The sequence below is a fragment of the Mytilus trossulus genome, chromosome 11 (assembly GCF_036588685.1).
Source record: "Mytilus trossulus isolate FHL-02 chromosome 11, PNRI_Mtr1.1.1.hap1, whole genome shotgun sequence".
NCBI lineage: Eukaryota > Metazoa > Mollusca > Bivalvia > Mytilida > Mytilidae > Mytilus > Mytilus trossulus.
In genome coordinates this window covers 31,663,287-31,735,375 of record NC_086383.1, presented here as the reverse complement: position 1 = coordinate 31,735,375, position 72,089 = coordinate 31,663,287, and the positions used below count along the sequence as shown (strand labels likewise).

The window sequence follows — 72,089 nt, the reverse complement described above, 5'->3', positions numbered from 1 at the left end:
TTGCATTAAAATTATGAAACGGATTAATAAACTCATCATAGATACCAGTACTAAATTTTGTATATACGCCAGACGCGCGTTTCGTCTACAAAAGACTCATCAGTGACGCTCGAATCCAAAAAAGTTAAATAGGCCAAATAAATGCTGGTGCACACATAATGTTATAATTCTATTTTTTTAAGTAGAAAGTTCAAGTTCAATTCAGAGAAGTATTCATAATTTAATTTGCAATGTGATACACGGAATAGCTGTTAAATAGATACAAGTATTCTTTTTAACATTACAATCCTTATTATTTAATCAATGGGTTATGATCATGAGCAAAAGGATTATAGAAAATTGACACCATACTTGAAACATAAAACCTTTCTTGTCAAGCATACATATTGCAACAACTATGATGTTTACAGTTAATGGATACATGACACATACATGTATGGTGCTGTTCAAGCCGTCAAGCCAATACAAATGACTTATACATGTATTTTTTTTATTCAAATACAAATAGTTTGACATTTATTTAACACATTTCGCAATCCGTATCACACATCAACATTACTTTTTCAAACGGAAATAATAATGAAAACTATATAGTAGGGTGATTATGTTCAAACTTAAACTGCGAGGCAATACATTCAAAATTGTATATGGTTAAATACAGAAATGAATTTACATAAACAGATCACAAGCCAACTTCTTGACTCATCGGCTGTTGACCACAAGCAAAACGAACTAAAATTGGACAATACATTTGAAGCATTAAACATGTCTCTGTGAGGCATACATAAAACAAAAAATCGTGATGTTAAACCTCATTGTTCGATAATGGTGTTTCTTTATAATACACATAACTCCCTGTCCCAGTCGGCATTTCAAGCCAGCACAAATGATTGCCTCAGAAAAACATCATAATGTTTTTATTGCATACATGTATATACATTATTTGAAGTTCATAAAAGAAATTTTTATAACAAACAAACAGAAACTGTACTATAAAGCTGTTATGTCAAACATTAAATAAACATTTCGAAATTCATGATATGGCAATACACAACATTATCAAATTCATCAATGAAGGTGAAAAAAGGCGTCAAGGCAACACAACAGACTGCTTCATCAAAACACAATACTTTTTAATGCATTGTTGGACATCTATTTAAGACATTTTTAATCCTAATAACACATCAACATTACTATTTCAAAAGAAAATCGATTTCCGGTAAATTGTAAAATATGGTCATAATGTTATAACTTTAACTGCGAGGCAATACCTGTAAAATTGTTCTGATAAACAAATAGAAATATATTCCCCCTATAAAGATCTCAAGCCTTCTCATGTATTCATCGGCCGTTGTCCACAATCAAATCGAACATAAAACGAACACCATATTTGAAGCATAACACAAGTCTTCGTCAAGCATACATTATACCACATAACGTAATGTGTATTGTCATTGGTTGATTATTTTGTTTATCTTTACCCGACAAATATGTTGCTGTTCCAGTCGCCAATTTAAGCCAACACAAAGTATTACTTCATTAAAACATTATATTTATTTTATTGCATATATAAATTGTTTGGAGTTCATTTACGGCCTTTCTATTACAAACAAGCATAACTTACTCAATGGAAGATTAAATTCTGATCAACTGTTCTATAACGATTTATTGTCAAAAATAAACTACCCGTTTTGTAATTCATGACATTGCTATACACAACATTATAAAATATTTCAATGATGGTGTAAAATTTTAATGTTACATTTTTTTCAGCCTGTAAGTAGCCAGTTCTAGTTTAATTGAGAGAAGTATTTATTATTTAAACTGTAATGCAATACACGGAATAGCTGTTAAATAGAAAAATCACCACATATTTTCCTTTTAAAGATTACGACATCAATTATGTACTCATCGACCGTCGACCATGAGCAAAACGAACAGAAAATTTACACCATATTTGTATCATAAAACCTGTTTTGTCAATCATACAAAAGAGCAACAACTGTGATGTCTACAGTATATGGCTCAATAGGTTGGTTTCTTTACATGACACATACATTTATGTCACTGTTGAAACCGTTATAAAATGACTGATTCATCAAAATACCATATTGTAATGCAAATAGAAATAATATTACATTCACCGGTATTAAATACATTTCGTAATCCGTATCACGCACCAACATTACTATTTCAAAAGAAAATGTAATTCCGATAAACTGTATATGGCCATAATCTTATAATCAAGCTGCAAGGCAGTACATTGTATATGGGTAAATACAGAAATACATTCCTCGGCCGTTGACCACGAGCAAAACGAACTGAAATTTGACACAATATTTGACGCGTCTCAAATGTCTCTGTCAAGCATACAAAAGACCAAAAACTTTAATGTTTAACGTCATTGGTTGATTATGTTTTTTCTTTACATGACACATCTGTTACTGTTCTAGCCGACAATTCAAGCCAATACAAATAATTGCTTCATCAAAACATCATATTTATTTTATTGCATATATAAATTGTCTGAAGTGCATTAAAGACATTTTCTAATTTTGTATGACAAACAAGCATAACTTATTCAAAAGAAGATTTAATTCTGATCAATTGTTCTATAAAGCTTTTATGTCAAGAATTAAATACCCATTTTGCAATTCATGACATGGCAATAGACAAAATTATAAAATTCCTCAACGATGGTGAAAAAACTAATGTATGAATTGTTTATTTTTCAGTTTGTAAGTAGCCAGTGCACGTTTGATTAGAGAAGTATTTGTTATTTAAACGTCAATGCAATACACGGAATAGCTGTTAAATAAAGATACTATTTTCCCCTTTTAATATCACAATCAATATAAGTACAGTAGCAACACAAAATGTCCAACTCCAAGGAAGAATACAAAAGCCGTAATGTGCGTCCTGTTTAAGTTGGTATTTAAAAATACAAAATGTCAAATGAACTGTAGGAAACAAAGCAATACCTGTTTAACACAATTTGAACGTTTAAAATACCTAAAATCTTTTTAAATCGAAAATTATAACATGCAAGCAGACACGTTAACAAAAACGGAATTTCATGAAATGGAGATTGTTGTGCATCAACATTGTAAAATAATTACCTTTTCCTGATAAGTGCTGTATACACAATCCGCTAGAGTCTTAATAATTCTTAAATGTTCGTAGTCAGAGGTGAAAAATGCATGCTAAGCAATTTCTTTTTGCAACGATACGAATAGTATAAATTACTGTTGATTAAATGATTTAATCATATGAACAAATTTTCTTATTTACATTTGTTTTCATTTCTAATAATTATTTTTAAACCATTTAGAAAAATTGTCTATATGTTTGAGACAAATAAGGAAAAATTCGATTCTAAAATTTGTAATAACATTATATTTTTCTATGTTAACAAGCACATGGTTTATTCTTTCCTGCCAAGGACTGCACGACTGAAAACATAGCTTGAACCTATAATACATACAGCGAAATAAACAGATAGCTTATTGTTCAACTAACATATGATTTTGAAAACTACAATCGCCTTTTTGTCGAATACTAATCTACACAATGTAACTAAAGAGATGGGCACATATTAACTCTGTGGTCTACAAATGTGTCATATTGTTTTGTTTCATTAACATATTTTGTTTAAATTTATGCACACGTCATAACATTAAACTGGTCAGAATCTACTTATCTTGATATACATTTAATTTGCAAGAAAAAGCTTGTTTTAATGTCCATAATTTCTTTTATTTTTAGGTTCTATGGGTGCGGCAAGTGCAGTGGGTAAGTGCCATTCAAAATGCAACGCACATGTTTTGCATCAAATGAAAAAAAAAGATAATATTATTATATAATTTAGATGTTATTGTTCGTTTGTAAAAAAATCACCAAATACAGAGTTAGCCATTTCAAAAATAACTTTTCTAGCAAGGTCAGGTGAATGTTCAATAATACGAAGAGTAATTAAATTTGCGATTTACTTTCGCATGTTTAATTGAGAATCAAATATTGAATGATGACTACGACTCAATTAATATAATATACAGACTATAGTTACCGTAAATAAAGCCATCACTTGACGATGTGTTGCTTCCAGTGATGTATCAATATATCTTGTATATTTATCGCAGAGTTAATGTAAACAAAACAAAAATATATCTATATCTGCATTAATAAATGTAATTCTTAACACGGTCATAAATTATTTTCAAAACATGTACATGCATGTTGGCATTGTATAAGATAGTCTCTTCACAGTGTTTGGCGTCCTTCAACATAAGTCATTAATTATGCACTGAATCATAAAAGACGGGAGATCTAACGTATCTAGAAGTTTTAATTGGTTTAACACTAGCTTTCTGAAAAGGCTGATAACACCCAATACGCTTACAATGCTCAAAAGCTGTGAAAACTTAAATTAATTAACCATAATAGGTATAATGGTTGATATCCATTAATTTTTGATTAAATGAATATCTTACTTTAGTTTTGATTGAAAATTAAACGGCATTTCCGGATACTATCATACGATGGCCAGGAGAAAACCTGAATTGAACCATGTTATGATATCCAGTTCCTCTTACTTGGTACAGACATTTTTATATGTAGAAAATGGTGGATCCAACCTGGTTTTAAAGCATTAAATACTGTTTTAACTAATTGATAAGAATACACTTCTTGTTTCGTACATTTTGATGTTTTTTTGAAAATGTGTGTTCCTGAGTGCCGGTAACTGTATCACACGAACTCGACATTCACACTGGTGTTAAACTGGAAATCATACCTATACTTACGACGATCACAATATGGCGACGGCAGAAATTGGTAAAATCTTTTCAGTCATTTTTTTTCTCAAATGTAGCCTGTGGTTGTCAAGAGTTACTTTGCTGCAAGGTTTTTCTATACCATTACCGTCATATTTGAATCGTAACGGTGCACTATAATTGTTCAAGCGCTAAGAAAATTTCCGTAAAAAAATTCGGGTTGATAATCGTTATTTGATGGCATTTTGCTTTTTTATAATCGTAAATTCTTTTTCAGATAATAGTAACTGAACAATAATAAATGTGTCAGAATAAACAGCTTTTCAATGTTATTTTGTGTGTTAAACGGCAATGTTCAATTAAACGATGACATTAAGGCAAAATAAAAATAAATGAAGCAATTTACAGGTTAATATCTAGGACAAATTTACTTATATACTCTCGATTTATAACTGACAACAACATGCATAACCTTTAAACATATACTTGTACCTGTTAAAGATATGAGTCAGTTATTGTGGTAAATAAATATTATAATTTCTTTCATAGTTTCAATGTTGTGTGCGCGTTTAGGGTTGGGTTGGGGGAGGGGGTATTACCAATATCTCATATTCCAAAAATGCAATCCTTTCAATTCATTTCTCCGTATACCACATTTTAATAATGCCAAATGTTTTGCCTCAAATATCGCATATATCCAATCAACATAATCAATTAAAATGGAAAATTAACCTTCACTATCCCAATATACCCACTACCACTGTGGCTGTGGGTTACTTCCTGTATAAATATATAAGTCATAACATGGACCAGATGTATGGTCTTCGGCAATATATGAATGGAGATGTTTTTTTTAAATTCCAGCAGCACGCCAGAAGTGACTCCCATCCCTCCCCGTGTCCTATACACGCCTCATCCATTATAAGATCGCAGCCAGTTTCGAGTTCCCTTTTCGTTTAGATTCAGTGATGGGTCCAGAAATATTAAAAAAAATGTGAGGAGGGGGTGCTATCAACTAAACCTTTATTGAACCCATTGGGATCGTCGTAATTATAGGTACGATTATCAGTTTAATGCCAGTGATACAGTTTAAATTTTTGTGTAGAATAATCTGTTTTAACTACTTTTTATGTTAAACAATGATTTCCTGAAAAAGAAGTATGTGCTAAAAATGTGTAAACAAGATCTAGAGGTACTGCTATTACAATTCAACATGTTTAAACAATAAAATTACAAATATTGTAGGGTTTGTTGAGTAGAAATTTAGATTACAGACACAATTTGAAGTATTTCCAACATACGTGATGTCATTTTATAAAACGAGTATCTTTATACGTTACAGATTTGTGACATACATCAAAGAAGTGTAAAGCAGTCAGAACAACTGTACAATCTATCCACAACGTATGGGTGTAACATCTTTACATTGATGTTTTGAGTTGTGCGGTTACTGATAAAGACATTATATTTCCAATGACTAAATAATTATCTTTTTTTCATAAATGCTTTTTTTGTATATATCTTGTATATTGAAAATGATTGTGTATTTTTACTCGTTCTGTTGGATGATGACGTTTAATTTAGTTTTTATATTTTCCTTGAGCATGGTTTGTATGTTGTAATAATTTGTTTACGTCTTCACATAAAACATTAAATGTAGTTCTATAGATATACTGTTATTTGAACCATATGATTAAAATGTACATTAATAGTTGTTATAGACCTTGCATTTAAACATAACCTGAATTGTTTTCAACATTGATACAATAGATAAGTGAACTCAATATTTCGCTCGCTAAACAAACAGATTTCATATTTTTTCTTAATGTCAAATATATCACAACTTTAAAATAAAACAAATATTTTACTTCTAAGCATCTTTTTTTTCTGATTTACATCTAGTCATATGCTTGATTAAAAATGATAAAAATAAAACGTTATAATTAAAGCAACGTTATATATTATTTATGTCTAATACAGGGTATACTGTGACATTTCCGATTTAGAGTGTATATCCCCTGAGCCGAAGGTCATGCCTAGGGAAATCTATAAATATAAAATCTGAATATTATATATAGAAAAAATATAAAAATAGCTATGGGTATCAAAAAGTAAAATAACAAAAATACAGAACTCCGAGAAAAACTCAAAATGGAGAGTCCATAGTCAAATGACAATATCAAAATATTAAACACATTACAGGAATGAATATCAACCGTCATACCTGACTTGGTACAAGCATCTATTTATTTAGAAAAAAGGATAGATTAAACCTGGTTTTACAGCTAGCTTAACCTCTCATTTATATGACAGTCGCATGAGGTTCCATTATATTTGCAACGATATGTGAACATAACAAATAGGCATAACAGGTAAACATGTTAAAAATAAGGGGTAAAACAGTCAACATTATTAGATTCTTAATCGCTGCAGAACAAACAAATATGTAGCAAAGAAACACAAAAGGGGCATATAGACAAAGCGAAAAACAAAATTGAAAGACAAGAATGTACAACTGTACTATAGCACAATAGCACTGAGGAAATGTACACGTACATAAATTGCAAGCTACCTAGGATGGTTGTGCTTCCTTCAGATTATGATAAGTCTTCTTTTTTTCATATCCTATATAAACGAATACCTAAGTTTTTATCAAACACATCGACTAGAATTAGTTTGTCTTGTTTTATTTTTTAAAATAGTTTACAAGATATTAACTAAGACCCTTTGATGAAAATTTGATTGATATATAGCAGTTAGACAAACACTAATTTCTATTATCAAGAAGCTTCAGTTTTTCATCTTATAACGTGATTAAAATGTCCACATATGTTTACAGAGCTATCTCCATGTAGTGTAATGTACAATAATTATGATAAAGTGAAATAATGATATTAAAATATGTTTTTAATTGATAGTCCTGCGTTTATCAATGTATCTATTCTAACAACATTCAAATTAATGAAAAATAAATAGGAGTCAACATTTTCATTTGTTTTACCAAGCTTCTGGTAAGAAAAGGACAAACTGACACAAAAAATGTCGACTTACTGAACTTCTAATTTAAACTGAGTTTACCTCTCAAAATTAGAACAAATCTTCATAATTAAGCATTAATAATCTGATGCTTGCATAAGCGAAACGTGTACATGGTTACAGTTACCCCGGACGTTTGATCATGTTAACAAGTTTGTAGGTCGTCAATGTCGATACAGTGTTTTTTCTTAATTAATATAATATAACACCATATATATTTACCTTTCTTAATTGTATTATCGTAACATGAACCAACCGTTGACTAAGTGTATCCTTATTAATGCAATTATTCGTTTTATTCTGATGTCCTCACAAATTGTAAAAGTCAAACAACTCTCAAAAAATGACTGGACTTAAGACAACAATCACTCAATCATGCAGTTATATTTTGATGAAAGTTATTTGGAATAGTGTATCTGATTTGTTGCTTTTCTCGAGCGTCAGTATTCATTTAACAATTGAATCTACACAAGTGTCTGCAGTTATGATCACCAAATGACCATGTTGCTTTTATTACACTGGTTTAAACATTGTTTTGATTTGTGAAGAATCTGCTGTTTGCATTATTTACGTTTACAGTAAAGAAGTGGATCCTGCATGACACTCAAATATAATCTTCCATGTTGAATTACATATATGCTTAATGTTGCCATGCCTGTTTGGGTATGTAACAGTTGCTGGAATTTCTATTTAGGCATTACCTTAATGTTAAGGAGAGATGAATAGATATAAATAGGACAAAATCTTTTGCACTAAATCCTACTAAAATAACTCCACTCGGATTAAAAAAAGAAATTTTCTGAAACTGGCAACTTCAAAATGCAGGACTACTTGATTGACGACCCCAGGATTGACGACATATTTTCTACGTTTGGAGGACGTTTTTTTCAACCAACAATCGGCTTTCCAATTGGTGCTCTGCTTCCTACTGACTTGTTCCTTTATTCATATGAGACTGACTTCATAAGTGATCGTACGAAACAAAACAAAAAAAAAAAAAATTTAGCAGTTTATCAAATTTTATTTTCTACTATAAAGATGATGTTCACTCATTAAATAATTCAAAATTTGACAACTCTAACGAACGCATCTATACCATCAAAATTGAGTTGAAGGTTACAATATATACAGTAAGTCTGCCTCATATCCTGACTTGCATCTAGAAATTGACAATGAGTGTCGGTTGAAAACACAACTTTACGACACAAGAGATAGTTTCAGATTCCAAATTGTTATCTTTCTAGTGGCAACATTCTACCAGCTCCTACATACAGAGCATAAATCTCCCAGTTGACACGATATTCTAGGGCTTAAATTTCCCGTGGTGTTGTCCTTGATAGAGGGTAGTTGCTCATACGGAAGCTATTATACCAAAAGAACCAACAGGCGAATTTGAAATCGTCCTTTGTAAGTTTTACGGATGCAATCCCAGTTGATTGACCGTTATATGGAATATATGCTTACAAAAGAGGAAATCCTGGATAATCATAGGTATGTTCTTTGTTCCTTTGGAATTTCAATCAAAGATGAAGAACTGGATCTTCCATCACTGTATTGGATAACTAAACTACATAAGTGTCCTTACAAACAACGGTATATTGCTGGCTCGTCCAAGTGCTCCACGAAACCTCTTTCTAAATTATTAACATCTATCTGATCAGCAATCAAAGACGGGCATCAAAGTTATTGTGAAACTGCCTATTCTAGAGGTGGCGTGAATCAGATGTGGATACTTAAAAATTCCAAAGATCTTTTAGAGTACATACAAACAAACTCTCTTTCATCTTGTAACAGTATTAAAACATTTGACTTTTCTACTCTTTATACTAGTATTCCACATTCCAAACTTAAAGACAAATTGAAAGAGTTGGTATTACTTTGCTTCATAAAAAAGAATGGCGAACGAAGATACAAGTATCTTGTTTAAGGGAGGGATACATCCTACCTTGTAAAAAATCACTCTGATTCTAACAAAAAAATAACTGAAACTGATATTATCAAGATGCTTGATTTCTTGATTGACAACATATTTGTTACGTTCGGAGGACGTGTTATTCAACAGACTGTCGGCATTCCAATGGAAACAAAATGTGCACCTCGACTTGTTTCTTTATTACTATGAGGCGGACTGCATGCAGGAACTTCTTAGGAAGAAAGATAAGAAGTTAGCAATATCATTTAACTCTACTTTCCGCTATAAAGATGATGTTTTTTCACTAAACAATTCAAAATTTGGTGACTATGTAGAACATATCTATCCCATCGAACTAGAGATAAAGGATACTACAGATACAGTCAAGTCGGCTTCATATCTTGACTTACATCTAGACATTGACAATGAGGGTCGGTTGAAAACAAAACTGTACGACAAAAGAGATGATTTCAGCTTTCCAATTGTGAACTTTTCATTTCTAAGTAGCAACATTCCAGCAGCACCTGCATACGGTGTATATATCTCCCAATTGATACGACATTCCCGTGCTTGCATTTCCTATCATGATTGTCTTGATAGAGGGTTGCTGCTTACTAGGAAGCTATTAAACCAAGAGTTCCAAATGGTGAAGTTAAAATCACCCCTTCGTAAGTTTTACCTACGCCATTACGAGTAGGTTGACCGTTATGGAATAACCGTTTCACAAATGATATTGGATATGTTCCTTACGTCGTAACTTCAATCCCCTTCCCTTTCATGAATGTGACCTACCAATTTATACTATTTACCGGATGTGTAATCACATAAGCAACACGACGGGTGCTTACCTTTCCGGAGCACCTGAGATCACCCCTAGTTTTTGGTAGAGTTCGTGTTGTTTATTCTTTAGTTTTCTAAGATGTGTCATGCGTACTATTTTTTTTCTGTTTGTGTTTTTCATTTTTAGCCATGGCGTTGTCAGTTTGTTTTAGATTTATGAGTTTGACTGTCCCTTTGGTATATTTCGTCCCTATTATACAGATGATAAAAGATATGTTCCTTATGTCGTAAATAAAATCCCGTCTCGTTTTCCCGCATGAGACATACGGACACAGACTTCTTACCGGGTTTATACTTTTAAAAATGATTAACACGACGTATGTCAGATGTGGAGCAGGATCTGCTTACCCTTTCAGAGCAACTGAAATCAACCACAGTTTTTGGTGGGGTTCGTGTTGCCAGTCTTTAGTTTTCTATGTTGTATTTTAATTATTATTGTTTGTATGTTGTTGTTTTTTTCTTTTAAGCCATGGCGATGTTTATTTTTAACTTGTCACTTTGTATATCCTTTCTTGTATCTTTCGTCTCTCAAGACGATGTTGACTGCTATACCCTTATTTCTGACAATTAGCTATGTTTGTTTTATTCTCACATTATTGTCAATATGATCAAATTCTAGTTACTGGCATACAAGTTAGATGTTTGGCTAGCTGTAGGTCCATGTTAAATTCACTATTTTTTACACAAGGACATACCTGAACACAGCCAGGAATATGACAGTGTATGTGTTGTAGATTTTAATTTTGCCATTTGAAAAACGAACTTTTCTTGGAGTGCGGTAATCTTGTTATTTTACAATCTCTGAAAAAGAGGGAAGCATTATAATTTATTTGTTTACTTCCATTATATTAATATTGACAGCACATTTTACCATATGTGTCATAACTACATAATTGGTCTAGATATACATATTAATTGTTGTTTCCATTTTCCAAACAAGATCAGAATATTCATGCAATACATGTTGTTCTCCAGTATCCATGCATATTTTTAGTTATTGCACTTGTTTTATGATTGAAGCAAGCAAGTGTGTGCTTATAATTGATGATAAGGGATCAAGAAATTAAGCGTAGTTTTGGCAACAATAATATTATCAAATGGGTTCAATATTTTTCATTTAAATTTAACTGGTTGCTATGTTTATTCTGAAAAAATCTAATTAGAAATAAATGAAATATAATCTTACATAGACAGGATATAGAACGGAGATGATATGCTGTCAAATATAATATATGTATACTAATTACGGACAGACTAGTGACTGGCGATATGGACGCAGATAATTAACTGTTTACCTATGTTGCACTGTATCTTTAACTACATGTACACATAACATTGTGAAAGGTTTTATACAAACTTTCACTTTACTGGTTCCAATATAAACACTTTCAAGTTTAGGGAACAATGAGTCGAATATAAGTACATATGATACGTTTGTAATTATAAACGTACTGCTATGCTATTTGTTTATTCTTTTTTTTATCAATAACGTATTGATTTGACGTATATTGTTTTTTTGTTTGTTTTGTTTTATTGTAATTTAACGTATTGTGTTTGAAGTATGAACACATTCTCCGGAAAAAGCAATGATGTATTTCTTATCATTTAATAAACATGCATTTACCTGAAATATGATGGCAAATATATTCAACCAACATTACAATGTGCTAATTGTCTTGGGACCTATGCTTAATGTATAGATTGCAAAGGCTGATGGTAAGAACGTAATATGTTTAATGAACTGCAAGTACAAATCCTTTGTTGATATGTATAAACTTGTTGAAAAAAGAAGAATTGTATTCATACACTTTCGTTTACTTAATTCTACAAAAGTTCGGTTCTCGTGAAACATTTGAATAACTGATGGTCCTGATAGTTGATAGTGTGCTAGTGAGTTTTCAAAACTGAACAGCGAAACTGTGGATAAGGAACAGTAATCCGAAAATTTAAGAATAATACAAATTAATTAATGTATTTAACCAAACTGATATAAAACTTGGTATACAACCATGTAACGAAAGTTGGTTTGTCATTATTTCGAAACCATATAATTTGATAATGGTAAACATTGTGTGTGTGTCAATGTAAGTAGTCATATTGTTTTCAAGCTTTAGTGAATTTACTTAATTGATAGGAACCAGTTTGGATAATCGGGTAGTAAAATGTTTTTCATTTTTTGAGACGCAACTACAGATCATTACAAATAGTCTAGTTAAAGACTGAATATAATGTAAGACAACAAAAGGAAAATCACACTGCAAAAAGATAAATTAAGCTTCGAACAGATAAAAAACTTTCACAAGTGCACAACCTAAAACGCGTAAACTAAACTTAAATTAATAAATCTAGGATAAAAACTATAACGATAATCTGTACTGGGCGAACACACTTTTATATAGTTCTATAACCTTAAAAAAGAAAAAAAAAATTGAGATCAGTGATAGTCTGTTCCTACTTTGATTATACCTATTTTAGATCCGACACATTTTAAATATTTTTGTTAACTCTGATTAGAAAAATGTCTGATGTTGAAAGTCATATACATATGAATATGTACACGTGTATACTCCCCATTTTTTAGTGTTTTGAGTGGCAGTCTAAGTTACGTATTCAACATTACGTTTTGTATGGCAATACAATGTCAAAAAATACAATGAATGTACTAAAAAAGAAACAAATCACCTTTGAAGATCACTTTTCCGTTATTGACATTGGTATTTAAGTCAACCTTTAATGATCATGTATTTTATAAACTTAATGTATAGGATATTTAAAAATGGACTAAATAAAAAATTATTATTGAAATTACAGTTAAAAGAAATACTATATGCATTACTAAGCAAAAAATGTGTGTACATAGCACAGATGAACACTACATCTACTATTATCCTCGACATAATAATGTTTCGAAAGCCAGTTACTAAGGTTCAACAATGGATTTACTTTTTTCATGTTATTGGATACAGAGTTTCGTGTTTTATTTCAAAGGTTTTATTGATCATTACACTTACTGTTAACAAGATTTAATTGATAAGCATAATGTAAAGTTTGAAGCTCAATAGCATAACGTGTGACGTTGACTACTTTTTGACCACTAATCTCATTGGTGTCAAAAACTAATCCAGATATAATGTTAAAATTTTGAATGCGATTTATTCTGATTTAGAACGTCAATGATTACTACCAGCTCAAATATTTGTAACATTAAGCTTTTTTAATATATATTTTTCTTCAATTTAAATTCAAGGAAAACAAATAATGATGATGTATCAAAGAGGACATCAGAGAATTGAGCATATTAGGATGAAACAAAAAAAATCAGATTATCCTGATTACAGATTATCCATCACTTTTGTAGTGTCTATAACCATATTTTCATTTATTCTGAATAGATTCTAATAAGAAGGTTGAACATGATGTTATAATGTTTATGTAAAGCCTTTAACATGACAAATATATAAAACAATAGCTTATTGTTCACTGTAACTATTCTTTCTAGGAGAAAAAAATAAGCTGGTTATGACCATTTCATTTTTTAATAAAAATTCTGATTTTCTACTTCGAATATATTCTGAATGAATCATTTATAAAACGTAACAAGATGAATAGTATGTAAAGTTAGCAGCTCAATCGCATAACGTCTGGAATTGACAGCATATGGACCACGACCGCCTGAGTTAGATTTGAATCGTGTTAATTCATAAGTTGACAGTCAGTAGGAAGTCTTGTCATACTCCTAAGACTCGTTTATATGCATATTTGCAGACTAGTATTTGATCTTATTTCTTAAAGCCGCGGTGTGATTAGCGGAGCCACAGCAAGTACCGATTGATTTTAAAGTCTTTGGTTTGATTCCACTGTGGTTTGAACCCACTTCCTGTCGCATTTGAGAAAAACAGGAGACTACGGAGGTGATGTGTGTTTGTCTCAAATCGTCTCGTATTATAATTTGTAGTGAACAAAGTTATATAACATGACGATAAGGCTGAGTATTTCGTTATTGTTTACCCATGAGAGACACGCAAGTTATTTAAATCAACCCAGTTTAAATTAGTAAAATACAACGAGAAGAACTGATTTTAGAGTTTCTGCGTTGTTTTTTTCTTTTTTTCAATACCATCATCAGATGACGAAATAAAATGGGATACAAAATGACATTTCATTTCGACTTTCGATTTTATCTCAACTGTGACAATCTTTAATCATATAAGATAGAATATTACATGGTGATTTATTCGTGTAAGATATTATATTTATATAAAGGTGCTCTATGATCTTGCTTCAATTTATATTTTATTGTGTCTTCCATGGTGTTTTTATCGGATAGACAGGACAAACAAAATCAAATGTATACTTGATGAAATGAAGGCTTGGAAATTAAATGCTTCCTGGATATACTAGTAAAAGGCCCCTATACCTCAACTCATAGACATCAGAAGCCTTTTAAAAAGTCCTGATTGTCTGAACTGAGGTTTCCTATATTATAAGTAACAGATGCGTGTTTTTGTAAGTCAATTACGATACATATATGAGACTTGTTATTCACTATATGTTGACCGAATCACTGACATAAAACACTTACTATAGTAATCTTCCTATAACGATATTTGTATGTTCGTCACGCTCACTGTTTTACTGAACGAAATTATTATGAAAAATTGAAACATCGCAAGCATATTAAAAGCATACCGGCCGAGCTGTCTTGCATGTCTTTTGGACGATTTAACCATCATTTGTCTTTGTTTGTGAACTTCAAAAAACAAAAAAATTGTAAAGACTTGCTGTTGAAATAACTTATGGACTGTCATTATTGCAATGGTTACCTTTCATGTTAACAAAAGTTGGTGCGTCATATTTTGTTGAATAAATCAGCACTTTGCAATCAAAACTGATAGGGAATTGGAAACTACCACAACACGAACCTGACAAAGTGTTGGATTTATTTCTGTTGTATTTAACCGTACGTTCCTTCAATTACAGTAATATGAAGTGAAGTCTAGCGTTTGATAGTTCATTGATAACATTCTGGCGTATCATAAACAAAAAACTTGTAACCTCTTATTTCTTTGTCCAAAGGTTCAAATACAACAGCAATGTAGTCAGTGTAAATATAAATTGACACAAGTGACCGACAATGGTTTACCATGTTACTACGAACGTAAAAACAATGATTTGTATAATTTACAAACCTTTGGTCAAAAGAATTAAATAAATGTTTTGTTAACTACAAATAGTGGGGTTGAAATATTTTACTGATATTTTGTATTAAGTAATATTCTAAGTTCTTTTTGCATGCAACAACTCAATTATATTGTACCCAGCATGATGAGAAATATAAGGATAAAATAAAATACATGTGCCGCTTTTATACTGATGAATATATGAACCACTTTTAATTTCTTTCATACTGACGATAGGTTATAATCCTAACAATGTCGTAGTCACTTATAATAAGTATCTCATGATACTGATCCATTACAATAATTAATGATGGGTTGCACTGGTATTCCTCTTTTATTATTTATTAAGTTTCCTCGCTAAACAAAAGGTCTTGATAGTGTAGATTTGCTTTAGTTTTGAGAATGGACAATGTTTTTGAATTATTGTCACAAACAAGCAGACTGTGTTAATACAGTCTATCAAGAATTCAGCTTTAGTATGTAAAAAAACCCATCTGTATCATATGATAAATTGAACGATCATTTTGAAACGATACATTCAAAACAATGCAATGCAATTGACTTGTTACAGAAAATTTTCATAATACAATGGTGGGTTGAACGAGGTTTTGTGGCTAGCTACGGTATACAGCTAGCAATACAAGATTAAAAGAAAGTCCGTGGTAATGCCACTTCAAATTAAATCTATGATTTTTTGCGTTTCAACGGCTATCATTTGATGCATTTTAACCGTTCTTTAAAATGACCTCCATATTCGATGTTTTGTTATCATTTTGACCGCACGCCAGATGACAATCAGTTTAACCGGACGCCAGATAAAAAAGCACACATTTTACGTTGTAAAAAGATCTGTATATATATTTACATATCTGTTTCATCTAGGAGCATTTTAAACATTTTTTCATTCAATATGATAGCATTGTTTTTTCTTGAAAAATTATAGCCTAGAAGTTTCAAAACGAGCACAAACAAAAAAAGCCCAAACACAATGTTCATTCCATGCCTTAGCAATACAGGATTAAAAATGATTCTAGATTGTATTAACCTCACTTTTTTAAGCAAATCATTAGGTACAGTTCTATTGAGAACATATCAATTTAGATAAAAGATATTAATACAATTCTAGTCTTTGATTTCTAGTGTAGTTCATTAACGATTAATCGGTGAGCTGTAGGAAGTTCGTATTTTTAATGTTTTTCTTATTGCAATTGTTTTCTTTAAATCATCCCTTTATGACAAAGGAATTTCGGTTTTGAATCATCCTTGGCATTTTTGTAATTTTACATTTTACTTACATATGGTGTAGAAAAATTGGTACCGTAAATGTTATTTCTACCACTGGGTCGATGCCTGTGCTGGTGGACTGTCAGTTCCCGATGGAGTCATTAGCCCAGTTACCAGTACTTCGGTACTGGCATTAAAATACGGATTGTATTAAAATTTGCTATAACAAAATGTAAGAAATTATCATAAATTCAGGAATGTATCTCCCTCATGCAAAGCTCTGATTCCATTCACGGATTCGGCTACACTTTTTGGATTATAGCTCTTCATCTTTTATATTAGCTTTGGATTTCAAATATCTTGGACACGAGCATCACTGAAGAGACAAATATTTTCGAAATGTGCATCTGGTTCTGAAAAATTGGTACAGTGAATGTTATTTATGTAGAACCACTTTTGCCCAGCAATATGCAATGTAAAAGCAAAACATGTGTAATCATACCGTACACATATATTTAGTGTTTCATGTTTTAAAAATTTAAGATAAACAATTGCAAAAAAAAATAATGTGAAGTTCTCAGTTTTTGCCAAAATTGCAGTTTTGTAAGACTTACTTTTAGGATAACTTTCATTATTTATTGACAACGACACTTGGATTACCTGATTTTGTTTCTAACAGTCCAATTGGGTTGCTGTCGACTCAATATTCATGATATAGGCGTCCTTAAATAGTTATCAAAGTTCCAGGATTATAATTTAGTACGCCAGACGCGCGTTTTGTCTACATAAGACGCATCAGTGAAGCCCTAGTCTTTCGAAAAATTCAAAGTTTTGTAAGCAGGAAATTTACAAAATTGACCACATTATTGATATTCGTGTCAACACAGAAGTGTTGACTACTGGGCTGGTGATACCCTCGGGAACGAAACGTCTACCAGCAGTGGTATCGACCCAGTGGTGCAAATAGTTATCAAAGGCCAAGGCTAATAATTAAGTACACCAGACGCGCGGTTCGTCTACATACGACTCATTAGTGACGCTCATATCAAAATATTCATAGAGCCAAACAAGTACAAAGTTGAAGAGCATTGAGGATCCAAAATTCCAAAAAGTTGTGCCAAATACGGCTAAGGCAATATATGCCTTATGTAAACAAATTTATCCATGAATTGAATCTTTGTTAAGTACAATATGCTGAAATGAACGATTAAAAATAGTGTCAATTGAAATAAATGGTATTGTGGAAGAATTTAATAAGTTCTAGACTTTAAGTCATACAACTGTACTCAGAACTCTGAGTATAAACTGTCTTTGTATATACATTTAATACAATTTACTTTTATTACTTTAAGTTCATCTTCAACAATATCTGAACTGAAGAAGTTCGAAAGCATTGTGCAAATACCAAAAACAAACAATTATTATATAGTTATCAAACATACCAGGATTATAATTTAGTACGCCACACGAGCGTTTCGTCTACATAAGACTCATCAGTGACGCTCATATCAAAATATTTATTAAGCCAAATAAGCACAAATGTGAAGAGCATGGAGGATATAAAATTCCACAAAAATTGTGCCAAATACACATATATGAAAGATTATTTTGGTTCATATAGTCTTGCGGTTAATTTTGCTAGGTCTTATGGATTTCAATTGTCTTTTAATAACCGGAGTTTTGTATTTTTCTATATATTTTTTTTTATTAATTTGTGGTCACATCTCACATTACTGTAATACAAAGTGAGAGGTTTAGTGCTAAAAACCAGGTTCAATCCACCATTTTTTACATTTGAAAATGCCTGTTCCAAATCAGGAATACGAAAGTTGTCGTCAATTCGTTTTTGATTTGTTTCGTCATTTGACTTTGCCATGTGATAAGGGACTTTCTGATTTTATTTTCCTCGGAGTTCAGTATTTTTGTGATTTTACTCTCTTTTTTTCTCACTCTTATTACTTTAAGTTCATCTTCAACAATATCTGAAATTATGAAGTTTAAAAGCATTGTGCAGATACCAAAAACAAACAATTATTTTATAGTTATCAAAAATACCAGGATTATCATTTATTACGCCAGACGCGCGTTTCGTCTACATAAGACTCATCAATGACGCTCATATCAAAATATTCATTAAGCCAAAGAAGCGCAAATGTGAAGAGCATGGAGGATCCAAAATTCCCAAAAAATTGTGCCAAATACACATATATGACAGATTCTTTTGGTTCATATAGTCTTGCGGTTAATTTTGCTAGGTCTAATGGATTTCAATTGTCTTTTAATAACCGGAGTTTGGTATTTTTCTATCAATTTTTTTTTATTAAGTTGTAGTCACATCTCACATCACTGTAATACAAAGTGAGAGGTTTAGTGCTAAAAACCAGGTTCAATCCACCATTTTATACATTTGAAAATGCCTGTTCCAAATCAGGAATACGAAAGTTGTTGTCAATTCGTTTTTGATGTGTTTCGTCATTTGACTTTGCCATGGGATAAGGGACTTTCTGATTTTATTTTCCTCGGAGTTCAGTATTTTTGTGATTTTACTCTCTTTTTTTTTTTTATTAATATCGAAAACTGCAATTTGGAGTCAAAACGTGAAACAACATTTTGGGGTGCCTTATCCATGTTCATATTTCTTAAATTTTAAAGTTCTTAATACTCTTCCTTTCTTAAAAAAACATACATATGTTTTGTTTAAATCTGATAAGTCAATTTACAATATTTTCATTTCAGATTACCCAGTCGAGGCAAATAGGAATTACCATAATATTATGAAATTTCATAATTTAATTGAAATATAGGATCAAAGTGGAGTTGTCTCTCTTATACGCTTCTTGTCAAAACTGTCATGAGAGATAACAATGTTTGTCTTAAACGAAGTTGAAAGGTAGACAATTCATTATTATGATACGTTATTTAAAATAGAAAGTTTTATAACAAACTTCCATTTTCCTATGCTGTTTAAGATTCTTCTTTTTCTTATTAGCTCATGCTTTTTTTCAAATATATAGATTATTATCTTTACAGTATATTTGAAATAGTCTTTTTCATCGTCCTGCCAGGGTTACATAATATACTAACATGATACCAAGAAATATCATGTCTATTTTTAGTTTGTAGCTTGTCTTCAACAATTAAATTCTCAACCTTGATATCTGCAACTGAATATATAATAATAAATATCAACCAATAACTGAAACGATTTGTCTCTAAATATCTTAATTATAAACGGAAATAAAGTTTTACTGGGATTTTATTGTTTTACAACAATTAATCACCTCATATAGGTATTTGTCGATAAATCAAAGCTATATGGTTTTGTTTACTTATAACATCTATAATACTAAAATAACGAGGTCCAATTTGTCAGCCGTCTTCGGGTAAAAAACGATAAATCATAGAATTCAATTTTATATATAGCCAATGTAGGAGAATGGTGTTGATTAAAAAAAAAACACCACTCCAGACCCTTTTGTTTTCCACATAATTGATAGTGGCAATAATTAACGAGTTCCGGGTCGAAATATAAACATGGGTCATAATTACAGGGTTGCAGTTCTAATTTAATCATTGACAAATTGTTCCCTATTGTAATATACAATCAGTAAGACTTTCTAAGATGACAATACGATACTAAAATGTTGGACTTAAAATAAGGCGTATAAGCAGTTTTCAATTTGTTAGCGGGCATGACGCATAGGCGGATCCAGGGGTGCCTATCGTGAAGGAAACAAAAGTTCTAAGGGTTATATTTGTATTGCATAAGCCACATTCATGTATAAAGTAACAACAACAAAAGAATGACGTTACAATGAAAGTTCCTTACCGACGTCCGCAGGACGTCACGCTAAAGTTCGTGGGTTTCTCAACATTCTCCGGGGCCGCAGAAAGTGTCTCAAATATACTGAATAAATTAAATGAATTGTTCTAGAACTGAATGAACTTTTACAAATAAATTAAATTAAATATTTCCTTTAAAATTAATGTCTCATATAGATTAAATAATTTAAATTTACTGTCACTTCACTTGAATATAATTGAAAAAAGTCACTTTAAACACTCTCTGATTTTCTCTACGGCATCTGTCTTGGCATTTCGCTGATATCTTTGCGTCTGTGTAGTAATTGGGTCGGATTCACAAATCTCCAAAGGATATAATTTTACTATCGGTCTATTAAGTTTAGAGTTAGATGTTCGGATCGTCGCAGATCGCACAAGGTTATCGTTTCCGTAGGTAAGTTCTTCAATTACACCGAGTTTCCACGTCGTACGTGGAGAATTATCATCATATATTTGGACTACATCTCCTTGTTTTACACTTTGATTGTTATTTCCAGACACTCGGTGAAATTCACGCAAGGAGGTCAAATACTCGTGTTTCCATCTTGCTAAAAATTGTTCAATAAGACGGAATCTCCTTTTCGCTTGATCATTCATAGTTTCGTGATTGGTTGCTAAATCGGCACTATAACTGTCTGTTTCATCTGTATATAACGGATACGGGAAAATTTTTATTTGTCTTCCATACAATAGATGCGACGGGGTAAGCGGCTCTGGATCGGCAATGTCCGACGATATATAGGTAAGCGGTCTATTGTTAAGGTTAGCTTCAATTTCCACCACTAATGTCTGTAACAGAGGTAAATCTATACATGCGCGTCCAAGAATCTTTTTTAGACAATTTTTAGTTAGTCCAACCAGTCTTTCCCAAAATCCGCCGTACCATGGGGCATGTTTTGGTATGAATTTCCATGTGGTTCGAAATTGGCACAATTTGTCATGTAAAGATTTAGAGTCCGTTAACTTTTGTATTTCCTCCGCGGCGGCAACAAATGTTGTAGCATTGTCCGATATCATAACTCTTGGTATCGATTGTCTGCTTATGAATCTACGAAAAGCTAGCATGAACGATTTTTCAGTCATATCTGGAACTATTTCAAGATCAAAAGCTCGAGTATTGGCACATGTAAACACACATATATACACTTTTCGAAGTAGTCCATCGTCTCCTTTGATGTTAAGCGCACCACTGAAATCTACGCCTGATATAGTAAATGGTTCTTCGGACGATAATCTATCTTTTGGTAGCGATATTATCCTGGTCACGGCACCATAATATCGTGAAGGAATCAAAAATTCTAAGGTGTATATTTGTATTGCATAAGCCACATTCATGTATAAAGTAACAACACCAAAAGAATTACGTTACAATGAAAGTTCCTTACCGACGTCCGCAGGACGTCACGCTAAAGTTCGTGGGTTTCTCAACAGTGCCCTTTGGGGCCCGCCCCCCCCCCCCTTTCGTGGGAAAAAATTGGTTGATTATATAGGGTAGCATGAATGGAGCGCTCCCTCCCTTTTGTAGGTCAGTCAGTCCCCCCCCCCCCCCTTGGGAAAAGTTCTGGATCCGCCACTGATGACGTAAAACAGCTAATCAAAGGATTCAACTTTATTTATAACTAATATAGGACAATGCTGTTGATAAAATACATGTAATACTCCCTTCCAGGACCTTTTGTTTTCCAAAAACTAATTGAGAAGTTCCAGGTTGACGGGTTCAACTCATAGTTATATACTTTAATTCAGTCACGGACCCGCGATATCACGGGTGTGTTAAGTAGAAAATAAACATATGCTATATGGATTTTATCGTTTTTGAATTAAGAGAAAATATAGTTTGTATCAATATTCATTAATTGCTTATATTCATCATGATGTTGTAATATTCGAAATTATCAGCCCATTAGTCAGCTCTTCAATGTTGACATGAATATCACTTGTGTGGTAATTTTTTTAAATTTCCTGTTTACAAAACATTGAATTTGTCGAAAAACAAAGGTTTTTCTTTTACCAGGAATAGATTACCATAGCCGCATTTGGCACAACTTTTTTGAATTTTTTTATCCTCAATGCCCTTCAACTTTTTACTTGTTTGGCTCTACAACTAGTTTGATATGAGCGTCACTGGTGAGTCTTATGTAGACGAAACGAGCGTCTGGCGTACTAAATTATAATTCTGGTACCTTTGATAACTATCATTTGATATCTGTCTTCTTTTTTCGCAATTTCAATTTCAATCTTATCGAATATCTAGCTATCTTATTCCTCACATCTTCTTACCGTGTGTTCATATGTACATGTATTATCGCCGTTGCTGTAGACATTAATGTATACTTGTTTGTTTTATATACACCTTGAGGGTGTTAATACAACTGATTGTATCAAATGTACACCAAGATATTATTGTAAATGTAGAACTACAGTTACAGTCTCTTTACACGCGGCATCAGATGTTACGTCATCATTCTGACCGGATGTGACTGCAAATACGTACATCCCGCATATCATAAAAGACCTTGTCAAGCGTTGTACTGCCGGACACATGAAGACTACGTGACAATACTTCCTTTTGGGTCCTTGTTAATGTAGCAGGTAAAAAACAAGTACATTTGTAAATGCTTGTTTGAGCATTGTGAAAGATGGGTTAGATCTTTACAAGCTACCATATTGAAATAAATGTATAATATGAAGATTTCTTATTATCATATTTATATAGTCTACAATAATTTACTGCGCATGCATCTTAAATAATCTCCTTACTAGTTGAAATTCAGAATCCCCATATTTGTTTAATTCAAGAAACTTTATCATATAATGAAATTCGACAATAATTTCGTATATCAGCATAAATAAGTAAATAATTGTGAAGCCGAAAGATCGTTTTGTGCACTTAACTCCAGAGTTTCGCAATTTATGAATTGTATGAACTTTTTTGTGGCTCTTCCATAGTCATAAATAGTATAACGAAATCAGACATCAATATTTTAATTATATTGGTCTTTCAATTTAATTTTTCTATGCAATATAAATTTTCAAGCTAAATTTATATATACAAATATATTTTTTTAATTTGTGTATAATTGTAATTAAAGTATAACATTATTCTTATATATATTTTAATATAATAATTGTGCCTGTTTTATGCTCTCTTTCTTAACTAAATCATTAACATGTTTACTGGTAGACGGAATTGCAAATACAGATATTTACAAAACACCGCATTCAAATTATATAATAGACATAAAATGTACATTTAATATAAAAGTTTACAATTATAGAATATTCAAAACTTAATGAATTATTTATATCAAAACGTGTGTGTAATAAGTAATTGTTTCGTTAAAATTATGTATTTTTTTAATACAAATACTTTAACTACATTATACATTTTCTGCAATCGTTTCGTTTGTAAACAATACATTTTGTTGTTTAAATATACCAAGTTGAGTTGTTATTACATGTTTAACACGCTTTATATCTTGACAAATGTGATGAAAATAAAGTATAACACATCCTTATGCACTTCAAAGCCGTATCTATTAGACCAGTATAAATGTTGACTTTAAAGGGTTATCTCTCCTTAAATGGCTGATTTGAAAAAAAGGATTTAAAAAAAAAATGATATTTGTTAAAATATTTTGCAATACTACGATAAATTAACACTGTGCTTAAACGGCCGTGGGTAACTTAAGTTACCCACAGCCCAAGATGGAGCCGCCTGGCATCGGTTAGGAAGTTTGCTCCTATATAATGACAATACCATGAATACAAAAGAAATGTTCAGTAATTAAAAAGTTATATAAATCTTTTAGGGAAACTCTGCAATGTAAAACGTGATTTGTTACTACAAAATAAACGATTACAGCACGATTTTCCAAAAGACTTATGATGTCCGTAACTTCAAAACAACTTGTCCGTAACTTTTTTCCTTATATAAATAGGGATGTCCGTAACTTTAGCATGATGTCAGTAGCTTTCAACGAATTTTTATTCGTAGATGTAATTATAAAAAAAAGAAATGATAAATAACAGAAATACCGAACTCATAGGAAAATTCAAACGGGAAGTCCTTTATGGAATGGCAAAGCCAAAAGCTCAATTTAACACACCAAACGAATGGAAAACAACAGTCATATTCCTGCCTTGGTACAGGCATTTAAAAAAAAGTAAAATTACAAAAATACTGAACTCTGAAGAAAATTCAAAAAGGAAAGTCCCTTATCAAATGGAAAAATCCAAAGCTCAACCGAATTGATAACAACTGTCATTTTCCTGACATGGTACAGGCATTTTCTTATGTAGAAAATTGTACGGCAAAATTAACGTATCGTACCGGCATTCTTCTGGCTTTATAGATTGTTAACTGCTTAAGTTTTAGATGACGAGTAATGACATGCAGGTTATAAATTTCACCATTTCCAACTCTAGAAATTACATTAATTGTGAACATATGAACATCACCTTAGGAGAACAAGTTCGGAGGTCGATCCTTAGCAGAAATACATAGATGAATCAGTCCAAACCTCTAACGAAGATATGTGATTTGATACCCGATCTTATTGATTCCCTGAGGTCAATAAAACTTTTAGAAGATTTTAAATCTACTTTTGTCGTTACATGTATGATAAACTGACACCTGTTCAACGCTATAGCCTTTCATCTACTCCTAGATATTTGCAATTTTTTTTCTCACAATCAACAACACACCACACTAGATATAGTGAAGAGACCATACATTTCAGTTTGGCTAACAATTCAGAAATCATTTAAAGGAAAGGATATCATTGTTTTCCAAGGCATCATCACAAGAATGTTAGATAATTTTTGCCATACCGTAAGATCCCGTTTTATCCCGGGAATAATTCTTAAAAATTAAACGGAAATTCGTGACACTCTGGCTTGCTTTTTTCTCTTGTTTAGTTTGAAGCATATCGTTATTGTATAAATCTATGTAATAGTTAAGGAGTTTGATAGTGTTTATTGTCCTTTAAGTGTTGAAATTGTTAATCTTACAATTTTGAAAAAAAGTTACCCACATCCGAAAATAAAGTTACGGACAGTCTGATTATTTTTGACTTATAAGTTACGGACATCTTATGCATTTTTTAAAAGTTGGCCTTGCGCTTAAGTGAAGTCAAAATTAACAAATTTGTAGTGATGGTAAGTGGTTTCTTTATTCAAAACTCCTATCAATATTTACATTGATCATGAAAAACGTTGCAAAAAGTAGATTTCGTATCAATTATAATCTCAACGAGTTTAGAGTCCGCCATCTTGGGCTGTGGGTAACTTAAGTCGGCCGTTTAAGCACAGTGAATTAACAAGTCTCCTTAAAATAGAAAAATAATCTAACCATTGAATTGCCAATGTGTCTCCAAATTTGCAGATTTAGGCAAATAACTAGACCGATTTTGTACTTTGATTGTACAATCCGAGATGGCGGTATACCATGAATCTACATTAAGAGAACAAAACACTTCCTTTTTGAGATTGCAATCCCATATATTTATTCATCTGGCGAAAAAAGAAAAAAGAGAAAAAAGTACTGACAATCGATAACATCATATTTGTAGCATAACACATGTCTTGTCAAGTATGCATCAACGTAAACACTAGGATGTCTAGATGTTTTTTTGGTAGGGTTCGTGTTACTTAGTCTTTAGCTTTCTATATTGTATATTGTGTACTAGTCTATGAATGTTTGTCTTTTCCGTTGTAAGCCATTACATTGTCAGTTTACTGTCCTCTGGAACTCATATCTCTTCTGAAGTCTTTCTTTCAACGTTTTTTCTTTCTTTAAACACTAAATATCTTCCTATTTAAGACGACCATACATTATCAATTTTTTACCATTGCATATCTTTTTCTTCACAAAAAGAACTTGAAAATTAGATAGAAAATAATATATGAACCGCACATATATTTGAATCGAAAATGAAATAAACAATTTAGATCAGGTTAAGAATTCCATTCAGCTGTACATTATTTTGTAGGTCGGACAATACCATTTATTTTGTGATTTCATGTGTGCACAGTATTTTTTTTTCTCCAACTTGTTTAACTGTATTATTCTGTTCCATATTCAATTTTATTACATAATTCATATTTATCAGGAACAAATTGAACTGGACCGATTTCTTAAATCACCGTATTTATCGACTACCTATAATTTATGTGACACCGTCCGCTTCAATATTTTCAACACATGGAAATGGACGACATTTTAACTTTCTGAGGAAATCGAGACATACCACTGTCAAGTACGTTTGATTCAATCATAAACTGTGAACATTAATCTGTTTAACTCCGTTATATTTGGATAAGTAATTTATAAATACATACGAACTGTAAGTTATTTATTTCCGAGAAATGAACTGTAAATTCTACTTTCGTTTTTGACTCGATTAATAATCTTGTATTTAACTTTCATATTTAATTCGTACACATTGTAAAATATTGTATTTTTATTTCTTTCAGTTTACCAATCTACTGACTACTTGTAACCTTTCTGGTGGAATATATTAATTACAATTTATCAAAACAAGTTGTGTTCGTTATATATTCATCGAGATTGCGATTGCAGTCACCTGGTTAAGCTAGTTGAGTCCGGCTCAGCATATGTATACTGATTTCCTAACCAGTTGTGATTAAACTCATGATATTTCGGGTCATTGGGAATACCGTTTCCTCTACATAACATATATGGTACCGGTACCGTTATAGTTAACGGATGCCAAGTTGGTTCTATATTCCACATTTAACATTCAACATTCAATTTGTTTATTTAATTTTTTTGTAACGTTCATTTTCAACATTCAACATTCGATTTTTACATTTATGACATTCAACATTCAAAACGTTGTTTTGTTAATTTGTCTTTTTCTCACTTTTTTTAAAGTTTTTTCATTATTCGTTTTCAACATTAAACTTTCGTATTCAACATTCAACATTCGGTTTCAACATTCAAAATTTTGTTTCAACTTTTTTTTCAACATTCAACATTCATTTTCAACATTCAATATTCGTTTTTAAAATTTTATTTTTAAATTACAACATTCTGTTCAACATTCAACTTCCGTTTTTTTACATACAACATTCGTTTTCAACATTCAAAATTCGTTTTTAAACATACAACATTCGGTTTAAACATTCAACATTCAACATTCGTTTTTACGTACAACATTCGTTTTCAACATTAAACATTCGATTTTCAAATTTCAAAATTCTTTCTCAACATTCAACATTTAACATTCGGTTTCAACATTCAATTTTCAAATTTCAACATTCAATTTTCAAAATTGAACATTCGTTTTCAACATTCGTTTTCAACATTTGTTTTCAACATTCGTTTTCGACATTCAATATTTGTTTTGAACACTCAACACTCGTTTTCAACGTTTTCACTTACGTGTAGTAGGCATTCAATTGGTAAGAAAATTATTTTTTGAATGTTTCCTTATTTCTTTTAAGTTTAAACACCCCTTGGTGTCTCAATTGCGGGGGGGGGGGGGGGGGCGGGGGGTAAGTACTTTAGATATAAAAAGCCAATACATTGTTAACAATTTTTTAAACAAATAATCCAACGAGGTTCAGTAAATATCCAATAAACCAATATCGCATATAATAAAAAGCAATGTCATCTTTTAAAAAACGATAGGACTAGACTACGTTTTTATCCATTAGCATTTGTTTTTTTTAATGTTATATATCTTCTGAAAAATTTATGTTCATAAATCTTTGCAACTCTATCACACGAAGTCAGCGTACAGTTTTCATATTTTTTTTATTGAACAATATGTTTAAATTTTTTTCACAAATATATTCTAAATTATTAGCTATCAGTTTGTTGGAAGGAAAGTGCTGCATTTTACATGCTTCAAATTAAAAAAGCAAATAGTGTATGTTTTTTTTTTACATGTAAAAAACACAAAACCAAATAAAATGTAAAAAAAACACAAACAAAAAAATTGTAAAAAAAATACTGAAGAGTTCCTAACATGTTGTAGACTGAATTAAGATTTAAAAAAATATTTCCAACATAGTGCCCTTTTATAAAACGAATATATTTATGTTTTACAGAGGCATGAACTATATTGAAGACGTTTAAAGCAGACAAGGCAACAGTAAAATCTTTTTACAAAATAAAATCAACATTTTTTTAATAATGTAATGAAATAGTGCCGTAAGTGATGAAAAATTTATTATTCCAATTACAATGCAACTTATCTTTTAGTATATGTACCTGTTGATTGTATATAGCGATATCAATGATAGTTGTTTTCAATTCGATCCGTTTGATTTTGTCGATTTTTTTTTACTTCGTCTTTGTTTTTTAATATACTTTGAACTTGGAAGTGTTGGATTTCTATTGTTTGGCTGTCATCTTCACGTTTCCAGGACGCTCAATGAGTTGCATTGCGTCTCTCTTCGTTAAGCTTACTAACTGTCGATAATGTTTACTTGGGGTTTGTAATGGTTAAGTTAAAGTAACGTATTTCTGGCTTAAATTATGTAGATTATTAAAGAAGGATATCTGGAAAATGTTGCACATTTAAATGATCAATCAGCCATGCATAATGTTACAGGTCATGCTCTATATTTGACTTAACCTGAGCAGTACTGCATCTGACAGAGTTTATACAGTGTACACTCGGTTCCAACCGTAAATCACTATTAACATGTATGTTGCATCTTAAGAGAAACGTTGCTTTCAAAATATTTCGTTTACAAATAGTTAGTGGACATGTTATTATGTGAAGAAGAAAAAAACTATTATAGCAAGTTGCTTTTCAAAACGTAGATTATGATATATTTTTTTTGTTTGTGTACATTGTCCCGTAAACACGTATGCATAACTCAAAAGTTATCAAAGGTACCAGCTAATAATTTAATACGCAATAGACGCATTTCGTCTACATAAGACTCAACATTGAAGCTCTGATCAAAATAGTTTTAAAGTCAAAAACAAATACAAAGATAATGAGCATTTGAGGACCCACAGTTCCATGAAGTGTTGCCAAATACGGCTTAGGTAATCTATACCTAGGTAAATTATTTCCTTAGTATTTCCAAAAAATCATACTTTTGTAAACATGAAATTTATGAAAATTAACATATAATTGCATGACCATACATCCGATGTTTTGACATTAAAACAGTTATATACATTGTTTCCTCAGTGATGATTTCATCTTGCGAGATTCTTAAGTTTATCAACTGAAATATAGGAATGTATACTCATATTTGATTGATAATAAAAAAAGAGAAATATTATGATTGCCAATGAGACAACTTTTTACAAGAGACCAAATCACAAAGGAATTACAAACTATGGGTCACCGTATGACGTTCAACAATGAGCAAAGCCAATATCGCTTAGTAAGTTATAAAAGGAACGGTAGCTAAGCATTGATTAAACGTGAATTTTATCGGGACAAAGGAATTGTTTTGACTCATCCCGACACAACCGAGTTCGACATAATGATGTTCGACATAATGTTTCTTGAATCATATATGGGATATGAGTTGTGTTGAACAAAAAGAAGCCTTAACTATGTATATGTTTGCATTAGTTTTTAAACAGGCATACGCGACTACATTTCTAAAATACAGTAGTATGACTATATTCAACAGTGATTGAATGATCATGTTGAAAACATACTCGATCGTCTTTTTACAATCACAACGTGTTTAGTGTGTATACTGGTTTTTCCATCGTATGTTTAACAGATTGTTTTTAACAAAATGATATAAACACGTTTTCCATTAATGACATTTGGCCTTTTTAATATGTTTGATTCGAGCGTCACTGATGAGTCTTTTGAGTTATTTGGAAGATTCAAGACATACTTGGAATGGCACTGACGTGCTCGTGTAGTTGGTGACTCCAAAGTCAGATTTATTCATGTTATTAATGTATTCATTTTTTATTATTACCTAGTGTTTTTTATAATGATTTTTATTTTATTATTATAATTATTATTTAAAGCAGATTGAGTGGGTTAAATGATCATCTATTTATACTAATATTCTGTTGTTCTTAAAAAATACTTAATATACTAAGTCAGTACATTTACAAAGACCAAATGATTGTTTACATTACAAGGCTCACAACAAAGGAGATCAAACCAGCCTTACTGCTTCTCCAACAACAATGAGTGATGTATTCGTAAACGAATATGTTCTCTTATGTACACTTTGCAATAAATAACTACTGATCCAAACGAAAGAGTGAGAATTGTTACTGTTCGGGTCTGTGTATCTCAAACTATTTTAACAGTACCTTAATAGTACGAACCAACCTAGAAATACGGCTGGATGAATCGACTTCTTGAGGACAACATATTCGGTCTTTGACCATTGTTACCATAGCTTGTAAATACAATGGTTGCGTGTTAATTACGCTAAAATAATGATAGAGTCACAATCAACTTTTAAGCAATTTTTTATACAACTTTTTAAATTAACTATTTTATACACACATTATCAACCCCAAGAATGAAACCTCTCTTGCAACGTCAAGCGTCAGTTGCGGGAGGTTGAACTTGTAAGGTTAAAGACGTACACTTCTGAAGAGCAAGCAAAAATATATAGAATTAAACTGTTTATCTTGATTGTTTGGTTTATATTAGCGTGTTGGCGGTAATTGTAACCAAGTAGTGTCGATTGGACAGCTGACAGTATCATTACACCTGTCCGTGCATCATTATATACAGTAGCCCAAAGCGTCGGCGCATAACTTGGAGGACTCATCTGAAAAGGATAATTTCATAACAAAAACAGTGAAAATAGTATAATAAGGAGATGTTCAAAGTAGAGCATTTCAAAGTTGCGTCATTGTTTCAATGTAACGGCAATCTTTAAAAATATATAACGTATTGTCCAAAAAGTATAGCCAAATCCTAGAAAGAAATCAGAGCTTTGCATGAGGGAGATACATTCCTTAATTAATAATACTTTCTATCATTTTGTAACAGCAAATTTTAATAACACAAAACAAAATCCGTATTTTCATGCCAGTACCGAAGTACTGGCTCCTTGGCTGGTGATACTCTCGGGGGCTAATAGTCCATCAGCTGAGGCATCGACCCAGTGGTAGTATAAAATTAATGGTACCAATTTTCTTGCATCATATGCGCATTTCGACAAGACATGCCTCTTCAGTGATGCTCGTGGCCAAAAAGACTCATCAGTGACGCTCAGATTAAAATAGTTATGAAGCAAGCCAAGTACAAAGTAAAAGAGCAGTGAGGACCAAAACTACCAAAAATGTTTGCCAAATACGGCTAAGGTAATTTATTCCTGTTATACGAAAATCCTTTGTTTTGTAAACATGACCATATAATTCATAGTCATGTTAACATCAGAGTGCTGACTACTGGGCTGGTGATACCCTGGAGGACGAAACGTCCACAAGCAGTGACATTGAACCAGTGGTGTAATTTTTTGATTTAGGTACCAACATTATAATTTAACCAGACCAAAAGAGATCAAACCAGATAGCTGCTTCTCCAAACACGATATTAAGGACTAATGATTATTTTCACGAAATTGTTCTCTTCTGTATATATATAGGAAGATGTGGTGTGAGTGCCAATGAGACAACTCTCCATCCAAATAACAATTTAAAAAGTAGACCATTACAGGTTAAAATACGGCCTTCAACACGGAGCCTTGGCTCACACCGAACAACAAACAAGCTATAAAGGGCCCCAAAATTACTAGTGTAAAACCATTCAAACGGGAAAACCAACGGTCTAATCTATATAAACAAAACGAGAAACGAGAAACACGTATATATTACATAAACAAACAACAACTACTGTACATCAGATTCCTGACTTAGGACAGGTGCAAACATTTGCAGCGGGATTAAACGTTGTAATGGATCCAAACCTTCTCCCTTTTTCTGAAACAATAGCATAACATCACAACATAGAAAACATACGATAAAATATCAATTGGCAGACTTAACTCAATCAAAAAACGTATGATTACACAATGAACTAATAAATTTGATCTGCGCTATCTGAATACAAATGCACAGTTAATTAAATATTAGAGACAAACATTCATGACCAAAAAGCTAACAAACAAATTCAAACACAGGACATCACTGAGAAATATTTAACCAATTACTGTTCACTTTAGAAAAAAAACGTATTTTTAATTGTTTTATACAAATGTTGTAAGAATAAGTGAAACATTGAAGATATTACAAATAATCAAAGCTGGTAAACAGACAAGATCCATATAAATAAAAAATAACAAAAAAGCATTAAGAACAGTAGCAACATGACGAATTAACAAGAAAATACGATTTAAGAGTACTCGCAGTTACTGACAGCCAGTTAAAAGCCAAAACCAAATAATAAAAAATCATGCATCAGAGACTAAAATCGACTAAAACACATCACAGGGATTTAGTATTTTAACGTCATTAATAGTCAAAGAAGACATGACTTGTGCAATGTCAAAAATAAATGTATCGACAGGTAGTAGTATAGTGAAGAGCGACTTCTATAGAAATAAAAGTTAACGTGTCTGTGTCTCTATACATCTGGCCTCAAAAGATAATGAAATTTAGTTATGTTTTAATTTGCTAATGACAACATCAATATTAGTGCCAATGTGAACTATATTCAGAAATCTAATTACAATATTGGAACGGTAACCCTTACTTATATGTTTGTTTAAAGGTTCGATGAGTTTATAAGGATCACATAGTGATTTCCTCGCTTTAAGTACAATATAACCATAAAATTTAGGATGTGAAATACCGTTTTTAATAAGCTTTCTACAGGTATAGCCAAATTTACTAATCAAATCTTTGTATCTATGAAAGAATTTCGTAAAAATTTTAAGTAATTTATGGTATCGAAATCCCTGACACAACAATTTACCATTGATGCATTGATTACGTTCGTTAAAATCTATGACATCAGAACACACACAGGTAAACCGAACGAGTTGCGATATATAAACACCGTATAATGGAGCCAATGGCACATCGCCGTTCAAAAAAGAAAAATTAACAATAGGAAATGAAAAATCGTCTCTTTTGTCGTAAATTTTAGTGTGAAGTTTCCCGTTTGAAATTGAAATGTCTAAATCTAGAAAAGGACAACTGCTGCTGTTTATTTTAGATTTAGTGAAAGTTAGTTCGTTTGGGTAAATTTCTGAACTATATATTTAGAGAACTCTGGATTATTCAACGAAAAAATATCATCCAGATAACGGTAGGTATTTTTGAATGTATCAACCAAATGTAACAATGACTTGTTATATATAACTACTAGACTCAAATGAAACAATCAGTATTGGTACTGCTCTAGCCGGTATAATTCAAACTATTATAAAAATTCATGAATAGTACGGACCAACCTTGGTATAAGGCTGCACATTCTGAATACAGGTATTGAAAATCAAATATCTGGTCTTTGACCATTATTATAATGCCGTGTAAAAACACTGGTTTCATGGAAAGCACGTTTGAAAAATGATAGAGTGAAAATCAAGTTCTAAGCAATACTGTATACAAAATCAACTATGTCATAAATTTTCAATAAACCCCAAGTATGAAATGGTACAGAACACTATTGTGCAACATCAAGTGTCAGTTATGGTATCAGTTGCTGGAAGTATGCACATAGCTCAAAATTTTTAATTCAGCTTCAATTAAACGGCAAATTCAACATTGTTCAACAAAGACCTAAATAACGTAAGTTAAACTACAACATGCAATTGCGCCCGACATTCAGAAAATTACAGAATTCACGGATGCATACGTTTTAAGTACATTACCTATGCACACATCTTTCTCATTTTGTAAATCAACATACAGTACATATGCAGATTTTGATGTGTAAAATCAGATTTCTGATCTTAGCTGTATAATGCTAACAACGATGATACAGCATTAATGCTGAATTCATATACCTGTTCTCTCAACAATGATTTTTCCTTTATACATACAATGTATAAAAACGAGATACATGTATTATTTGATTTCGGTTTATACAACCATAACAAAATATAGTAAGCAACTACATTGGTCACATTACACACCTCATAATGGTGAAAGCCATTCTACAAAGCAAGCAGGTTATGTATTGAAAAACATCATTATTGATGACAAAAACATGGCTGCCTTAATAAATTATATGAATGTTGATTTCAAAAAGTTGACATTCAAAAATTATATCGTCTGAAAAGCTTCTTCCAAAGGAAACCAGTTACCTACATGTTTGTTACAAAGATATCATAAAGAATACGTACATACTGTTTATAACATGTATAAGGAACTGGCAAACTCTACGTTGTATAGAAATATGCAGCGACACAAGTTGAACAAACCACATTAAAATAAAAATAAAAAAACGATTCAAAATACTCAATAGAACATGAATGAGTGTAAAGAGCCTTATATTTTCACTGGATGTGCGAATGCTATACAACTGCGTACCAAACATTAGTATTATTAAAATCATTGCTTTCATTTATCTTACTAAAGCAACATTGACACATTGTTGTCGCCACCTATGATGTTAGCACCATACTTATGAAGAAAAAAGTGAAATCACAAAAATACTGAATATGAGGAAAATCAATTCGAAAAGTCCATAAGAATGGACATACATGATTTAAACATGTGTTTATAAATCTTGTGGAATAACATGTTTACTACATTTTTGTCTAGTACAACACATATAGTAACCTTGTTGTGTTCTGTTTCAATTTCGAAAGTCCAAGCTACTAGTATTTATGAAAAAGGTACTGATGGTGCTGATTTTCTTTTTCATCAACATGATTAAATAAATTTGTAAAAAGATAACCATGATAACGAGTTGTACGAGGAAGTATGTACCAAACAGTGTTTCAAGACCCCATTTCTGCGCCCTACGCTATCTTGTTTTATTCATGTGGTTTTGAAGAATAGTGAGATCCGTATGTCTCTGATTCTCATTCGAGCTTCAGCTGGTAGGCAGAAGTAATTTCTGTGGGCGTTTCACAGACTCATGTGTATATGCTTGTCTATTTATACACGTGATCACACAAATGATATTTTTTTCGCAGTAATAATTTCATCCTTTACCTCTAACGTGACATCTTCAAATGTATGATTTTATTGTTGCCATCAACTCACAGGGAATGTGTCAATAAGAGTAAAACGACACCGGTTATACATGCAACTGCGGCCTATCCATGCATGTATGATATAATAATATATCCATAGAAGAAAATAATTTATAAAATACATTTATAGAACAAAAAGCATAAAAAATCTTCTGATAATGGCAGTACATTTTGGCATGTTGGTAAATAAATAATATGTGGTTTCCGTGTATTTTTTCAGAAGAAAATAAAATTAATTCCTGAAAATGATACAGAGTTAACATATTGAAGGCACCGATATACATTTGTACGTCATTAAAACCAACAGTGAATTAAAGATACATGTATATTTCATGTATCTTATCCCAGCAAACACGCAACATTAGAAACCTTTTTTTTCAAATGTCATATGGAGGTCTCTCACAAAATATTTCAATAAGATACCATTTAAACATTACAAAAATGTTTATTTTATTGTTTTTGAAATGTTTTATTTCTAACATTTAAGTAAAATGTTTTTATAATTAACGAAATATTATTTGCCAATGTTTTTTATTCATGTTCTCGAACATTGTTCTAAAATATCCTGTAGGTATTTTTTTTAATATAAATAAACAATATTTTCTTCAATTGTTATTTTATATTATTACAACATTTAAAGTAAATATTTTCCAAATATCCCAAAAACATTCTGCAGAAAATGATTTAAAGAAAATATAGTTTTGTTATTTGAATAAAATGTTTTATAAAGTAAAACTAAAATGTTTTACATAAAACATCTGAAAAACATCAGCTAAATGTTTTTCTATAAAATATTCTGACATGCACATTTTGTAATAGTCTTACTGATATTTTATTCAATATTTTACGGATATAAGAATCAATTGTTATCTAAACGTTATTCAAAACCCCACACACTTCATTTTGTGGAATTAGCTCGTTTTTTTTAGGATATAAGATATAGTACTACATTTCATCAATATCATGATAAAGAAAATACATGTACTATATATACCATTGTAATCCTTGAATGATCATGATGATATCTGGAAGGAGTCAGATTTTATTCCTTCTTATATCAAAATCTAAAAGATTCAACATTAAATTAAGCAATAATGTATTAATAAACAATTATCTTTCTTTAATGTTTTCTTTTTTTTCATTTCGTTTGTGTATATTTTAGAAATTAAAAGACATGAAAACTGGTTACTGTAGTAATTCCGTTTTCGTATCGTTTATATGTGTTCCAGACCATACATGTATGAGTATTTGGACCATACGCGTATGGCTATGACCAAATGCGTATACTCATATGGTCAGACCATATGAGTATAATACTTGTTTGGTAATTACCTATCCGGACCATATGAGTATTGGGACCATAAAGGTATTTTGTTTTAAAAATACATTATTAAAGTTTCAATAATACAAAAACTTTATATAAACAAAACAATGATGGTTAGATAACAATGTATTATTTTTATAATTTAAATACTAAGTAAACATTAAATATTGATGCCGTAGTTAGTTTTCATCGCTAATTACATTCTTTCATACAGGCTTTGGATGACATTTACTTCCACACGGTATCATAGGTTTTTTTGCATTTGCAAGTCTTGGTTGTGCACGATCCTTTTCATTTTGCACCTTTTGTTTTGGAGTGAAAAGCTCACATTTTGAAGCTATGTACATTGAAACCGAGGTCTTAGGCCATTCTGATACGTCTAAGATGTTTTTTTAAGAAGCTCTAGATCTCAAATATCGTAGCATGACTGCAATACACCATACTCACAAGATAATTTAAAAAACTGTGTTACTTTCCAATGACTTCTTGTGAAGCAATTAATTAAGACATTTTTGGAATTTATCTTTTTAAGTCGATATATTGCCATTCACTCGTAATAACAAATCGGTAATGGCCATCGGTAATGACCATCGGTATAAAATGTGATTTTTTTTATAGTTTTTAGTGACAAGCAAGTAATATTAAATGTGTGAAACTTCTATTTTTTCATTTAGCTAATCGTTCTATTATAAAATTACAATAAAATTACCTAATAAATATATGATAGCGTCTTTTAAATGATCATGATGATCGAGTTTAGAAGTATCAAAAGTCAACTGTAACAGAGTGTTAATTACCCCGATCATATGAGTATATACCCATATGGTCATGACCATATGCGTATGGTCCAAATACTCATATGGTCCGGAAAATCTGCATTACGAAAAACCGATCTTTTCCGGAATCGACCTTTTGTTATTTAACTGGAAATTATATTGAATTTGAATTTTGAAACGAAGAGGTCAGAATATCAACAAAAAGAGCCAGACAATTGGTTTTTACGCGATATATGCTCACTTGGTAAGAATGAATTATCTTTTAAGATAAAACTTGTGCATTCGTTTTGTGTGTTCTATCATAATCGGAACCAATACATCTGTTTCTAGACGTCCGTTTCAGGGTTTTTAAAAGGGGGCCTGCCCAAGGCAAGAAATCGTTTGGTCCTTAGAGGTGACATTTGTAAATAGTCTATGCATTTATCTTATATGTAGCTCCATAGGGGGTGTCTATGCCCTAAATCCGCCAATGTTCTAGCATTAATATACTAAAATAATAAAAAGAAGCATATGTGGATTCTGTTTTATTCATATGCACTTGTTTTTATCCATGGGAAGACCCATAATCCACGTATATTCACAGGCACTTGTTTCTATCTATGGGAAGGTCCACTATCACGTATATTGACAAGTCTATACGTTGATAGTGGCCCACTAAATCTGCAGATGGATAGAAACAAGTGCATTTGGTTTGATAACCAATACACCTTATCGCTATTCGTCCGTCATTACTGGCGATGGACATCACAAAAGTTCCCGTCAAATGTTGACGTCATAATAGAACATATTTGACACATATTATTACTATTTGTCCCCCACTACTGGACATCACACAACTGTCACAAGATCCTGTAAAACTTTGATGTCATAATAAAATAAAAAATATCTGACGCCAAAATGGAAAAGTGATTGTTGTCTGACATCAAAACTTCAAGCAGGACAGATTCTCAGGTCTAGCGGGAATAGTGATAAGGTAAATCTGAATTTTGACACAAGTTTTGGTCAATGTATCCTCAGCCTAAAAATGTGTATAATGTTTGCATAATGTCAAATTGCAAATATGTAATGCATGTTCATGTTGACATATGCATGATGTGTATATAAGATAGTTAGTACGAGTTGAGATTGAAAAACTAAACATTATACCATTGAGGTAGGAAAGTAAACTTGCTTGCACTGTCTGTCGTCTGTCCACCTAAATTTGTCGAATTTTGATCAACAAATATTTTCATAACTGTGTTTCCCAAAACTGCTGATTAAAATGAGTTCATATTCGATGATCTGCTTGATAGTGATGAACTGTCATGTGTGGCCATTTTTATATCTGGCACCTGTTTCCTGTTTGCTTATAAATTATATATTTTATTTCAAAATGTTGAATGTTCTCAATTTTTTCCTTACTTTTGTAAGTAATGCTGCTAAACATAATGACTTCATATTTGGTACGTGGCTTGACCATGATGAGTTGTGTATGCCATTTTGGATGTGTCAAAATTTGGAGATACTTCTTGTTTTTAGATACTTTGAATTGTGAATTTTCATACGTTTAACAAATCAACTGATTTATTCTTGTATGTATAATGAATGAATAACTATATATCAATTACACTAATGCGTTGATGCTTAAAACAGCAGGAAACTCAATCAAAAGTACAGAAATTTTTATATTGATATGATCAAGATATCAACCAAAAACATTTTCTTAAAATATTTTGAAAACATTTTGAAAACATTTTTTTGGCACATTCTCACTTAATAGAAAACATCCCCAAAACATTGTTATAGCGTTATTTGATCTTCATGATGTTTTTCAAACGTTCAGAAAATATTTCTAGAAAATATTTTTTGAAAGATTATCAAAATGTTTTATACGCCATTGGTTTCCATATTTAAATGATATTCTTTGACAATATTTTAATAATATTGTGCAAATATTTTAGAAATATTGTAGAAAACGTTTTAACGATATATATTAAGCCATACAATTTATGTTTTTCTCACATTTTTTCGTGATATTTTCATGACATTAGACACAACATTTTAAAAACATTTTAAGGATGTTTTTGTGTTTGCTGGGTATGTGTAGCTTAAAAGTGTAAACGTTTAGAAAACCTCTTCATTGCTTGAATAGTCTGTGAATTATAGAATGTTATTAAAATAAACACTTGATATATCGTCTTTAAATCTTAATAGCGATTAAAAAATCATTCCTGATTTGTAATGTGCTGTCTTAGCTTATTTATTATTATTTTGGTGGAAAGTATGTAAATGCTACACACTATATATTCACAATTTTAGCGAGTAAACTGTCTACACATACATTCATAGTTATGTAAATAACAGGTCATATTGTGTATAATACACACTACAACTATGTAACGGTTGATACGTGTATAATATATACTCATAGTACACGTTCAATGTATAAATGTTCGATAGTATTATCATAATTATAGTAAATGAATTTATTGTAAAATAAAGTTTTCATCAGCATAGAATAACAAATTATGTTTTGATTGTTCAAAAACAACCGCGTCAATCAATTATATACACTAGTTATCGTCCTTAATTTAAATTTAGAACTAGCTGTCATGTGATACAATCACTTGTCATATCTGTGATTTTGATTGAGTGCATAATGGCTCAAGCTGCGTCTAAAACATGCGAGGTTTGCTTGGGTGCCCCTGGATCACAATATTGCATAGACTGTGAAGAATACTATTGTGAAAATTGTAAGTTGTTGCATAATAGGCAGAAGTTATCGAGAAACCATGAGTTTTAGAAAGCCTCCGATCTGATACCGGAAGGTAAATCTAGATGTAGGGAACACAAAGAAGAATTAACTCTTATGTGTAACACATGTAATGCGCATATATGCACAAGTTGTGTGACAGGAAAACACAATGGGCATACATTTTCCAAGATTGTCGATGTAATCGGTCAACTTCGCGTGGATAATGAAACGAAAATTCGTACCAAGACAAATGAAGCAAATCAAAATATGAAGAATATTGAAGATAGCTTAAAGTCGTTTGATAATTCCGTTGAATCTGTTATAAAATCCATCAACGATGAAGGCAACTTAATGAAACGCATGGTTGAAAAAACTGTTGCTCAGATGATTGCCTTGGTGAAAGAACAATCCAAAACTGAGAAAGACAAACTGATGAATATGTTGTCGGATGCTCAGTCCGCGCTTGTTGCTGGACAGGCCTTAGACGGAAAGAGAAAAGAACTAGATAAACCCCGACAGGATGGAAGTTTGGTACAAAAGATCAATAACCTGAAAGAAGAAATTGACAAACTTCATATAAATTCTGTTCCAGAGTTTCCCAATATATTCTTTAGTCGGAAATCTGTAACTGAAGATGACATCAGACAACTGATGGGGACATATACTATTAGGTAAATATAAAAATATGCGTTGTCTTGATACAGTTTCCTTCATTAACATTGCAAAACCATGAGATATAGAATAACATTATTTTTAAAGTTAATATATTCCAATAAATGATTGTCAAATACACATACCACAACTCATGATGTAAAGCTTGAAACAGATCTATTATTTTTCAAAAGATCTTCAATCAACACGTTCTTTTTTAAGTAAATTGAACCTCTGGTAACCTGTGATGTGGGCAGTGTTTTCCGATTAAAAAAGCAGGCTAATAGTTTCGAAATAACTTTGTCCACAAAGAGATTAAAACAAAACCAAACAAGTAAGCCAGATTGCTTTTACTTGTAATGCATATCACCCGAACGTAACATACGATATTACTGAAAGTAAGTTATCTCACAAATTAGGTGGCTAATATTTCTATAGTCATCACTGACTTAAAGTACAAAACAAACCTGATGTTTCCAATAATTAATGTGCTTTTGGTATAGAAGCTTGAGCATGTTTAAGAACAAAATACAATTTTAAATGAATATTCGGACGTCAAAATAGTCAATGTTGTGTTATACAAACTTTATATTCTTAAAGTGCACACGTCGCAAGTAATAATAATACTATTTACATTGATAACACATACAAATACGCAGATATGGGATGATTTCATATGAGACACATATCGAAAAGGCAGGTATAAAATGCCCTGATATGACAAAAGCGGAAGTATAACCAGTCTATTAAAGTTGAAGAATTCTTGTGTTATATTTAAAACTATATTAAACAGGCCGACATAATAACGTAAGTAATACAAAACATATGAAAAACACTGCATTGATCATATTAATAACACGATTATGCATAACAGTACTGGCATTTATAATACAAGTAATCGTTATACTACGAATGTTCATGTTATATTTGAGTGTAAGCATGATGTTAAATGATAAGACATATTTTGAAACTCATATTTTCGTATTTCCTTTTATTTTATTGTATTCTTTATATCATTTGCGGTGAAAAATGACGACAAAAGTGGTTTTTGTATAATTGTGTGGTTATTTACTAGATTAACATGTAGTCTTAATACTAATTATTCGAAATGTTAATAAAATCCGAATGTACATAGTACTTTTACACGTCAAGATTACATATATTTCCAAAAGGCAACCATTATAATAGTTTAAACATTTAAAAAACACACAAAGAATAGAATTTGTTTCTATAGCAATTATTCACAAGTCACAGACAAAGAGGAACAAGAACATGGTTCCTTGTACAGATGTTTTGGTTGTGGGTAAGTTTTAACAATCAACTCGTCGTTTCGATTATTATTCGTTATCAATAAATATATACAAAAATAACAAGATACCAATATTTTTTTCAAGTTACAAATGATTCAAATGACTAAAACATTAAACACAACTTGCACAATAGACAATAAAGTTCAATATGATATATATCTAAACTTAATATATAATCATATATTTGACGTATTATTATTCATGATAGCTTTTAAGTTCGTAGTTGATACGACAGTGTGTATAAAGACAATAGTAAAGAATATGCAAATTGCACGATCTGTACTTTAGATATACTCATAAAGTAATATACAGATTTTCAAAACTGTTTCCCTGAATATATTATATAGTTCAGATATCAGTCAAATTCAATGTATTGTATTTATTATCGTTTAAGGTATGAACAAATTGTACCAATTAACGATCCGTAAGTATCCATATATCTACTTGATCATGATAATATACAGGTAAACACAAAATACAAAACAGGTGTGTCTCTTTTATACGAGTCTCACTTTCCTTAAGGATTCTAATACTCACCGAGTTTACTTTCCCAACAATATTTATTATTGTGCTGTTTTTGTTTGGTGATATAAGGTTTTGTATTTGAAACCTGGTTTAGACCAGTAAAAAGGAAAAAAATGTCTTCACTCTTTATGAATAGATAAACACCTCTATTTATCGGTGTTAGAATTTCCTAATTACACTAATAACATCCTCATCTAAATCAAAAACTAGGCGGATCCATGTTAAATATTTGCAAATACTGAATTTTAAATTTACTTGCATCAAGTATTTTCTTCGTAGTAAAATCTTAACCTAATTAACTGAAAATGTATACAATATTTGAAGCAAAACACATGTGTCAAGCATATATCAGATACAAAATCATGATGGTTAAGGTGTATGGTTTATTCACCAACACCTATCAAATATGTTTTGTTTGCATCAAGTTTGAAATAGTTTACAGGTCATTTAAAACATTTCGGAATCTTTTTAAACGATAATTCATGACACAGCGTTTCATTAAAATTATAAAATTCATTAATGACGGTGAACAAATAATGCCATAATGCTCTTTTTTTCAGTTTGTAAGTAGCAAGTTCAAGTATGATATAGAGAAGTATTTATAATTTAATCCGCTATGTAATAAACGGAATAGCTGTTAAATAGAAAATAAACAAATAGTTTCCATTCAAAGATTACAATCATTATTATGTACTCATCGGCCGTTGACCACATGCAAAACGAGCAGAAAATTTATACCATATTGAGAGCATACAACCAGTCTTGTCAAACATACATAAAACGCATCAGCTATGATGTCGACAGTGTGTGGTTCGATGGTGTTAACTCTACCTGACACATACATGTATGGTGCTGTGTAAGTTGTCGAGGCATGTAAAATGACTAATTCATCAAGATACCATATTTGTTTTTCATAAATAGTGAGTATTCAGATTTCTACTTGCACATAACATATATACAAATATAAATGTTAACTCCAATTGTTTTAACCAAAGGCGATGCAGCCGAGTCTTCTTCATACGACAAAGAGCCGTGTTAAGATTTCTAAATACAATAAAACATCCACATCTTAATAAAAAAACAAAGCGGATCCATCTTGAGTCCTTTCTTTGTAGTGAAACTTTCTACTTAAAAACTCATCGACCGTTGCCCACCAAAAAAATGAACGACACCTATGTTGCTGATCTAGTCGTCGAGTTAAAACAACTGATTGATTCATCAAGACATCAAATATTTTCATTGCATACCGTTTCAAATAGTTTGAAGGTAGTAAAAAACATTTCGGAATCTTTTTTAAACGCTTTTTTTTTATTCGATCGTCACTGATGTGTCTTTTGTAGAGCTCGTCTGGCGGTAATATAAAATTTTGATCCTCTTATCTATGACTGAGTTTACTTACAACCATTGGGTTTATGACACTCCTGGTGGAGTTTTAATTCTCCGAGGATATCACCAGCCCAGTAGTCAGCACTTATGTGTTACATTGAGTTATCATTTATATGTTCCTAATTATAAATCAACTATTACTAAACTTTGAATTTTTGAAATACTAAGCTTTCCTACCTTAAGAGTAGATAAACCTCAACTGTATTTGGCAAAACTTTCAGGAATTTTTGGTCTTCAGTGCTCTGATAAATACGTACTTTATTACCGCCTTTAACAATGTTTGATTCGAACGCCTCTGATGAATTGTTAAGCATACATAAAAGCAACAACTGTCATGTCGGACGTATATGACTCAATATGGGTTTTCACTATTTGACACATATATATAGAAAGATGTGATGTGAGTGCCAATGATACAACTCTCCATCCGAATAACAATATATTAAAGTAAACCATTATAGATCAATGTACGGCCTTCAACACGGAGCCTTGTCTTGCACCGAACAACAAGCTATAAAAGGCCCCAAAATTAATATTGTAAAACCTTTCAAACGGGAAAAACAACGGTATAATTTATATAAAAAACGAGAATCGAGTTACATGTATAAATTACATAAACAAACGACAACTACTGTATAACAGATTCCTGACTAAGGACAGGTCAAACATTTCCAGCGGGATTAAACGTTGTAATGGTACCAAACCTACTCTTTTTTTCTGAAACGATATTATAACATCACAACATAAAAAACCACACGATACAATATCAATTAGAAGGCTTAACTCAATCAAAAAACGTAAATAATATAAAAAAGAAGATGTGGTATGATTGCCAATGAGACAACTATCCTCAAAAGACAAAAAATGACACAAACATTAACACTTATAGGTCACCGTATGGCCTTCAACAATGAGCAAAGCCCATACCGCATTTAGTCAGCTATAAAAGGCCCCGGTAAGACAATGTAAAACAATTCAAGCGAGAAAACTAACGACCTTATTTATGTGAACAAATGAACGAAAAATAAACACACTATGAACGAATAAATCTGATCTGCGATACCTGAATGCAAATACATAGTTAATAAAATATAAGGGAAAAACATTCAAAGCCAAAAAGCAAACAAAAAAGTCAAAACAAAGCCATGGCAAGACACCACCGCGTAATACTTAACATCTCACTTTTATTCCATGATATATACTGTTAAATGAAAAATAACTTTGTCGTTTTAGGTAAACTATTCTATTGTATATTAAATTTCCCAGTAATTAGGAATACCAAGACAGTTCTATCATATAAGTACCTAATTTAACACTAGATGCATATGAGTGAATATCAACAATAAAACTATACAATAAGGGCTGGATAAAACTGCCCTGTACAGATTTAAGGAGAATAATCTTCATGTTCATGTAGTACACAGAAGTTAAAATTAATATATATTCTAAATAATCAAAGCTTGTATATAGACAAGATCAATATTAATATAAAATAACATGCTACATGCATGTTGCTGTTCAAGGCGTCAAGGCAACACAAATGACTGAGTTATAAAACAATCAAGTGCTATATATGCAAAATGAAATAGAAGGACACTTATAACAGACATGGTGTAATCATACATCAGCATCACCACATTATATTTCAAAAGAAAATGGATCTCCGATAAACTGTATAATATGGCAAAAAATGTTAAAGCCTAAACTGCTAGACAATACTTGTAACTTTGTATACGGTTTCATACAGAAAAAAATGTCCCGATAAAGATCACAAGCCATCTGATGAAATCGTCGGTCGTTTACAAGCGAAAAGAGCTCAAAATTGACATTATATTTGAAGCATAACAAATGTCTTTGTCAAGTATTAATAAGACTACAAGTTTTGATTTTTAACGTTATTTTTTTATTAAGTTGTTTTTGTAAACGGCACATATGTTGCTATTCCAACCATCAACTCAACACAATACAAATGATTGCCTCATCAAAAACATGATAATTATTTAATTGCACATATAAATTGTCTGGAGTTTATAAAAGAAATTTCGGGATCTTTATAACAAACAAGAATAACCTGTTCTATATAGGTTTAATATCAAAAATTAAATACTTATGTTACAAGTCATTACATTGCAATGCACATAATCATAAAATTCATCAATGATGGGGAACAAACTAATGTAACAATTTGTTTTTCAGTTTGTAAGTAACAAGTTCAAGTTTGATTCAGAGAAGTATTTATAATTTAACCGACAAGGCCATACACGGAATATGTGTTAAATAAAGGATTAAGTTTCACCTTATTACAATTATTGTTATTTTTATTGTGGCTGTTGACCACAAGCATAACGAACAGATAAATGACACAATATTTGATGCATTAAATTTGTTTTATCAAGCATACATAAGAGAAAACTATAATGTTTACAGTATATGGCTCAATGTGTTTTACCTACATGACAGATTCATGTTTTTGTTGTTACAGCCCTTCAAGGCAACACAAATAATTGATTCATCTCAACCTTTATATTTACTTGTCGAAGCTTATTCCTGAAGGGAAACATTTTTTTTCTTTTCATTTATTTGGTTACTGCATACTATCGGTCTGAACTTTGTATGGTGAAGAAATTGGAACCACGTCAAATCATTGTAACATGCATGATATATGTAACTGTCTGCTACAGTTGGTTCAAGTTAGAACTAATTTAAACTAATTTCAACAAGTTACTGTATACCGCTAGCAAACAAAACTTTGAAACTCAAATAAAGAACACAGATGTCGTGTTGCGTAATAAGTTGGTTTTTGAAAATTCAAAATGTTCAATGAACTGTTATTCATTTAGAAATAATTGTTAATTTGTTTACACAACTTTAATGTTTGATAAACTATTAAACAAAGGTTCAATGCTTTTATATCTTAAATAAAAACAAGAAAGCATACACGTTAAACTTAACGGATGTTCATGAAATGTTCAATTATTTGCATCAACAATGTAACATATTTTACTTTTCCTGATACATTCTATGTTATAATTCCGCTAGAGTCTAAATAGTCATAAACAGTGCGTAAGCAAATGTTAAAAGTGCATGCCAAGCGAATATTCTAAACGATACGAAGAGCTTACTTTACTGTTGAACGGTTGATTTAATGACAAAAATTATATTTTGTTATATATATTTTTCTATAATCTTAATTACTTATCATTTAAAAAAACAGTGTTCATGTTTGAGAGCCATACATGTAATACTGAAGTTTGTAATACAAATATATTTCGCCATGTAAATGATGCGCATTGTTCATTCTTTCTTTTCATCCGATAGACTGCACGACTGACCACATCAACCTGCATCGTATAAAATACAGTGAACTATACAGATAGCTCATCGTTGAACCAACACAGGCTTTCGGCATCTGAAATCGCTTTTAGTCGTATACCAATCTACAGAATGATAGATAGGCAATTTAAGTAACTATGTGGTCTTAAAATATTTTATATTGATTTGTTTTTTTACAATACACATTGTTTCAATTTTTGCAAATCATACCACTGTCCTATTCAGAATCTTTATATTTTAGTAAACATTCATTTAGCAAGATCACACTTGTTTTGAATGTGCCTTATTACTTTTTCTTTTCAGCAATTACGAATGCTTCATGTGCAGAGGGTAAGTACTTTAATATTGAAAGGAATTGTTTGGCATCACTTAAAAAAGGATTATATTGTTATATAACTTAGGTGTAATTATTCGTTTGTTAAAAGACACCAAATACATTTTGTTCAACATGTTTCATTGATAATTAAAATCTGAAACATGACCACGATTTAATTAATATAATGTACAGAATATAGTTACCGTAAATTAATCATCACTTGACAAGTTTTTCGTTGCTCTCGGTATCAATAGTTTTAGATTTTTCGCAGAGCTAATGCAAACAAATCATAGTTTTGTATGACAAGCACACATACATATATGTACGCATTCAAAACAAGTAACACAAGTATGTTCAGTCTGTAAAATCATATTCAGTTATTCATTCCTACAGTCGTACATTTTTTAAACTTGTATGTTGACCTTGTATAATATAACCTTTTATCAGATAGTTTTTGACGTCCGTCCACTAAAGTCATTGGAGATGTACTGACAGACAACAGACGTCATGTATATTTTAGCTTAATTAGCTTAAAACTAGTTTTCCGAAAGGCTTCTTACATTCAATATAATTTTGTTGTCGGTGATTAGAAAACTTATGACTATAAATTTTTGTTGTCGCATCAAATAGCCTGATGATTTTTTTTCATTTTTTTAAAGACTTTTATCTAATATTGTACGTTTTTTGCGAGAAAAGTCACAGAGTGGTCAGAAAAACTTATGAATGTAAGCATGTTATGAAGTACATCTTACATCGAACGATAATTTATTGATACAGATAGATAGATCAATAGTTTATGTCATAAAACGTTGCAAGTATAAACATTCGCATAAAATGAAAAAGAAAAGCAAAACAAATAAAGGAAGATAAAAAATACACTCAATAAGAGTAAATTCACATGTTTTGCTGTTAAGATATGCTAAAACTATGTTTGGAAAGAAGGAGTTATAATTGTATTGCAGGATATTGTAATATCAATTACAGAGTAATTAAGAATAAAATATATCAAGCATAATGCCAATTTCTAAAACGAATATATTTATTTATTACAGAGAGATGCTCTACGATGAAGAGGTTTAGCGGAGTATATGCAACATTACAATCTATTTCCAAAATATAATCAACATTGTTTCAATGATGTTTGAAGTAACTGATGTGGAAATTATAATCCCAATGACAAACCACCTACATTTCAATACATATAACTGTTAATTGCATGTTGAAAAATTAATAGATGTTTCAACTCATTTCGATGGTTGATAGTGTTTGATTTTGTCATTTGATTTAGTACACCTTGAAATTTGATAATGTTGTTGTCCTTTTTTGTTTACATTCCTAACATAAATCATTGAATGTATGGATATAGATAAATTTCTATTTACATTAATTAACATGTATGTGAATTGTTGCTGTAGTGTTTTAATTAAAACAATATGAGTTTTTTTTAAATTCATTTTAACCAATAACGTCAAGTAACATGCACAGTATATTTATGATTGCTGTAGAATTGGAAGTAAATTGTTTTATGTATACATGTATTTGTTTTACAACAGAAGACAACTCAAATTAAAATATTGTTATTAAAACAAACACAGATTTTTTCATAATCATTCTAAATTTCTACCAAATAAAACAACTTTTCTAGCATTGTTCAGAAAAAAAATGTTGTTTTGTTTATTAGTGTCTTATTTTTACAACTTATCATTTGCTCGATGAATATAAAAAGAAATAATAATTGTTTTGTAAAAGCGACATATTTGAACCGACGAACATTGTGTTGCAATAATATTTGATATGAATATAGGAGAAAGACAATAACAAGGAGACAACGACAGTTTATATTTTATTTAGTCCTATATTCAAATTTGGTAACATATTTGAATAATGTTGGAATCCTGTCATAGTCCAGATGTCTGTGTTGATATCTAATTTAAAATCCTGTTAATCGTTGGTACACTAGCATTTGGATGTTGATACGTGTTTTATTGGGATACAATATTTATTGACTGCGGAAACCATTGTAAATGAAAATTACATGTAATGCCACCTTTATATTAGATTCAGATAAAGTAATGAAATGGTAAAAACTGTACTTATTATTTCACATGTATGTATTTTACACGCTTTAGATTCATACAAGCGGCGAAAAGCAAACACCAATTAATCAATTAAATTCATAAGGCAGAAAAAAAAGTCAACATTTTCATTTGTTTTATAATTAAACTGATACAAAACGCACACTGACAACACAATGGATTTCGATTTTGTGGTTATTGACCAAAGTATTTACCGGTGGTATTTACCACCCTGGACAATACGCCCAAAGTGGTCAATACTGGAAGATATTTACAAAAAAAATAAAAATTACTTGAAAATGTAAAAATCAATATATTTTTCATTCAAATTGTATGATCTTACAGGTAATTAAAAATAAAGGTGAATTAACTACAGGTAAATGGAGTTATATGTCTTTTGACGGTGTCTTCCCGATTGTCCCACTTTTTGAAATTACAGGTGAAAAAATAAAGAAATTTTGTGGGACAGTCGGGAATATGTTTGTGGGACAATTGGGAATTGTTTTAGTAGTGATCAGTTTGTTTTTATAGTATGTTGAAGATAACTATAGGTTACTCATCAATGTAACTTATAAAAATATATGATGGAAAAAAAATAAGCAAATGATATTATTCCATTGTATGTTGATTTTGATAGCGAAATCAACGTTTGATTGGTTGAAACTATCACACGTGACGTCGAACAAAACATCATATTCCCCTCTGAGTATCATATTCCCTTCCAAGTATCATATTCCCCTCTGAACATCGGAATTACCTTGTGCGACGTTACCCTCGATTAATGTTTCAATAAAACATGTTCATAGAGTTTATTTTAAAAATTACATAAAATCTAAAAACAAATAGAAAAGAATAAAAAAATAATTAACTTTAAATCGGTACTGATTATAATTGTGTATGTTGTGTTTAGTTATAAAACAAAACGAATAAGAAAACACTTATGTTAATTTTATATTGAGAAGTAAAAAAAGGATTGCCAGTGATATAAAACATTCATTTCTCTTGGCTTCGTGAGATATGAAGATTTTTTCACCCTCAAAAAGTCATATTTCCCTTGGGCGATGCCCTCGTGAAATATGATATTTTTTGGGTGAACACATCTTCATATTTCCCTTAGGAACGGGGAATAAATGTATAATATTTACATATTCTATTTTGCACATAGTAAATTAAGAAATTATTGGGTAGTGATTTTGTTAATTTAGACTAAAATGCGAGTTTAGTTTTTGCCATATTGAGAAAAATCCTGTTTGCTTTATATACAAATTTCCAAAATACGAGTTTAATTTATTGCTATTTTAACCCTGTCGCATGTTCGCAAAATTTTATGAATTTTTAATATGTACTATTGAAGTAACATGAAACATGGAATATAATATAGTCATGATAATTTTTTTTAGACTAAGGTCATATTGTTTTTAAATTTTTAACTAGCTGTCAGTAACTACAAGTACGCTCAGATCTGTCTTTGTTGTGGTGAAGTATAATTCCACTCTGTGTCAAGTTTTGTAAGATGTATTTATGTATACATCTGATGAGATATACAACTTTTTATACTGTTTGTGTCTGTCCCAAGTCAGGAGCCTGTAATTCAGTGGTTGTCGTTTGTCGCTGAGTAACACATTTGATTTTATTCATTATTTTGTGCATAGATTATGTCATTAGTTTTCTCGTTTGAATTGTTTTATGTTTGTCACGTTGGGGCCTTATATAGTTATGATTTATGGGCTTTGCTCATTGTTGAAGGTCTTATGGTGACCTATAGTTGTTAATGTGTGTGTCATTTGATCTCTTAGGTAGAGTCGGTGGTGTATATCTCACAATTGATACGGTATTCCCGTGTTTGCTTTTCCTATCATGATTTTCTTGATAGAGGGTTGCTGCTCAGAAGAAAATTATTATACCAAGTGTTCCAAATAGTTAAGTTGAAATCATCCCTACGTATATATTTTTTAATTTGCATGCATTATTTCTTTATCTATTTAAAAACTTTACAAAAAAATAAATTCGAATTTCGGTATCTAGTGCTATTTTCATTTGTTTAATACATAAAATTGTAGATATATTTCATAAATCAGAAATAGTATACTTTATTTTAATCAAAACAATACTTATGATTTAAAAAAAAACATTTATATATATTCTTTTATAAAATTAACATTAACTATGCCATAGTTAATTATTGTTTATTTAGCAAAACAAACAACTGTTACCTTGTTTATCTAAGAACATTTTACTTCATAAAATAATGTGGGACAATCAGAAATTTTCACGCGGGACAATCAGAACTCTAAAATTTTAAAAAGTGGGACAATCGGGAATAAACCCTTTTTACCTATCACCTAGCATTGCTAGGTGTGAAAATTTAACTATTAAAACAACAGCCCCCAATAAATGTTGACAGTACATGGGTTGAAAGTAATGAAAGTGATGTTCAAAGACTCCCTTAAACAATAAAATATTTTCTGTTTATTTAACTGAGACAAAAACCTTCTTCATGCTAGGCATTGAAAGTTTGAAGCAGGGACAACAAAGTTTTATCTTTTACTATAATATGATTTAGTCATTAATCAATGTAGATCACTGATTATTAAAACAATTGTCAATTGAAATATTTCATTATTGATAGCAATTGACCAGGTAGAGAATGGTTTTTATAGTAATGACCACTGAAAATTTCAATTGACCAGTATTTGCCAGTATTTGCCGATATTTACCGCTATTTACCACTGGCATGGTCAATACTAGTATTGACCGCTTTTTTGCCAACCTTGTTACTGACCTTTTTATTCAGATTGCCTTAAACTTGTTTCGCTCCCTACGCGTGTTTAATTTACAATATGTACAAACCTTCACAATATTGTGTAAAGAAGCCGTCACAATGTTTAATATCCTAACATGAGCACAAAGTTTATGGGGTTGCATGTACCATGCATCTTTAGACATGTTTACAGATTATAAAGTCATTATTTACATGATATCTGTAAATACAATGTTTCCTCTCTTATAAGATAGTATTACACTGTATACATTTTGCTTATCTTAATTATATTGTAGTGACGTGAACTTTAACATTGCAAAGAATATTCTTATGCATGCAATTCAAATATTTGCTTTTATTTTTATTCGTGATATCTGATGCCATGACAAATTATTGTAATATTTAAACATCTCTCATTAATGACTACACTGGATGTTTAACAACCAACACTCCATCAATCATTTATATTTGCAAAGAAGTTATGAGGATTGCTTTTTTCTGTTTTTTTGTGGAATCCCCAGAGCGACAGTATTCAACAAATGGATCTGCACAATTGTCTGCAGATGTCACCAAAACTTGACTTTGGTGCTTTTTTTTTTGCTTTTATTTTAACTGGGGTTTACGTTCTTAAATTATTTGTAATGCACTTTCTGTTTTGTTTGCTTGCTTCAACAAGGTGTAATCTAAAAAGTATCATAGTATATTATTTCAAAACATTCAATGTATTAAGCAATATGTCAACACCGGCTGCATACAGAGTATATATATTATAGTTGATAATATATTTCAGAACGTGTTTGTGCAGTTATAATTTGTTTGATAGAGGATTGATTCTTTGAAAAGAGGTTACACACGCAAAGTTCCAACAAGTTAACATGGTAAAGTTGATGTCAGCCCTTCGTATAATTTCACCTACGCCATTACACGTTGGTTGACCGGTATGAACTTTCATTTTCATAGATGACAACGGATATGTCCGATTGTTCTAACCTTACCATCGTCCTTCTTCACCACGACAATATTCTCCCTGATCAAATGTTTATATTGATCAACACCGATTGGTCAACAGATGTGCTTTCCTAATCATTTTCGATTGTCCCACAAAATGTCTTTACTTTTTCACCTGTAATTTCAAAAAGTAGGACAATCGAGAAGACACCGTAAAAAGACATATAACTTCATTTACCTGTAGTTAATTCACTTTTATTTTTAAATGAATTTTTTAATCATTTTCTGTTTCCGTTTCCCATTATATTGTCAGTTTGACTTATGCAACTGCCTATCCTTTCGGTATCTTTCTCCCTTCTAGTATGCAAAATTGCTAAGTAGTCTGTGCATTTTGTACCTAGAGTATAATCGGATATGTTCCTAACGTCGTAACTACAATCCCCTTCCCTTTTATAAATGTGACCTACCGAATTAAACTATTAACCGGATTTGTTATATCATAAGCAACAGGACGGGTGCCACATGTGAACCAGGATCTGCTTACCCTTACGGAGCACCTGAGATCACCTCTAGGTTTTTGGTGGGGTTCGTTTTGTTTATTCTTTAGTTTTTGTGTCATGTGTACTATTGTTTGTCTGTTTGTCCTTTTCATTTTACCCATGGCGTTGTCAGTTTATTTTCGATTTATGAGTTTGACTGTCCCTCAGCTATCTTTCGTCCCTCTTGTATAAGTAAACTATTTTGCCTCATAACGCCAATTTTTCTTTTCATATACATGTAGGAATATGAAAGGTCATTTACCAAAACTTAATCAGTTTCTTGATTTTTTTTCTTTCAATTTTTAGGGAAAAAAAGTTTATATTGTATGTCATTATTTTCAAGTATCCAACATTCATAATTCTTTGGTGTAATGAAATAATACACCGAAAATTTCGACGAATGATCATTTCATTTCATTTTTATAGCATCTTCGGAAAATTTATTTGACTGTCGTGATAAACACCGTCTTAGCACTCATCGGGTTTGAAAAAAATGTATCATAAATCTGACTGATTGGTAACGTAAATTTGACAAGAACTGAGTGGTGACTGATCGATGACCGCTGATTGATCACTAAAATAGACGCTTAAGGTTGAAAGTACTGTCTTCTATCTTTAGCTATATCTATATTGAGATATGGAGAACTCGATTCCCATCAATTTCAACATTTGAATACAAAAATAATCTTTCGATCTTTTCGGTCAATTGAATAAATCTGCTTTTGTAACACATCTCAACAAATTGTATTGGCTATAACTTGTGTAATGTGATTTTGGTCTCTTATGAATAGTTGTGTCATTGGCAATTAAATTTCTCATTTCATATGAAAACAAAACTATATATTCATGAAAAAATACAGTCGACCCATTGCTTGTATTTTGGATCTACGAAATAGACCAAAATTATGAACATGATTCCGAGGTCAGTTGACGGCATGTTAGACATTTACACAAACTATATATTTGGTTTCATTTGTTTGATAGTAAACAAGCAATTCTGATTTTGAAAATCTTTCTGATCTCCCCCCGTCGCTCATATCAACAGCTGTGTCATAAGTTGATCTGAACATGCAGTTTTGAGGAACAATGAGATGATAAATTATCTTAACCCTATTCAAGTCTGAAGTAATTTCGTCCTTTTATCTCTAATGTGACATTTTCAACTATGACTTATGTTTTTTTTTGTTATCTTTAACTCAGAGTAAATATGTTTATACGAGCAAAACGACACCGGTTATACATGCGATTGCAGTCTGTACATGCATGTACATGATGATAATATATTCATTGAAGAAAATAATCTATACAGTACCTTTAATGAAACCAATGTTCAGAACGACAACGACAGTACAAAACTGATTTATTTATTTTTTAAATTCAGACGTCACACACATAATACTCCTTACTAATGATGCCTTAGTGGTTCCTTGTGTTACAACACATCTGTTTATTGATTTGACATATGATTTGGTAACACTATGTGTCCGTGTATTTTTTAGAAGAATATTTCCGCGAAAATAAATTTGAATATCAAAAATAATACAGAGTATATATATTGAAGGCACCAACATATTTCATTGCAATAATCAATTAACTAAAGATACATGCATTAAATAGAGTCGTTTAAGGCTATGATTGTAAGTGAATTTAATTTATATAATGTTATTTGAATACACATTTGATATAATGTCTTAAAACTTTAAAAGCAGTTATCAAATCAATCATTATTTTCAATATAAAATCTAATCTTAATATTTGTTTATCTTTTGGTGGAAAATAATCAGACGATACACAATATTTATAATGCTATCGAGTACAATATCTATATTGAAATACATATTTTTGTAAATATTAGGTGATATCCTGTTTAAACACACTACGATTATTTAAACGTTAGCTATATTGGTGTACTCATATTACACGTAAACTATACAAATGTTCGTTACCATTATACATGTATTTATTGTATTTATTGTAAACTAAAGTGTGTTTAACATAAAATAACACATAATGTTTAAATTGTTCAAATACAATCTCGTCAATCATTTACATACACTAGTTATCGTACCTGCTTTAAAATTAGAAATCGCTGTCATGTGATAAAATCACCTGTCATACCTGTGATTTTGATTAAATCCACAATGACTCAAGCTGCGTCTAAAACCTGCGAGGTTTGTGTGAGTGCCCCTGGGTCACACTATTGTATAGACTGTGAAGAATACTATTGTGAAAACTGTAAGTTTGTACATAATAGGCAGAAGTTATCGAGAAACCATCAATTTCAGAAAGCCTCCGACAGTATCCCGGAAGGTAAATCTAGATGTAGTGAACACAAAGAAGAATTATCCCTAATTTGTAATACATGTAATGCACAGATATGCACACGTTGTGTGACAGAAAAAAAACACAATGGGCATACATTTTCCCAGATTGTTGATGTCATCGTTCAACTACGTGGAGATAATGAAACGAAACTTCGTGGCAAGATAAATGAAGCAAATCAAAACATAAAGAAGATTGAGGAAAGCTTGAATGTGTTTGATAATTCCGTTGAGTCTGTTATAAAAACCATCAACGATGAAGGCAACATGATTAAACGCATGGTTGATAAATCTGTAGCCCAGATGATTGCCTTAGTGAAAGAACAATCCAAAAAGGAGAAAGACAAACTGATGAATATGTTGTCAGATGCTAAATCCGTGCTTGTTGGTGGACACACCTTAGACAGAAATAGAAATGAACTAGATAAGACCCGACAGGATGGAAGTTTGGTACAAAAGATCAATAATCTGAAAGGAGAAATTGACAAACTACATATCAATTCTCTTCCAGAGTTTCAAAAAATATCCTTTAGTCGTAAATCTGTAGCTGAAGATGACATCAGACAACTGATAGGGACATTTCATATTAGGTAAATAAAAAACAATATGCGATGTCTTTTAAACTGATACAAGTTTCATCATTAACCGTGCAAAACTTTAAAATATAGAGTGAAATTATTTTTAAAGTTAATACATACATTGCAGCAAGAATTGATTGACAAATACACATACCACAACTTAAGATTGAAAGCTTGAAACATACCTACTCTTTTTCAATAGAACTTCAATAAACACGTTATTTTAAGTAAACTAAACTGTATTGGTAGCTACTGACGTTGACAGTGTTTTCCGATTAATGAAGTGCTTAAAGTAATAAAATAACACCGTCCACAAGTAATACAAAATATAATTAGATAGTTACTCTCACTTCTCATGCATATCATCCGTACGTATCAGCCGATATAACTTGAAGATGACATATTTTTTGAAAAATTAGGTGACTAATAGTGCAAAGGTCATCACTGACTAAAATTCGAAAATAAAACCTAATGTTTTTTCTGATAATTTTAGTGCTTTTGGTATGGAAGCGTGAACAAGTTTACGAAAAACATTAATTTGAAATGCAAAAAGAGACGTCAACGTAGTAACTGTTGTATTATACAAACTTTATATTTTAAAAAATCACACGTCACACGTAATCATAATACTATTTGCATATATGACAGATGTAATCATGTTAGTAGTATGTTCTATAAGAATAAGCAGACTCGGGATGATTGCTCAAGACACAAATCTCAATAAGAAACCAAATGACACAGCTATAGGCCACTGTACGGTCTGCAACAATGAGCAAAACCCACGTCAAATATTTAAGTATAAAGGTCCCAACATGGCAATAACGGAATATATAGACATGTTGTAAAGCTGTCGAAGAATTCTTGAATTATATTACTAAAACTGAATTGAACAGGCCGACATAACGATGTCAGTTATACAAAACATATGATAAGCACTGCATTGATCATATTGATAACACAATTAATCATAACAGTATATGCATTAATAATACAAGTAATCACTTTACATTGATTAATAGAAAAAAATATTATCTACAAAAGAGAGTTTTTTTTAAAGTTAACATCATTATCAAATATTGAAGAATATTTCAAATATCCAAATGAACATTTTATATAATGTGAGCATACTGTTAAAAAAAAAGACATATTATGAAACTTTAAAAGTTTCGTATTTCATTATACTTTATTGAAAAATGACAACAACAGTTTTGTACATTAGTGTGTTTACCTGTATTTTTATCCTTAATATCAAAAAGTTTACAAAAAAAAAAGATTTTACATAGTACTTTTACATAGAATTAAATAATTTCAAAATGAATTATTTCTTTAAACATTTAAAAAAAACCATAAAGACATCAAATCTTTTTGATAGCAATTGTGCACCAGTCCTTGAAAAAAAGGAGCAACGCCATGGGCACTTATACAGATGTTTTCGTTGTGAGTAAGTTCTTAGAATCAGCTCATCAATTAGATTATTAATCATACAAAATAAATACATACAACATAACAAGATACAACTATTCATTCAAGTAACAAAGGATTGAAATGAACTAGACATTAAATAAAACATGCACAATCTACAATTTAGTATAGTGTAATATGTATCTAATTTTATATACCTTTGTTCGAAGTAGTATTGTTCAGGTAAATACATTAATCAAGTGTTTAACTGACAATAGTGTTAATACCAACTGATTTTTAAAGTTCTGTCTTATAATTGGACTGTAACACAGCTGTCCCAGGTAAGGAAGAGGGTTTGGGTTCCGCTAACATATTTAACATCGCCACTATCTGTATGTATGTGCCTGTCCAAAACAAGGAGCCTGTCATTCAGTGGTTAATTTGAGATTATTGAAAAAAAAACCAGAGACAGGTTTGAATTTAAACGATTTATGTTCAATTTCCAACGCTGAATTACAGGATAAAAACAGTACATGTACATTGTTGGAAATATAAAATGTATTTGTAGTCGCTGCGAAACAGGAAATATATCGGCAAGCCTCACTTTTCGTCCTGTTTCTAAAGCTTGTACACATAAATGTAATGTTTTCCGACAAAGTACATATACTATATATATACACAATTATATATCATGTTTATTATCAATATAACATTCCACAGTTGTTGATATGAATTAATCTTGTTGTTTAACATTTCAACGAATATCGTCGTATCAATGAGACACATCTACTTATTTTCCGAACGGTTGGGTCATAAATTCAATGAATATTATTTCGGGATACGGTCTTACTGTTAACATGGTTAACTTTGATGCTCTTAGTTATGAACGCGAATGGATTATTAAATATAGCTAAATACACAACTATGCTAAATGTTCATAAAAGGGATTTGCTGCACATCTGAGAAATATTATTTGTAGAAATATTAAAATTTCATACACATAGATTTTATTGGATCTATATAATATCATTCTAAAATATACATTGTTTTGACAAATATTGCTATTTTATAGAAATATCGTTCCCCCTTTCACGGCTGCCGTTAAAGCGTGAAAAAAACATATTAACAGCCAGATAGAAATGTAGTACATATGATCAATCCAAACTATCTTCAAAGTGCGGAATCCCTCTTATATTGACGAATTCTGGTTCGCATTGAAATCGACGTAACATATTTAAGCAACATTCTTTAAAAAAAAAAGCACCTATATAACGAAAAAAAAAATAGGACAGATTTTAACACGAAAGCGAAAGCGTAAATTCTTCTGTCAATTGTATGTTACTGATTAAAAGTTAAGAATGTTCACATGTTATATTTTTGAATTTTAAAAAAAAAATCGGAACCCTTTTGTTCATCCGTGTGAGCTCCATAAAAGCATTTACCAGCTAACTCCCAGTTTACTAAAATCTTTTACATATACAATTTGTCATAGATACGTTTTTAGTTCTCAAAATGAATTAAAATAAAGTAAGTATAATAAGGAATTTGTAAAAAAAAAAATACAAAACCCTTGTTATGTGTTATCACTTTTGGAGAACATCTTCATGTTAAAGATTTGAAAAATGAATAGAGAAATTGTTCCCGCTAAAATATCATTAGATAATCACTGGAAAACAAACACACAGACCTTTATTATTATTTTGTTCTTTTTGGCATTGTTTTATTGGACAATCACTTTCAAAAGTTCATTCTATGAATGGATTTACAAATTTTGTATAGGTTTTTCTCATTGTTGAAGACCAAACAATGACCTTTAGAAATTCACTGCTAACTTATATGCCATATGGTCGTTGGCAATCATACCGGAAAATCATCTGACTTTTGACAATTACAATAATTTAATGTATTTTGTGATTTATTAAGAAAACGAGAACGGTGATTCCGTAGTGTTTTTTGCTTTCAGAAAACATGTTTAACCAGCTGTATTTTCCTCAGACATTTTTTCACAAACTAAAGCTTAAAAAAGGGTCGGCGATCCATAGTTTGTTTTTATTATATGTTTGAAATTAAAGAGTTTGGCAATATAAAGAATGAAAAACTAGGATTACATAGACCAATATCTACCTGACAGATTAACAGCATGCTGAAATCCTGACGAAAAGATGATGTCAATTTGTAATCTATGCATTTAAACCTGCTTAAAAAAACCACCTGTATTTAGCAAAAACTTGTGTTATGAGACCATTAATTGTAGTTCTCTATGTTGTGCATTTCATATATAGTTTGAACGTGTAAAAGACAACAAGGCATATGAAACCACACTTTTGTTTTCCCTTAAGTTGTTTCTAAAAACAGTTTTTAATTCATTTGTACAGCGGGTTGAATTTAGCCTATCTATTAGAATTTGAGTTCTCTCTCTCTTTCTTTTGTAAATTTGTAATTCATGTAAAAATAATAAACGTCCAACAAAGTATATACTTTTAAAAAATATGGAAATAAAGAAATTTGGAAGCTGAGTCCAGTGCAAGGGGTATTTTGTTCGAAAGAGTTTGGAGTGTCTGTAAATGAATACACAGGAGTCTGCTATATGGTTGTGTGCAATCCAATATATTTGTCGGACACCTACTGACACTCTTCCTTTCTTTCTATCTTTCCTTCTCTCTCAGATTAATGTAAAAATCAAGTTTAGCATACTAGTCTCATCGCATGCATATATAAAAGGCATTTTATTTGAAAAAATGAACTCAATTTTACCACATTATTTCTAGAAGTTATTATCTTTTTTACACACATGTTGCTAGGTACTGTAAATATTACTTTATAGAGATTGTTCTACTCATAGTAGATCAGTAGATACACAAATTATCGTAAGCTATACTTTGCTCATTGTTAAATGCCGTTAGGTTAGGTGACCTTTTTTTTTTTGGGGGGGGGGGGGAGTTGTTTCATTTGAAATAATACACATCTTCTCTTTTATAGATGAAATATTGATGAGATACGAGTATTTCTCAGGTAAAACGTTTTGTTTAATGAGTTGCTGCGATAAAAAAAAGATTGCACATTTTTTGTTCATAATCAACATGATCAAGAAGTACTTTTTTCTCATTATATTTTGTAGTCTTAGCTTCAATTCTTTAAATAGCAAGTTCAGCGTAGTATTGTTCAGTTAATACCCAAATCAAGTGTCAAATTAGTGCATAGTTTTAAACAGACTAATTTTGAAGACATTTTTTTTTTTTTTTTAACTTTTCAGCCGGTATCAGTACTTGTTTTTTGGGGGTTTAATATGGAGTATTTTCTGAAAAATTGATATTTGAGGTTTTTTATCCACCCTAGACAATTTTTTGCTAGTAAAAATATTGTAATAATCAGTTTTTCAAAATGTATCTATAATAAGCGACCACCCAGACAAAAAATAAAGAAAAATGTAAGAAATTGTTGCTTGTCTGATATTGTTCTTTTTAAAAGGGATAGTGAGGGGTTTGGGGGGGGGGAGGGGTAGAGATGATATTGAATTGGAAGAAATCGACAATGGTCGTCTGTTTAAAAAGAAAATGTTGATAGAATCGAAAGGAATGTGAATTGAAACATGAATTATTCATGTAAAGGCACACAAATGTATGCATCCTTCCATTCATTCATTCATCTTTTATGTTTGTAATTGCTTTTATATTGTTGCATTGCTCTAATGTTCGACAAGCTAACTTACTTAAGCAGTAAAAGGATAATATTTGCTACTTTAAAAAATGTACGATTGATAAATACATAACACTTGAATCCCCCCCCCCCCCGCACCTCCACCTTAGATAAAAAAAATAAACATTCAATTCATTTATGTATAAAGGGGAATCAGGACAGACATTTTAGTAACATATTTAAGAAGATGCTGAACAGTTTCGAAAGTGTTTGTTTTGAAAGATAACTGACCATGTTTACGTTGATGTTGTTTTCTTAATTGCTACAGTATCAATGTTGATATAATTGTAAGTATAGATTTACAACGAAGTTTCCATGAATTTCTAAGACAGAAAATCGCGGAAACGTTTTGGATGCAGGAAATACGTAAACGTATATTATTATTTTATTGCTAGCATTGGTTCAATAACTGTGTTGGTTAATTGTCAATCTTCTAGGATATAAGAGGCTGCATCAGTTTATTCATGGTTATTGTCATACGGTCTAAAATATATATCGGAATTTTCGCACACAAAAAAAGCAATATGGAACTATAAACCTACTGTAAAGTGGACATTTGACGCATTGGTATAATCTGTTTGTATTAGTTTCTAAAATATTGCTCTTCAATTAAGCATTTCGAACATATTCCTTTTGAAGTATTCAAGGGTGAATACAACCTAAGCTTTCAATTTTGGGTGTTCATTTTCTTGAAGATCGGTAGTAAAAAAGCGCGTTGGACATGAAAAATTTATGAAATATTAATGGTGGTTTTTTTTGGCAACCACTCAGACATTATTGATTGTAATATGGTTTATATTTGCTACATATAAAAAAAAATTAAAAAAATCCATCACTGCATTCGATGAGAATGACGACAGAAGTAAATGAAATTAAAAATAAAAACACGATCAGTGGACCTAACATATGATATAATTTTTATTGTGTCTCTGAATATGTTTTATCTTTCAGTTATAAATAAAATTCAATTAACTGTATATGTTATCGTTTAAGGCGTGAAGAAATTGATACAGGTTACGCAGGGAGGCAAGTATTTATATTTCTACTTTCATAGAAAAGAAGATTATTTTCATTTTCCTCAAAACAAAATGCGCAAAGCTGTGCCATTTTTACCTGTACCTCTTAGTATTTAAAGTTAATGTCGCAGCAATATTTATGTTTTACATTTTAAGATCATTACCTATATAATGCAATTGTTAACTTGTTTTTTTTTCAGTAATTATTCTTTAAGCTTTTTTTATGTCATTTACAAGGGATGGAAAAACTGTACAGACATTTTCTAACAGTATATGTATGTTTGCAATTTTTATTAGCAATAACTAATTAGATCATTTTTACGAAAGATAAATTTGTAACAAATGCTGCTCTTTATACATATGTTAATGTCAAGTCTATAACTTTTTAAAAAGTTGACATCATTGTTAAATTGTCTGTGTATATTTCTTACTAAAAATCAAATGAAGAAATAGGAAATTATGAATGATAAGTAAACAGGGATTGACAGTCAAATAAAACAATTGTGACAACCATTGTTATTTACATATCGACCGTTGACCAAGAGCAACACAAACTGAAAATAGACAACATATTTGAAGCATAACACATATCTTCGTCAAGCAAGCATAAGGCCACACATCGTGATTTTTAACGGCATTTGTTGGTAAACAAAAGATTTTTTTTTCAGTCCATTAGTAGCAAGTTCCAGTTAATTAAGGAAAGTATTTATAATTCAATCTGACATGAATTACATTGAACAGTTGTTAAATAGAAAGAAAATTAGACAACATATATTACCCCTTTAACAATTACAAACCTTACTATTTGCTCATCTTAGTTGACTACGAGCAAAGAGAACTGAAGATTGACACAATATTTGAAGCATACATGTATCACATGTCTTCATCAAGCAAACATACCACCAAACATCGTCATTCGTTAATACACAACACATATGTTGCTGTTCAAGTCGTCAATGCAAGCAAACACAAACATTAATTGCCTCATTCTTTATGTTATTGCATACCATAATTTGTTTGAATATAAAAAAGACGATGTGGTATGATTGCCAATTAGACAACTGTCCACAAGAGACCAAAATGACACAAACATTAACAACTATAGGTCACCATACGGCCTTCAAAAATGAGCAAAGCCCATACCGCATTGTCAGCTATAAAAGACCCCGATATGACAATGTAAAACAATTCAAACGAGAAAAATTAACGGCCTTATTTAGATAAGATTAATGAACGAAAAACAAATATGCAACACATAAACAAACGGCAATCACTGAATTAGAAGCTCCTGACTTGGGACAGACACATACATACATAATGTGGCGGGTGAAACATGTTAGCGGGATCCCAACCCTCCCCTAACTTGGTAGTTCATTAAAGACATTTTGAAATCGTTATAACAAACAGCATAGCATATTCACTAGAAGATAAAATATTGATTAACTATTCTATTTATCAAAAACTAAATATAATTCATGACATTGAAATACACACAATTATAAAATTCCTAAATGGTGAGATGTTACTATTCTTTTTTTTAAGTAAGTAAGTAGCAAGTTGAAGTTTGATGAAGAGAAGTATTTACAATTTAAATTGCAGTGCAACACATGGAACAGCTGTTAAATAGAAAGAAAAAATAATATTAAATATTACCCCTTTATACATTACAAACCTTATTATTTACTCATCTCAGTTAAAAACGAACAAAGAAAACTGAAGATTGACACCATATTTGAAGCATTTCACATGTCGTCATCAAGCAAACATGCCGCCAAAAATCCTCATTTGTTAATACACAACATATATGTTGCTGTTCAAGTCGTCAATTCAAGCCAACACAAACAATAACTGCCTCATACTTTTTGTTATCGAATACCAACATTGTGTGAAGTTCATTAAAGACATTTCAGTTGCTTTATAACAAACAGGCATAACTTGTTGAAGATTCAATAATGATTAACTACTCAAAATATCAAAAACTAAATAAATTGTTTAGTATGGCCATAATGTGAAAAAAAAATAAAAAATTTACAACATATCTGAAGCAGAACATATGTCTTAGTCAAGCATTCATAAGACCAAAATATCGTGATGTTTATCGTCATTGGTTTACTATCATGTTGGTTTTTTTCACACTAAACATGTGCGGTTGTTTCAGTTGACATTTTAAGCTGAAACAAATTATGGCTTCATCAAACATCCTATTTATTTAATTGCACATGTACATTGTTTAAAGTTCATTAGATAAATTCAATAAAAAAAAACGATTCTGAGAAACTGTTCTATCAATCTTTAATGTTAAACATTGAATACATGCATAGTGTTGCCATATACAGTACTATACAATTCATCAATGATGGTGAAAACCCTAATATAACAAATTTTTGTTTCAGTCCGTAAGTTGCAAATTCAAGTGTGATTTAGAGAATTATTACAATTTAAACTGCAACGCAGTACACAGAACAGCTGTGAAATTGTTTTTCTTTTTAATTTTAAAATCATTATTATTTACTCATAAGCCGTTGACCATTAACAAAAAAGAAATAAACATTTACACCATTTATGAAGCATAAAACTGGTCTTGTCAAGCACACATGAGAGCAAGAACTATAAAGTCTTATGTCTATTGCTCAATATTTTTTTCTTTACATGACACATATATGCAGTGTGCTGTCCTCTCACTTTACACTAACGTGAAACACGTATCGTGAATAAGATCCCACAATATAACAAAATTGAAGCAAAAATATGAAAAACAAAACCCAAAAAATAACAACAAGAAAAATAAAAAAAAAAAAAAAAAAACACCGTACAAATGTAGTTATCACAAAGTTAAATTGCGATTATTCAATGTAAGATAATCCCAAGATTCATTATTATCTTGTTAAGCAATCACAGATAATATTTCTTTGAGAAAGGAAAGGTAATTATAGTTTGCAAAGCGTAATGATAACATGATAAGATTATAAATATATCTTTCCTACAAACATCATACACGTGCACAGAGCAAACACTAAATAGTCTTGAAATCACTTGGAGAAATATGGTTCATTACAGGTCAGTTAGATACACAAGTACCAATTTGTGTATTTTCTATCTTTGGTATACACTTTTATTGGTTCAAAAAGCAGCAAAGAAACTACTACCTTGATGTCCAAAGAAAGACATCGGAACTGTTTATGGTGAAAAAATGTGACCCTCGTAAAATCATTGTAACATAAATGGTATTTTCAACGGTCTGTTACAATCCGTTGAATGCTGGAATTAAATATTTAAACGTTCTACAAACTGCAGTATACCAGCAGCACAACAAAGTTTCAAACTAAAAAAAAGAAAGAAACAAATACCTTTAAATTTAACATGCTTTATAAGTTGGTATTTTGAAGATGCAAAATGAAATGTAAAATGTGCTATACACTACTTGCACGTTCAAAAAACCATTAAATGATGGTTCTTTTTTTTTTTTTAAATCGAAATAAAAACATGCAACAATATACGTTTACCTAAACTGACGTACATCTGCAATGTAAAATATTTTACCTTTCTGGTAAATGCTGTATAATGATTCCGCTAGAGTCTTAATAATTTTAAATTTTCGTAGTCAAATATTTTGGACACATGAGGATAAATGTGATGGTAAAATTTGTAATACAATCAGATTTTGTAGATGCACATTATGCGTTTTGTGCATTATTTACTTCCAAAGACCTCTAGACTGAACATGTAACATGAACCATACTATCAATAGTGAACTGTACAGATGGTTTTTATACTATAATATGAGAAGACCTCAGTGTGTGTGTCGCATGTACCATGCATATGCGCATTTGTCATCCTTGCTTATGATTATTCAGTTTGTGTTATTTTTGGAAGGCAACGAAAACAATGACGTCCGAATAATGTTTTCATCACCAGTCGTACTTTTAAGTTATAGACAAGACGTATGTTTAGTGCTGTTTTAAAATGTTCATAGTACTTGTGGACAGGTCAATTATTTTCACGTTTTCGGTATCCTTTGCTCTCATTTATACAATAAACAAAGTGTATCCACGGCAGTCAATGATATATGATCATATATTATATTTAGTTGCTCTATATACTATACCAGTTACTGTCGTTGGTAGTAAGTACACTTTGAATTGGAAGTAGACTTTGAAGAGTAATGGAGAGGGCTCAAAACAATTGTCCTGTTGCAATGGTACCCGCAGACTTTTGATAACTTGCCTAAATTTCCTCCAGTGATAAAATATTTTTGAAAAATTCAAAATGTTCTCAAAATGATTATGTTGTGTTAGTAATACAATTTTGATTCAATTTTGCACACACCATACCACTAACCTGATCAGAATAATAATATTCTAGTATACATTCATGTAGCAAGAACAAACGTGTTTTAAATACTTCGTATTTCTTTTTATTTTTAGCTTCTATTGGTGCGACAAGTGCGATAGGTACGTGTTTTAAATATTTCGTATTTCTTTTTATCTTTAGCTTCTATTAGTGCGACAAGTGCGATAGGTACGTGTCTTCTATATTGAAAGCAAATGATTTGCATCAAGTAAAACAAAATGTTATATTATCATATTACTAAGATGTAATCGTTCATTGTGAAAAGCATTTTACATACATAGTATACAATTCGTTTCACAAATATACAAACGAGATTCAGCAGATCCTCAATACAACGATAACAAGTATAAAGGAGAGTAATATAAACTTTCCAAAAAAATTGTGATGAATTAACCACTTTTTGGTACGTAGGCTTTTTAAATGTTTTCTGTGTGATAAATGTAACCTAGAAAAATATGTTATTTAGTCCTGATAACCATATCACTGGAAGCCAAGATACAGTTTTCATATTTTGTTGTTAAATGATATGTTTCAACTACGTTTCATATTTCACCATTATTTCCTGAAATTTTTGCTAAAACAAAACAAAACATATTGCTGAGTTTTGTTGTCTGAATAAAGATAAAAGAATGAAAGTCTAAAATATTTCCAACATAATGTCAGTTTATAAAACGATTATATTTATGTATTACAGACAGATGACCTTAATCAAAGAAGTTTAGAGGAGGCTAGTCAACAGCTGTCTGTCAAGAATATAATAAATTATTTTTAAAGATGTTTTAAACTATTGTAGTAACTGGTGAAAAAATACTAATTCCAATGACCCAAATTAATATGTCTGTAAATGTTACTTTATTTGTATATTGAATATAATAATTGTTTTCCACTCGTTCAGTAAGTTGATTACGTTTGATTTTGTCAATTTATTTTATACACCTTGAACTTAATTGCAGTTGTAATTTTCTGTTTACGTCTTAACATTTGTTGTTGTGATAAATATAGTAAATATAAGTTTAAATATAAACTTATATTTACAATGCTTTAATTACCATGTATGTTTATAATTGCTGTAGAGCTTGAATTAGAACATCAATGAGCTGTTTTATCCATTTATTTATTTTAAAACGATAGATAACTAACATCGAAGATTCGCGTTTAAAACAAACAAATTTTCACATTTGTTTTGATATTCAGATATTCAACCAGAGAAAACAACTTTTCTAGGAGTGTTTATTAAATATGAAAAAGAAAATGTTTACTTTCTGTAAATTATGCTCGTTTCATATAAGATGAAATGGGACATTATCAAAAAAGCATCATACTTGACCGACGATAAACTTCGTTGCAGTAATATTTGATGAGGAATAGTGGAGAAAACTGACGTATATATTTGTTTAAGGCCAACTTCCGAATTTGGTAACATAGAGCTCACTAAAAAAAGTCCAAGTGTCTATTTCAATAACGAACTTTACACCATGAGTATCGTTTGTACACAAGCATTTAGATGACGATCATGTTTTATTGGAGTAAGACATGTACTGACTATAGAAAGCTTTGCAAATAAAAGCTGCGTGTATTCTTCGAATAGTTGTGCCACCTTTAAGTTATAAGGTGACTTTCTTTCTTAAATGCTGCAGAAAAAAAAATCTGATAAAGTAATTAAATGACAAAAACACTGTACTGATTATTTCGCTTATATTGATTTATTTATACTAACAAGCTTTTAATTTATATGGCAGAAATGAGAGTCAAGATTTGCATTTGTTTTATAGTTTTACTGGTACAAAACGGACACACTGAAAACTCAATTTTGTCGTTATTATATTCTTATTTAGATTGCCTGTAATGACTGTTGCATCCTATGGCGTGTATAATTCACAATGTGTACAACTCTTCGGAATGTTGTTTTGAAGAAGGCACCATTAATGTCCTTATCCTTACAATTGCACAAAGTTTACAGGGTTGCAGGTATCAAAGAAAGAAGTTATGAAGTCGTGATTAACATTGTGTCCGTAAATACTCTGTTTCCTCTGAATTAAGATAATATAACACCGTATATACATATATAAACATTTTTTAATTGTATTGCCGTTACTTGAACAATTATTTTGAAGAACTATATACTAATCAATTCAATAAAAATGTGTTTTTACTTTACATTCGTCGTATTATGATGGTCTGACACTTTGTAAAACTCAAACACTTCTTACAAATATTGACTTGACTAAAGGCAACAAAACTCAATCATTCTGTAATATTTAGATGGAAACTATGTAGGATGGTGTATCTGATTTGTTAATTTTCTCGATTGACAGTATGCATTTATTTAAATTACTGGATCTATACAGGTGTCTTCGGTTGTCTTCACCAAATGACTCTGTTGTTTCATTGCAGTGGTTTAAAAAATGTTTTAATTTGTGATGAACCTGCTGTTTGCATTCTTATTCATATTTCGCCATCGGTCTCAAGTAATGCATTAGCTTAACTTCTCTATGAGGGGTGAATCTTACATATAATATCTCTGTTTAAAGAAACGAACTATACCCACCAGACCATACCTGGCCAGTAACCTTGACCCTAGTATATAAGCACCTGTTCCATAATAACTTGTCATTATTTTTCTTGAGGGTTTGAAGTGAACACTTCACGTGAGTACTTTTTTGTTATTTTATTTTTATCTTAAATTTGGGAGAAAGTTATTAAAGTTACATTAACTTGTTTACGATGTACGACAAGTTCTAATGTTATTTTGTTATTTACAAATAATAATTCCTCAATTGTCTACGATGTATGACAAGTGTTGATGGAAATGAATTTAAAAATTTCTTGTCTACGATGTATGACAAGTGTTCATGGAAATTAATTAAATATTTTATTGTCTACGATGTATGACAATTTTATATATTCATTAAGTTTTTGCCTTAGTACGATGTACGGCAATTACTTTTTCATACCCCTGTTTGTTAAACAGGTAGATATTTAAAAGTATTTCTATTCACCTGAAGGTCGTGAGTACTCTTCACAATTTCCACGTGTTTTACCTGCACAGGTACATATTTTTGTATTACAATGGCTGAATTTGTTTATGCAAATGTTTTGTTTTTGCAAGATGTTTAGAATGATGTTTACACTTACAAGGGTGATGGTTATGATTTTCATCACCTCTGGAATGTTTTAGAAATTAAAGATGATAAATTTAATAGGAAAACAAGAGGTATTTTGAATAAATCCTCTTCTTAAACAGTTATAAAACCTAGTAGTTTTATAATAAATCATGATAGCATGGCAATTGCAAATAATTGACAAAGCAACAGAACCTGTAAAATTAGTATATTTTAAAATCTAGTGCTACTTGTATAACTTCAAAATCTACTTGATTTGTGAATGTTTCTCACGAAAGTGCTGTTGAGATTTAAGATAGGCATGTATATTGATACATTTACTCATTATTATTAATGACTATGTAGTAAAGAACCTGTATGAATCATGAGGTGTGAGACAGTTTCACTGCCTTTAACTCTAGCAGAGTTTGTAGAGAAACCTGCTGCTATTTTTGAATTTTGCCATTAGAGGCTTACTTTAATGAAGATTTAGTTCTAATTTTTGATCTGATCTACTGAAATGATACGGTGTATGTACCTCCTTTTGGAGCTTGTGCTATGGCTGATGATAGTCCAGCCGGAGTTGAATTTGATACATCTTTTGATCCTGCTTTAAGGTTTTCAGAAGCCTTTAAGGCTTCTTTCATTGAGATTAATGGTCCATTATCTCATCCTGTTTGTTGAACAGTTTAATCATGATTTTGATAAAATCAGGAAAATATAAAGTTCATAGAGGAAATACTACCACACTGAGAACTGTGACAATCCTAGTGTGTCTAGGATAAATAAAAAATCGATATGGCACTGCCTAGACAGGCCCACTCTGTGGTTTCAAAGATGCAGGAAACCCAGAGATACTTGTTTAAGGGGTTGATCATCATCCCTATTGTTGAGTTGGCTATTTCTTGTTGTAGGAATGAGCCATTGGATCTTGATAATACAAGGATTTTATTGTAAAATTCTTTTTGTTTGTTTGACCATGGGTTTCTGGTTAAACCCATAGGAG

General features: G+C 31.0%; 3 protein-coding genes and 1 long non-coding RNA gene across 4 annotated transcripts; 3 read left to right on the top strand and 1 right to left on the bottom strand.

Moving 5' to 3' along the window:
• Positions 1-21,014: 21,014 nt before the first annotated feature.
• On the bottom strand, positions 21,015-22,142 carry LOC134689963 (uncharacterized). The gene has a single exon (XM_063549931.1). The coding sequence runs from the start codon at positions 22,140-22,142 to the stop codon at positions 21,015-21,017; it is 1,128 nt and encodes a 375-aa protein (XP_063406001.1).
• Positions 22,143-40,647: 18,505 nt separating this feature from the next.
• LOC134689663 (E3 ubiquitin-protein ligase TRIM71-like) lies at positions 40,648-44,125 on the top strand. The gene is made up of 4 exons (XM_063549626.1): positions 40,648-41,447; positions 42,662-42,730; positions 43,132-43,161; positions 43,823-44,125. The coding sequence occupies exons 1-4, from the start codon at positions 40,891-40,893 to the stop codon at positions 43,827-43,829; spliced, it is 663 nt and encodes a 220-aa protein (XP_063405696.1). The 5' UTR covers positions 40,648-40,890; the 3' UTR covers positions 43,830-44,125.
• Positions 44,126-46,771: 2,646 nt separating this feature from the next.
• Positions 46,772-49,700, top strand: LOC134689662 (uncharacterized). Its single transcript, XR_010101896.1, has 3 exons — positions 46,772-47,338; positions 48,285-48,311; positions 49,350-49,700. It is a non-coding gene; the product is annotated as an uncharacterized LOC134689662 (long non-coding RNA).
• A 7,024-nt stretch (positions 49,701-56,724) lies between these two features.
• Positions 56,725-58,964, top strand: LOC134689962 (transcription intermediary factor 1-beta-like). Its single transcript, XM_063549930.1, has 2 exons — positions 56,725-57,531; positions 58,892-58,964. Exons 1-2 carry the CDS (start codon positions 56,762-56,764, stop codon positions 58,962-58,964), a joined length of 843 nt encoding a protein of 280 aa, XP_063406000.1. The 5' UTR covers positions 56,725-56,761.
• The last annotated feature ends 13,125 nt before the right edge of the window (positions 58,965-72,089 follow it).

Excerpts from the sequence above, each read along its gene's own strand:
- LOC134689663 (XM_063549626.1), top strand. The coding sequence starts at position 40,891 with ATGTGTAACACATGTAATGCGCATATATGCACAAGTTGTGTGACAGGA. Across the intron at positions 41,448-42,661 it reads ATGGGGACATATACTATTAG|CAATTATTCACAAGTCACAG; the intron begins GTAAATATAAAA and ends TTGTTTCTATAG. Across the intron at positions 42,731-43,131 it reads TACAGATGTTTTGGTTGTGG|GTATGAACAAATTGTACCAA; the intron begins GTAAGTTTTAAC and ends TTATCGTTTAAG.
- LOC134689962 (XM_063549930.1), top strand. The coding sequence starts at position 56,762 with ATGACTCAAGCTGCGTCTAAAACCTGCGAGGTTTGTGTGAGTGCCCCT. Across the intron at positions 57,532-58,891 it reads ATAGGGACATTTCATATTAG|CAATTGTGCACCAGTCCTTG; the intron begins GTAAATAAAAAA and ends TCTTTTTGATAG.
- LOC134689963 (XM_063549931.1), bottom strand. The coding sequence starts at position 22,142 with ATGAATGTGGCTTATGCAATACAAATATACACCTTAGAATTTTTGATT.